Here is a 72,089-nt window from a genome sequence, read left to right on the forward strand (position 1 = left end):
ACTGATTCTTCTGGCTATTCAAATCTGCCTTTGAATCCCTCTAGTGAATTTTTTATTTCAATTTTTGTTCTTTTCATCTCCAGAATTCCTTTTTTTAAAATTTTTTAAGAGCGAGATGGAGAGAGAGAGAGAGAGAGAGAGAGAGAGAGAGAGAGTCTTAAGCAGGCTCCACACTCTACACAGAGCCTGACACAGAACTTATCCCATGACCCTGGGATCATGACCTGAGCTAAAATCAGAAGTTGGACACTCAACCAACTGAGCCACCAAGGCACCCCTCTAGAGCTTCTTTTTCATTTTTTTTTTTAGCTATCTGTATTTTTAGTAATATTTCCATATTGCTCATAAATTATTTTCTTGACTTTCTCCACATCATTCTTTAGTTCTTTGGGGCTTATTAAGGCCGTTGTCTTTGTCTAATAAATCTACCATCATGTCTTTCCGCTAGGCCTCCCCTCCCCCCCCCCCCCGGCCCTAGGGACACTTTCTGTTGATTTCTGTTTTCTTTCAATAGCTCATACTTTCCTGTTCATTTGTATGCCTTAAGTTTTTTGTTGTTGTTGAAAACTGGACATTTGAATCTAATAACATAGTAACTCTGGAAATGAAAATCTCTTTTGGGTTTGAGTGTTTGTTTTTCTTTAAATTGCTGTAGGCTGTGTCTGTGCTGAAGATCAACCTAGGTGTGAATTTTCAGGTCTGTGTTTTCAGGTTTTTCCTTCTGAGCCTGCACATTTTTGGTGGCACACATGGTAACTTTCTAATTTTTCCCATTTATGTGGTTGCTTTGGGATATGCCAGTCTTTAGTAGGTTGGCTCAAAAAAGGGGGGAAAGAGAAAAATGAAGAGAGAATAAAGGGTACCACCCTTTTAAAATTTTTTTTTTCAACGTTTTTTTATTTTTGGGACAGAGAGAGACAGAGCATGAATGGGGGAGGGGCAGAGAGAGAGGGAGACACAGAATCGGAAACAGGCTCCAGGCTCTGAGCCGTCAGCACAGAGCCCGACACGGGGCTCGAACCCACGGACCGTGAGATCGTGACCTGGCCGAAGTCGGACGCTTAACCGACTGCACCACCCAGGCGCCCGGGTACCACCCTTTTAAATTACCTGGAAGTCCTCAACTGGAGGAAGAGGAGCTTGCAACAATGATAGGAGTTGCAACACTGGCCAACTCTGCTTTGTCTGCATCTCTGTGAACAAAATCAGGAATCAGTGCACAAAGTCCTAATATTTGGATGACTGGATCCATTTTCCCTACTCTGGCTTCTGTGGCATGTGTGCAAGCAGCTCCAGGAACATGTGAGCTTCCTGCCTTGGGGTCATGGATTGGGTGATAAGTAACTACCACGGTGCTAAGAGCTGAAATTGACTGTAATTAACCATATTTTACTGTCCAAGCCTTCCCTGGGAGTTGCAAATCTTCATAGACTCTAGAGTTCCAAAATGTTCTATTAGATTCTACCAGTGAAGGTTTTGTGGTTTTTTTTTGGTAGAGACAAAGATTTTCAGTGCTCTCTACTCTTGTTTTCCCAGAAATCTCTCCTGCTTTTTAAAAATATGTTCAAAGAATCTATAATGTAATGGGTGTGCTTAGTTCCCATTTTTCTTTAATGTAATATATTTTTTAATTTGTATTTAAATTCCAGTTCATGAACATATAGTGTAATATTTGTTTCAGGTATATAATTTAGTGATTCAACCCAGTGCTCATCACAGCAAATGCACTCCTTAATCCCAATCACCTATTTTACCCATCTCCCCACCCCTCTCCCCTCTGGTAACCATCAATTTGTTCCCTATAATTATGAGTCAGTTTCTTTATTTCCATTCCTCTATTTTTTCTTTGCTTGATTTGTTTCTGAAATTTCTATATATGAGTAAAATCATATGGTATTTGTCTTTTTTATGACTTAATTTTGCTTAGCATAATACTTTCTAGCTCCATACATGTTGTTGCAAATGGAAAGTTTTCATTCTTTTTTTATGGCTGAGTAATATTGTATATGTATTGATAAAGTGGGACTTAGGTCAAACATTTTACTATTTGTTTTATGTTGCTAACATTTGTTTTATACCTCTCTGCTTTGTATTTATGCATGTATGGTTGCTTTCAGGATTATAATATATATTCTTAGCTTTTGTCAAAATTTGCTTAAAGTTAATAATTTACCATTTCACACAAAACTGAACAATGTACAATTCATATAAATCTATTTGTATAGCTCCTGTCCTTTACGGCATAATTGTCATGTGTATTATATCTACATATATATGGCCCCAAAATAAATCATAATTTTTGCTTTTAATATTCATATATATTTTAAAGAAATTAATAGAAAAAATACTCATTTCTATTTACCTACAAGTTATTATCTTCATAGTTCATTTCTTCCTAAAGACCTGAGTTTCCATACAGGCACATTTCCTCTCATTCTTAAGAAATTCCTTTATCACAGTGCAACTAAGGTAGATTTCCTTAGTTTTTATTGTCTAAAAATACCGGTACTCTGCTTTTATTCTTGAAATATATTTTCACCAGATACAGAATTCTTAGTTGACATATATTATTTTCCTTCATCACTTTAAAGCTGTTGTTCCTACTGTCTTTGGGGCTCTATTTCTGATGAGAAGTCAATGATCTGTTGTTGTTGTTGTTAGTGATACTTTCTGTCTTGGTTCCCTCATAGGTACCACTGTCATAGAATACAATTCCAAGTTGACTGCATCTTCCACAATCAACATATTTAAATTTCCTTAAGTTTATTTATTTGTTTGGAGAGAGAGAACTTGCATGCAAGCAGGGGAGAGACAGAAAGAGAGGGAGAGAGAATCCCAAGCAAGCTCCATGCTGTCGGTGTGGAGCCTGATGTGGGGCTTGATCCCATGAACCATGACCTGAGCCAAAACCAAGAGTCTGATGCCTAACCAACTGACCACCCAGGTGTCCCTAAATATTTTAATTATATATTTCATGTGTAAATTTTCTTAACTTTTCATTAAGATGTCTAATATTATAATAAAACTTACCTAAATGTAAATACCTCATAAGAAATAATGTAAGCCATCAATGTCTTCAAGGTGAAGAAACATTTGTTTATACAAATTCTTTATGTATATAATTAAAATAAAAGAAGTTTCTGTTAAATGTGTCTTTATTGGGGCACCTTAGTAGCTCAGTTGGTTAAGCATCGGAATTGGGCTCAGGTCATAATCTTGCAGTTCGTGAGTTTGAGCCCTGCGTAGGGCTCTGTGCTGACAGCTCAGAACTTGGACTTGCTTCGGATTCTATGTCTCCCTCTCTGCCCCTACTCCACTCACACTTTGTCTGTGTCTGTGTCTCTCTCTGTCTCAAAAATAAACATTAAAAAATGTGTCTTTATTATTATGAAATTTAGTTGGGTATAATTAAACGTACAGAGTGGTTTTCCCCCTTATTTTGGTATATATTATTATACAATATTCTTTGATGCAAAACTTAAGAGGGAAGAATTTATCCAAGTTTAGTATCTCATAAGAATGATTGTGCTTATATAAAATAAGTTTCATCTTCCACTGATTGGCTATGCCAAACTCAGAATCAATTAAGAGAGAAGAGCCATGGACTCAAGAGACCAAAACAGATCACTACATGGGAATTGTGAAATTTGTGGGTTTAAAATGTTTTGTTGAAGAATGACTAGAGATAAAATGTAAAGTGTGGAGTATTTTTGTTTATAAAACATTTTCTCGTATATTACCTCCTTTAACTTCACAGTAGTTCTTGAAGGATATAGTTATTTTCCCCATTTAGCAGATGGGGTAAATTGTTTAGACTTTCCCCAAATCATACAACTAATTATTTCTAGGTATTCAGACTCTAAATGTAGTTATCTTTCTATCACTTCACAAACTTTTAAGAAATTTCTAAGATAAAAATCAATTTTAAGCAGCTGTAATTTGTTGATCAGCTGTCTGCTTTCTAGAACCTGTGGTACTTATATGATGGTGTTATTTGCAATTCACTGGGGGTTCCTGAAGATGACCCTTTTCCAATAGTATTAATTATAGACTAATCCAGTGCGGTATCTTAAAATCCATTTGTGCTCTAATTTGTGCTTGTAGAAACTTGATTTTCTACAGTAAGTTTTCTTTACTATGAGGTACTCTGTATTTTTCAGATATCTCTCTATTTTGTTGAATCAGCATAGAACTTAGATAACTAAATTTGTAATTTTATATATTTATATATATGATTTTTACCAATTATATATATGTACAAATACATGTATATCTGTATATTTATATGTATTCTAACAAAAACTCATTAGATATTAAAATAGTTTCAATAATAGAAGACTCTTGTAAAGCCTTCTAGTATTAGAAAGTTATAGAAAGGAGTTCTAAGAGACTCTGTAACATTTTGATGCAGGAAACGGAAACCACTCTTTAAATGTCAAAAAGAAATGTAGGGGCCTTAAGAACAACACTGGCAAGACTAGAGGAACAGAAGCCAGGATTTGACCATTGGGCTTTATTTTCAAGGTCACAGCTCTACTGCTGCATCTACAGGTCAGGAAACTGCTACTAGCACCACTTCCACAGTGACTGCAACTGCACCCTCCCACTCCCACAAAGCTGATTACTAGACAGTGGAACACGGAGGGTATCTGCTGCCCCACTCGTGTCATATTGAGCCTGCTTATTCACTTGCGCTGTGAGACAAAGGGGGCATCTGCCCTATTTTGCTTTACAAATGTTACATGAGTTGGGGCACCTGAGTGGCTCAGTCTATTAAGTGTCTGACTTCAGCTCAGGTCATGATCTGACAGGTCATGAGTTCTAGCTCCATGTAGGGCTCTGTGCTGACAGCTCAGAGCCTGGAGCCTGCTTTGGATTCTGGGTCTCCCTCCCTCCCGGCCCCTCCCCTGCTCATGCTCTGTCCCTGTTTCTCAAAAATGAGTAAACGTTAAAGAAATTTTTTTTAGATGTTACATGAGTTTGTCAAGTTGGAAGATCTAATCCATATATAAAATGCTAGTTATCAGTAAATCTACATAAAGAAAATTGTTGGAAACCAATAGGTTTTGTATTTTAATTATGCTTCAAAAGACTTCAATTTTTAAAAAATTTGTCGGTTTTTTAATAGCTCACTATAGGGAGGAAACAAGAAGAAAAGGAAAGAAGAAGGGAAGGGAGAAAATAAAGAGAAGCAAAGAAAGGGAAGAAAAGGATAAGAAAAGAAAGGAAGAAACCAAAAAAAAAAAAGTATAAGAACTTTACTCCTGGGGCGCCTGGGTGACTCAGTCAGTTAAACGTCCAACTTTGGCTCCAGTCATGATCTCACGGTTTGTGGTTTTGAGCCCCTCATCAGGCTCTGTGCTGACAGCTCGGAGCCTGGAACCTGCTTCTGATTCTGTGTCTCCCTCTCTCTTTCTGCCCCTCCCCTCCTCATGCTCTCTCTCTCTCTCTCTGTCTCTCAAAAATAAGTAGATGTTAGAACTTTACTCCTTTGTTTTAGGGCATTGTTCTCTGGTAAAAGTAAATTCTTTGGGGAGGAATAAATTGTCTGGCTTTAGTCAGTAATTTTTTTCTCCAGTGAGGATAGTGAGTTTGAGATTCTTTCTTAAGAAAAAATTGGCGTAACAAGTTAACAATGTCCTTCCATGCTTTAAAGTATCTCTCCAATGTAATTTATTTCAAGGGAGAGTGGAATGCAATGGAATATTTCAAGCAAAAAAAAAAGTACACATAAGTAACATATCCAATTCAGTAATTTATTATGTCTTGATAGATATTAATTGTGTACTTTTTAAAATGTTATGTATTCTGCTGCTGTTTGGTGAAGTGTTCAATAATGTCAATAATATCAAGTTGGTTGATGCTGATATTTTTTTCTAATATTTGCATGATATGTTTTATTCCCATCTTTTTATAACTTATTTGGGTATTTACATTTCAAGTAGGTAGGTAAAAATTGTATAGTTGGGTATCAGTTTTTTTGTTTGTTTTGGGTATTGGTTTTTGTTTCAATTTACAACCTCAGACATCTTGAAATCTCTTTTAACACTCATTGTACCTTTAGTAAATTCCTTCCTATTTCAAAATACAGGAAATATAAGATCATTAATTATTGCTGTCAAATAAGTCTCACTTAAAGGGTATCTCCTCAGAAGAGATAAACATCACATTATTACAGTAAGTGGAATATCTTAAAGATGAAATTATTTGAGAATGATTGTACAAAAGTCGATTCAACTTGACAAATTTTTCTAATGGACAGATTTCCCTCCTATTAACCTTATTGAAATGAAGCAGTGGGGTTTTAATTGGCTACCATCACTGTCCATCATGGTTCCCAAGAAAAAGTTATAAAAATATCCACAGTTCGGGACCCCTGGGCAGCTCAGTCAGTTAAGCATCCAACTCTTAGCTTCAGCTCAGGTCGTGATCTTTGATGGTTCTTGGGTTTGAGCCCCACATCAGGTTCCACACTGACAGCATGGAGCCTGCTTGGGATTCTCTCTCTCTCTGCCCCTCCTCCACTTGTGCTCACTCTCTCTCTCTCTCTCTCTCTCTCTCTCTCAAAATAAATAAACTTAAAAAAATATATTCCCAGTTCTTCACCTTGACAATAGATGTTCTATTGAAATCTATAACTACCTGTCCAAAACAAAGAAAGTAGAATACAGAGAGTGGAAACTTGTAAAATATTTACATAGGGCTATTTAAATAGGAAATAGAAGGTATATGGAAAGCTCCATTTTGATTGGTCTCTAAATATCTTGATATAACAATTTTGTTTCTCTGATTATGTTAAAACAGCAGTTGTTTTAGTTTGCTATAAAAATATCGAACACTGGGTAACTTAAACAACAGACATTTCTTACAGTTCTAGAGGATGGGAAATTCAAGATTAAGGTGCAAGCAATATGGTACATGATGAGATCCTGCTTCTTGGCTTATACAGTTGCCTTCTCAGTATGCTTACATGTCATTTCCTGGGTGAGTACTCATGTAGAGATAGACCTCTCTTCTTTCTTTCTCTTCTTATAAGGACACTAATCACATCATGAAGGTCCCACCCTTATGATGACATAATTTAATTACCTCTACATATATAAACACACACACATACATACACACATATGTATACACATACACATACCATTCTTCTTTATCCATTCATCAATTGGTGGACATTAGAGGCTCTCTCCATAGTTTGGTTATTATTGATAATGCTGCTATAAACATCAGGGTGCTTGTCCCCATTTGATTCTGTATATTTTTTTATCCTTTGAGTAAATACCCAGTAGCACAATTGCTGAATCATAGGCTACTTCTATTTTAATTTTCTGAGGAACTTCAAACCTTTCTCCTGAGTGGCTGCACCAGTTTACATTTCCACCATCAGTACAAGAAGGTTCCCCTTTCTCTATATCCTTGCCAACACCTGTTGTTTCTTGTGTTGTTAATTTTAGCCATTCTGACAGGTGTGAGGTGGTATCTCACTCTAGTTTTGATTTGTATTTCCCTGATGATGAGTGATATTGAACATCTTTTCATGTGTCTCAGCCATCATGATATCTTCTTTGGAAAAGTGTCTATTCATGACTTCTGCCCATTTCTTAACTGGATTATTTGTATTTTGGGTATTGAGTTTGATAAGTTATTTATAGATTTTTGGATACTAATCCTTCATCAGATATGTCATTTGCAAATATCCTCTCCCCTTCTGTAGGCTCGCTTTTAGTTTTATCCATAGTTTCTTTCACCGTGCAGAAGCTTTTTATTTTGATGAAGTCCCAACAGTTTATTTTTGCTTTTGTTTCCCTTGCTTCCAGAGACACATCTAGTAAGAAGTTGCTCCAGCCGATGTCAAAGAGGTTGCTGCCTGTGTTCTCCTCTAGGAATTTGATGGCTTCCTATGCCACATTTAATTTTTTTAAATCCATTATGAAAGTGTTCTACTTTCATTGTTCTGCGTGTCACTGTCCAGTTTTCCCAACACTGTTGAAGAGACTCTTTTTCCATTCGATATTTTTTCCTACTTTGTCAAAAATTAGTTGAAAATATAGTTGTGGATTCATTTCTGGGTTTTCAGTTCTGTTCCATTGATCGATGTGTCTGTTGTCATGCCAGTACCATACTGTCTTTATGACTAAAGCTTTGTAATATAGCTTGAAGTCCAGAATACAGATGCTTCCAGCTTTGTTTCTCTTTTTCAGAGTTGCTTTGGCTATTTGGGGTCTTTTGCGGTTTCATACAAATATTAGGATTGTTTGTTCTAGCTCTGTGAAAAATGATGATGGTATTTAGATGGGGATTTCATTAGATGTGTAGATGCTTTGGGTAGTATGGACATTTTGACAATGTTTGTTCTTCCAGTCCATGAGCATGGACTGCTTTTCCATTTCTTTACGTCCTCTTCAATTTTTTTCATAAGTGTTCTTGATCTTTTACCTCTTTCGTAGGTTTATTCCTAGGTATCTAGTTGTTCATGGTGCAATTCCAAATGGAGTCAATTCCTTTATTTTTTTTAGCTGTTTAATTATTGGCGTACAGGAATGCAATAGATTCCTGCATTGATTTTATATCCTGTGACTTTGCTGAATTCACGTATTGGTTCTGGCAATTTTTTGGTGGAGTCTTTTGAGTTTTTGGTGGAGTCTTTTGGATATGTAGAGTATCATGTTGTCTGCAAATAGTGAAGGTTTGAATTCTTCCTTGACAATTATCCAAATTGCCTTTTCTTTCTTTTTGTTGTCTGATTGCTGAGGCTAGGACTTCTAACACTATGTTGAACAACAGTGGTAAGAGTGGACATCCCTTCATATTCCTGACCTTAGGGGAAAAGGTCTCAGTTTTTCCCCATTGAGGATGATACTGGCTGTGGGTTTTCCTTAAATGGCCTTTATGATGTTGAGGTGTGTTTCCTCTAAACCTACTTTGTTGAGGGTTGTATCAAGAATGGATGCTGTACTTTGTCAGATGCTTTTTCTGCATCTATTAAGAGGGTCATATGGTTCTTATCTTTTCTTTTGTTAATGTGGTGTATCACATTGATTGATTTGTGAATTCTGAAACACCCCTGCACTCCAGGAATAAATCCCACTTGATTGTAATAAATAATTCTTTTAATGTGCTGTTATATTCAGTTTGCTAGTATCTTCTTGAGAATTTTTGCATCCATATTCATCAGGGATATTGGCCTGTTATTTTCCTTTTCATTGAGGTCTTTGTCTGGTTTTGGAATCAAGGTAACGCTGGCCTCTTAGAATGAGTTTGGGAATTTTCCTTCTAGTTCTATGTTTTGGACCAGTTTGAGAAAATAGGTATTAACTCTTCTTTAAATGTCTGGTTGGATTCCCCTGGTGGGCCATCTGGCCTCGGACTCTTTTGTTTGTTGGGATATTTTTGATTACTGTTTCAATTTCTTTGCTGGTTATGGGTCTGTTCCAAATTTTCTATTTCTTCCTGTTTCATCTTTGGTAGTTTGTATGTTCTAGGAATTTATCCATTTCTTCCATATTGCCCAGTTTGTTCACATGTAAGTTTTCATGGTATTCTCTTATAATTATTTGTATTTCTGTGGTGTTGGTTGTGCTCTCTCCTCTTTAATTTGCGGTTTTATTTATTCTGGTCCTTTTTCCTTTCTTTTTGATACATCTGGCTAGGGGTTTATCAATTTTATTAATTCTTTCAAAGAATCAGCTCTTAGTTTTGTTGATCTGTTCTATTGGGTTTTTTTGTTTCTATTTCATTTATTTCTTCTCTAATATTTATTATTTCCCTTCTTCTGCTGGCATTAGGTTTTATTTGCTTTCCTTTTCCAGCTCCTTTAGGTGGCAGATTAGGTTGTGTATTGGAGACCTTCTTGCTTCTTGAGATAGGCCTGCAGTGCAATATACTTCCCTCTTAGGACTGTCTTTGCTGCATCCCAAATATTTTGGACTATTGTGTTTTCAGTTTCATTTGCTTCTATGTACTTTTTAATTTCCTCTTTAATTTCCTGGTTAACCCTTTCATTCTTTAGTAGGATGTTTTTGGCCTCCACATATTTGTGGTCTTTTGGAATTTTTTTTTTTTTTTTTTTTTTTTTTTTTGGTGGTTGACTTCAAGTTTCATAGCATTCTGGTCTGAAAATATTCATGGCATGATCTCAATCTTTTTGTACTTGTTGAGGTCTGATTTGTGGCCCCAGTATGTGATCTATTCTGGAGAATGTTCTGTGTGCACTCAAAAAGAATGTGTATTCTGCTGCTTTAGTATGGAATGTTCTGAATATGTCCGTGAAGTTCATCTGTCCAGTGTGTCATTCCAAGCCATTGTTTCCTTGTTGATTTTCTGCTTAGATGATCTGTCCATTGTTGTAAGTGGGGTATTAAAGTTTCCTACTATTATTGTATTATTGTCAATGAGTTTATTTATGTTTGTTATTAATTGATTTCTGTATTTGGGTGCTCTAAAGTTGGGGGTGTATTTTCGATTATTAGATCTTCTTAATATATATGTAGACTCCTTAATTATGACATAATGCCCTTCTTCATCTTCTGTTATAGTCTTTGGATAATATCTAGTTTGTCTGATATAAGTGTAAGCACTCTTGGTTTCTTGGCCTCCATTAGCATGATAGATTTTTCTCCATCCTCTCACTTTCAATCTCCCAATAACTTAAGGTCTAAAATGAGTTTCCTGTAGGTAGCATATAGATGGGTCTTGGGTTTTTTTTGTTTTTTGTCTTGTTTTTTAATATTTCTTATACCCTATGTTGTTTGATGGGAGCATTTAGTCCACTTACATTCAGGGTGATCATTGAAAGATAGGAGTTTTATGCCATGTGTTACCTGTAAACTTTGTGTTTCTGATGATGTTCTCTGTTCCTTTCTAGTCTTTGTCACTTTTGGTCTTTTTTTTCCCCCACTCAAAGAGTCCCCTTTAATATTTCTCGCTGGGCTGGGTTAGTGGTCGTGAACTCCTTTAGTTTTTGTTTGGGAAACTCTTTATCTTTCTTTTTATTTTGAATGGCAGCTTTGCTGGATAGAGTATTCTTGGCTGCATATTTCCCCATTGAACACATTTAATATATCCTACCTCTTTTCTTGGCCTACCAAGTTTCTATGAAAAGATCTGTTAATCTGATCTATCTTCCCTTGTTGGTTAAGGATTTTTTTCCCTTGCTACTTTCAGGATTCTTTCCTTGTCTATTTTGTAAATTTGACTATGATATGCCTTGGCAATGGTCGGCTTTTATTGAATTTAGTGGGAGTTCTCTGTGCTTCTTGGATTTATGTCTGTGTCCTTCTCCAGATTAGGGAAGTTTTAAGCTCTAATTTGCTCACATAAACCTTCTACCCCATTATTTCTCACTTCATTCAGTACTCCTATTATGCAAATGTTATTCTGTTGTAAAAGTTGCTGAGTTCCCTAAGTCTACCTTCATGATCCATTATCTTGTTTCCTTCTTCTTTTCAGCTTCATTATTTTCCATAATTGTGTCTTCTATATCACTAACTCATTCCTATGAGTCATGGCATTCTCACTGTCCTGGCATTCATTTGGGTTTGCATATCGGTTATAACATTTTTAGTTTTGGCTTGACTAGATTTTAGCTCTTTTATCCCTGTGGTAAAAGATATTTTAGTGTCTTCTATGCTTTTTTCAAGCCCAGCTAGAATCATTACAATTGTTTTAAATTTTAGTCTGACATCTTTCTTATATCTGTATTGATTAAATCCCTGGCTTTCATTTCTTCCTGTTCGTTCTTTTGTCATGAATTTCTCTGTCTTGCTATTTTGCAGAAAAAATAATAAAACAGAAATTTAAACAAAAAGTAAGTGAAGGAAGCTAAGTCCTAGATGTGTTTTGGTCTGCTTTTAAGAGAAGCTTCATAGGAAAATAGAAAAAAAAGAAAAAAAGAGAAAAAATTAAAAAAATAAGATAAAAGAAAAAAATTTGCTCTTTCTGTATCCACAAAAAACAAAAACAAAAACAGAAGCAAAAAAAAAAAAACCCAAAAGTAAACAAACAAAAAAAAATCCAAAGGAAGCTAGATCCAGTTTCCCCTAGAGCTGAAACTTTGCAGCAATCTATGATCAGTAGATGGTAGCACATGGAAGGGGTTTGTGGGGGTCTTCTTCTGGAGGAAACTGCAGATTTGATTCTCATGCTGACTTGCTCTAGTGGAGAATGGCTTGGAGGGTGCAGGGGGACAGGGGTTTGGTGTAAAGGTGGAGCTGTTTAGCTCACTGAGGTAGATCAGAACTGTTGGGTTAGTAGTGAAAATGTCTTCACCCCACTCTCTGGTCTCTGGAGTGGAATGTTTGCACCCTCATAGAGTGCAGGCACCCCTCTTATTTTCCTGGCTTCTGTTAAATCTCTGCCTTTACCCTGGTCTGTGCCTGAGCTGTGTACCTGCAAGGTAGCACCACCCTCCTGTGTTTTATTTCACTCACAGCTGTATTTCAAAACCTCCACCCTCAGAGATCCCCCACTGCTTGGACCCATGCTGATCCTCGGGAGGAGGGTCTTGCTGCATTGTGGCCGGTGCCAGTTTGTCCCAGAAAACAGTCATACATCTGCAGAGCAGCTACAGCTTGGAGTGTATGGTAAATTTCTTTCTCTCTAGCTACTTTCAGAGGGAGTGCTTTTCTTGCACTAACCCAACACACTGCTCTCTCTCCCCTTCTCTCTCTCCTCTCTGTGAAAAGGGCTCCCATCCCTCTGCAGCACCAAGGCTTTTCTTTCCCCTATTTCCCCTCTCCACACCACATACCTACCATGTTCTCTCCCTCAGATTATACAGATTGTTCTCTTAACCCTCACATCAATTCCCTAGGTGTTCAATGATTTGATGTTGGGGCTCCTGGGTGACTCAGTCAGTTGAGTGTCTGACTTTGGATTTTGGCTCAGGTCACAGTTGCATGGTCATGGGATCGAGCCCTACATTGGGAGCCTGATGAAGATTCTCTCTCTCTCTCTCCCTGTGCCCCCTCCCCTGCTCTCTCTCTTTCTCTCTCAAATAAAAAAAATCTTACAAAATGATTTAATGTTGGGGTGTCTGGGTGGCTTATTCAGCTGAGTGTTGGACACTTGATTTTGGCTCAGGTCTTGGTCTCACAGATTCAAGGGATTGAGCCCTGCATTGGGCTCTGCCTGACAGCATAGAGCCTGCTTGGGATTCTCTCTCTTCCTTTCTCTCTGCCCGTCCCCTGCTTACATGTGCTCTCTCTCTCTCTCTCTCTCTCAAAATAAATAAATTTTAAAAAATGATTTGATGTTGATCTACTTATGCTGGAGGGGTGAGACAAGCCTGGGATCCCTCTTATATTCCACCATCTTAACTCCTCCTCCTACAGTTTCTTTTAAAAGAAATCAGCAGCATATCTTGTTCAAACTGTGGGTTGGGTTTTTTTTTTTTTTTTTTGCACAGGTGTATATTTTACCTCTTTCCCAACATGGCACTGAAATGACAAAAATGAAGTAGGAAAATAGAAATATCTGTAACAGAGAATGGGGTCACATCAATGGTCTAGGTATTTTGGTGAATTTCTGGAAGGCATAGAGTAATTCATATTGCACCAAAGGTCAGACTAGAACAGAAGAATCCATAGACCAGACATGCACAAGAGGAGGCTGCAGAGAAAGTTTGAGCTTTGAGAAGCCCCCAACTTTTTGTCCCATACTCATAAAACCTAAAGCAAGACTTGACAGCATACTACACTTATATACTCAGCTTGATGTGAACCTTCTCACTCAAGGAAAATACTTAGGGAACTGGACTGTTATGATGGCAGTAGATGCTAATTATTATATTATCAGGCTAGTCATTGGGTCGTGATAGTGAATGAACAAGTAAAGCTCATGACAATTAAAGGAAGCTATCAGTACACTGAGGCAATTATACAACAACAAAAAAAATTTAAAACTACAGAAATATGCAATAACATGAATTTTCTCAGGGAAAAGCATAAAAACAGCTTGACTGTTATCCACTACTCTCCTTCCTAAGGCTTGGGGATATCCCTCAGGAGTGGATGACCTGGTCTAATCTTATGATACGGACCCCCAGATTATAGAATAATTATATTTTTTGAATGCTTCTGTATTTTAAAATATCTTTTAAGCTAAACAAATGTTTAAACCAAACATCAAATTAAATAGCTTCTCCCTGATATTTTGTCAAAGTCTATCCCAGGAGCCAATCCTACCTAGCAACAAGAACAAGAATAATTCACTTTAGGTGTGTTATATTTGAGATCGTCATTAAAGAAACAGGAAGGTGAGCTGGCCTGCAGCAGCCGCCCCAGGACTGGTAATCAGCCAGTGATAAGTCAGGACTCATTGCAAGACTGAAAATGAGTGATGCTCTCTTACTGCATTCTGTGTGTTTGTGCTCTCAAATTCAATTCACTTTTACATATAGTCTACAAATACTTATTTAGGACCTTGTGTGTAAGATAGAGAGACTAGGACATCTAATTTATAATAATAATTTTAAAAAGCTTGTAGCCCCGAAATAAATATCATACAAGGCCAAGTATGACCTAAGAAGAATACACTGCTAAATGATTCAAATGTGTAAACTAAATGTTTCAAGTGAGTATTACTGTTCTCTTCAAGATAATCTGGAAATGCATCATAAAATCTGTAACATTTGACATAGATCTTGAAGAAAAGGCACCATTTCTCTGTGTCCTTTCTCTGTTGAGAGACCTGTGTTAGCAAAAGCATGTACTTGAAAGAGTAAAGAGTCGTTAGAAAGCTTTCTGAAACTCATTTTTTGGGTATAACACAGGAGAATAGGGAGAATTGTAGAGGGAGAGACTTCAGAGTTAACTGAAGGTTTTATTTGTAAGGACCTCAAGTAATGCCATGGTGAGTAAACCAGGGTGAGGAACCGAGAGAGAGAGAGAGAGAGAGAGAGAGAGAGAGAGAGAGAGAGAGAAGGAGTAAATGGATGTAAATATATGGAAAAAATATATATAATCTAGACATACACATGAACAGATAAACTTACACATGTGTATATATACAGATCCACATATATACTGTATTTACATATAATCTGGTAATAATGACAACCCATTAAAAGTTATTGAAAAGGGATATGATTTAATCAGAGTTGTTTATGAAGAATAACCTGGTGGCTATGTTCTAAAAGTAATAGTATCAATGGGATGTAAAAGATAAGCAGAGTATTGCAAAACACAGAAGCAGGGTCAGGGCCTTAGTGGTATCAGTAAGAATGTTTATGGAACTTCAGTGTTGAGAAAGGAAGAGCAGGAGTGGACTTGAAGATAGGACACTTATTACACTTTCAGTATGGAGTAGAAGGAACCTAATATTTAAAAACTCTTAAGACGGAAAACATCCAAAATCTAGTTCATTTTCTTGTCTTTCCCAGCCACCAAGTTGGTGCTCTGACATCATATTATCTTAACGTTATCTGAATTTTGGAAACATGCATTTGAAGCCCACGTGTCAACAACGCATTAAAAAAAATACATGTTACTGGTTTATTTATCTTATAGCTTCATTCTTTAAAAAAAATTCTAGGAAGATTGACCATGTCCTTTTCTTCTCCATGACCATCCCACTTAAATTCTACAGTCTCCTCTCTTAGCTTTATGAATTAGTGAAACTTTTCAGATTACCCTGCAACATACAAACACAGCTAGAAAGGGCCTATAGAAAGCATCCTAGACAGTGAGAGGGAAATTCCCCCCATCCAGTTTCTCATAGATGCAACCTAGGCTAAGAGCGTCTCTTACAACTTGGCTCGACCTTCCCTGTTTTAACTCCCTTCTCATATTTTCCTCATTGCTCCCCTGTTTCTTTCGATCCCTCAGTGATATGAGAGTTGAATCCCCACATGAAGTGAAATTCATCATGCCCCAAATAAAGTGGAATGAAAGATCTTTTGATGGCTAGCAGAATTTCTGGGATTTGTCTCTGTTCAAACACAAACCTGCCTCTACTCTAGAGTTAAATGTAGATGAGCCTCCAGGCTATATGGCTGTATAAGTATCAAATCATCATAATGAAGACCTATTCAGAAAAACTATATGATTATAGTACTTAATGATTTTATGAAACTATAATAAAGAGTATAGTATACAATACAGAATAAAATATTTTTGTTTTATGTTTCAGTTATTCTAGCATGAAATGAACACGTTTAATAAACCATTAAACACTAGGCAATTGCAAAGTCTTTGCATACTAACCCATACAGAGCCACATCTAATCTGCATAATTTTGTGATGGTTTTAATAAAAAATAGATAATAGTATGAGATCTAAACATTTCTTTTTAACATTTTTCTTAGTGAATCTATGACTTTTTTATTTCTTAGGCTATAGATAATTGGATTTAACAAAGGAATTATGACAGTGTAAAATAGAGAGTCCATCATATCCTGATCATGTGATTGTGCGGATCCTGGGTGCACATACATGAATAGAAGAGGGCCATAGTATAAAGAAACAGATAAGAGATGGGCTCCACAAGTGGAGAAGGCTTTTTTTATGCCTTGCAGAGACTTCTTTTTTAAGATCATAAAAAGAATAAGTGTATAAGAAACCAGAACAATCAGAATGGTAAATACCTGTATTGACCCAGAGAAAATAAAAATCATCAGAATATTAATTGAAGGATCAGTACAGGAAATCTTAAACAATGGCATGATGTCACAGTAAAAATGATATATTATGTTAGAATTACAAAAGGTTAATCTAAATAAAAAACCTATATGAACTATAGAATGAATAAATCCACTTACAAATGATGAAACTAACAGCCAGATGCAAAGTCTATAGGTCATAATTACCGGATAAAGTAATGGTTTGCATATGGCTACATAGCGATCATATGCCATTGTTGCCAAGAGAAAACATTCTGTGGTGGCACCAAATGCAAAGGAAAACAATTGTGTCACACATTCAGAGAGAGTTATCATTTTACTCTTGGCTAGGAAGTTGACCAGCATCTTTGGGGTCACTGTAGATGATATCCAAGCATCCACAAAGGCTAAACTCCCAAGGAGAAAGTACATGGGAATGTGAAGGTGGGGGTCATTGTAGATGAGAGCAGTTAGTCCAAGGTTTCCCACAATAGTGATGATGTATATCACCAAGAACATCAGAAACAGAGGGATTTGCCACTCTGGTTGATACGTGATTCCTGTGAGAACAAATTTTGTCAACATTGTTGCATTCTTAGTATCCATATTGTTACTGGATGACCCCTGAAATGAAATGCCATAAATGTAAACAGAACTTTCACTAAGATTGTATTAAAAGAAAACTGGAAGAAAGTAGTTGAAATAAAGCCATACACTAACCAGAACGCATTTAATTTTATTTACTACTATTACTATAATATATGAAAAGTAATTTGGGGAATTGAGGTAATGGAAAATGAAATTATTTCAGTTCAAAAAAAATGCACAGGAATTAACAGATTTAGAAACAAGGAGCTCCAGGCTCTGAGCTGTAAGCACAGAGCCCGACATGGGGCTTGAACCCACGAACCATAAGATCATGACCTGAGCTGAAGTCGGATACTCAATTGACTAAGCCAACCAGGGACCCCAAGGAAAAACATTCTAAACATGATTACTAAATTCATGGGGATACCTGAGTTTCTGTGTCTGAAACATGGTTGAGGGTGTAGGGAAAAGAAGTTTGAATTATGATGAAATTAATTAAATTCCATGTGGAAGTCCTTGTCAAACTTTATTCCTCAGACAATAGGGATATTTTTAATTTTTAAATTAAATATTCTGTAATGTAAAAAATATGCTGCAGGGAGGGGAAACTAGAGTCAGGAATACTAATTAGGAAGCTCTTACTGTTGTTATTCAGTGACTCTCAAACCAGATTACACATCAGAATTTTCTGAGGAACTTCTTGTACAAAATACAGATTGTGAGGTATTACTCATTGTATTGACTTGGTGGGTAAAGAATGAAGTCTGATAGTCTGCATGTAAAAAAATCCCTTCTAGTTGATTCAAGTGTATGTAAAGTTCTTAGTTTATGTGTAATGTAATACTGGCAATGATGAGGAGGACAAAGAGATAAAAATAAATTAGAATGTAGTCCCTAGGACTCAGTGACATACTAGATGTGAAGGAGAGAGTAGACACGTGATGACCAGGTAGATGGTCATTAAACTTGAGTTTGAACAACTCAGTTGGCCTGTTTGTGGAGAAAGAGCCCTCTGAATATCCATACTTAGTAGTATGAGATATTCTACTAAAGCTTAATAGAAACAATTGTTTGGGTGTCGTTTGGGTAGCTGAAGGCATACTTACAGATGACCTATCCACTGAAGAGTGGATAAGGTAAAAAGAAGAAGGACATGGAAAGAAACTTGAGAAATTTATTTTTTTTTTTAATTTTTTTTCAACGTTTATTTATTTTTTGGGACAGAAAGAGACAGAGCATGAACGGGGGAGGGGCAGAGAGAGAGGGAGACACAGAATCGGAAACAGGCTCCAGGCTCCGAGCCATCAGCCCAGAGCCTGACGCGGGGCTCGAACTCACGGACCGCGAGATCGTGACCTGGCTGAAGTCGGACGCCCAACCGACTGCGCCACCCAGGCGCCCCTTGAGAAATATATTAAAGAGGTTATAAAGTAGATACACATCACTTTCGGATAGCTAAAAACTGAGGCTCTTTACCACATGAGTCTTGGTATCAGTCAAACACTACCACTATAGAAGTCAAAAGAGCCAGAAACTTAGTTTCCCATCCTCATAATACCTAGCATGACAGGACTTGATCTAAGTTTGAATAGACTCACTCACTGACTTTCTCTAGAAATTCTGCTGGTTTTACTTGGAGTACTTTTTTCTATAAGTTTTTTCAGCAGAATAAAATTGAGCCAAACTCTGGAACCTAGTACAGAAGACAATAATAACCAATAACCAATGCCAAAATTCCAGTTGTTAAATATATTTTTATATAGAATGGATTCCCTTAAGTGAAATCTAAAATCATTAGATAAGTGAACATTCTCAAACTTAATTTGTGTTGTGTTCCTTTTAAGCATAAAGTAGGAAGAGCAGTGGAGGGCATTTTCTATAAATTTCCTGCTATATATATTTTTTTAAATACTCAATGAAATTGTCAGAAGTGGGAGAAAGTTTAGAGGAGTTAATATGTATATGACTTACCTTAAAACTTAAATCACAGAATGTGATCCAAAGAATAGATCATTTAATCAGGATAAACAGAAACATTTTCTTATGTAGTAAACATGACCTGATAATGAAATTCAGCTGAAATTATTTAACATTCTAGTTCACCAAAATTTTTAAAGTCATTATATTTATATTAGAAAGTCAATAAATTATGTTAAGATAAAAATTCCAGTTTTACAAGTATTTTGCTTATCCAGATTTAGTCACAAAAATAAATATACAGATAGCTAAGAGTTTTACATGTTTTTGTCTGCCATTTTGGCATCTGGTAAATTAATGTAAAATTGTTATATATTGGGGTGCCTGGGTGGCTCGGTCAGTTGGGCGTCCAACTTCAGCTCAGGTCATGATCTCACAGTCTATGGGTTTGAGCCCCGTATGTTGCTCTGTGCTGACAGCTCAGAACCTGGAGCCTGCTTCGGAATCTGTGTCTCCCTCTCTCTCTGCCCCTCCCCCACTTGTGCTCTGTCTCTCTCTGTCTCTCAAAAATAAATAAATGTAAAAAATTTTAAAAAATTATTCAGTATTTTGAATTTTTATATAAAGAATAATGAATGTTATAGAATTCATTTCTCTCTTACCCACATCCTTTAAGAAATGGCAGATGCTTTCTAAAGTAGAAAAAAATATAGTAGCACTGGAATGACAAAACATAGGTAGGAACACTGATTCATTTAAGAGACTTCAATTACCAAGTTCAGGAAAATGTTGTTTATATTAATTTGCCTTGAGTACAAGAGTCAACCAATTGTAGGGCTGTGTGCTTTTGCCAGAAGAGAAAGGAGTGAAGAACTAAAATTCCCTTAATAGCAACCAAGGATTCCCTTTAGGACGAAGTTAAACTATTCTTCTGGGGGCATTGTAGATTTGAATTTGGATGAGAAGTCCAGGTGTCCCATAGGGCATTACAGACTCCGAAATCATAAACATCAAGTCATTGTATACAGTTCTAATTTTAACAGTTGAAATTACACTTTATGCTACTGTTTTCCACCACAGATGACACTTATGACAGGTTTATGCAAACTTCAATTTCTCTATAAATTTGGATGTTAAGAGTGCTTTGATTAGTATAGTCTTCATACATGATTTTAATAAGGCTAAAGTTCTGGATTCCCTTCAAGAGCTAACTCCAAACAAAATTGTCCTCATGCAAAATACAGCTGAGATTCCAGACCTACATATAACTTCCCACTTTAATGTGAAAATACATGAGAAATTTTACTAGGGAAAGGTCAAAGAGCAAAAGGAGAATGAAACAAAGGACCACAGTGGGATGTGGCATATATCAGTGCTTTTCAGACTGTAATACAGTTGAATCGTGTGTGTGTGTGTGTGTTCTGAAAATGCAGATTTTGCCTCAATAGGTCAGGAGTGAGGCCAGGAGTCTTCATGTCTGAAAATGTGATGCCTCTGGACATGGCTTTCCATCGTTGGAGGGTCTAGATGATCTCAGAGCTAGAAAATTGAAGAAACAAAAAAAAAATAGATTTGCAGTGCTGAGTAAAATGGTTCTACCAAAGCCTTATCTGTGGACTTACAGAATTCCTTATCGACTGTCGTGGTATTCCATGCCCATTGCTTCTAATTAAGCAACTGACTTCATAGCAAATACAGTGTGGCAATGTCCCCCTGATAATAAATTACCTCATCTTACTATTTTCCCCACCATCCTGATACAGGTAGCTTGCTAGGATGATGGAATCATCTTTTGAAAGTCAGTTACTGCACCACCTAGGAGGCATTACATGCATAGTTCAGCAAGACTCTCCAGAAGCCTGTATATTTTCTGAATCAATGTCAAATACATAGTACAGTCCCATAGCTAAAATTCATGAGTCCAGGAATCGCATAGTGAAGATTGGAATGGTACCACTCGCTATTACCACTAACAACACACTAGCATAATTTTTGCAAGTCTTCTTATGCCTTTATGCTCTGCTAATATAAAGGTTTTAGAGCCAGAGGAAGGCATGCTTCCACTAACACAGGCAACAATGATTCTGTTCAGCAAGAAGTTAAGACTGGCGCTGGGCCACTTTGTGTTCCCCCTTCTTCTGAATCATCATGTAAAGAAGGGAGTTACTCTGCTGTCTGGTGAGACCACTGAGAAATTGGACTACTTTTCCACAGTGAAGATGAGGACAAGGAGGTTGTTCTTTGGTAGTGCCATTCCCTGTAATTAAGGCCAATGGAAAACTCCAACAAACCAATCCAGGTGGCATTTCTAATAGCCAGACACTTAAGGAGTAAAGATAAAGAAGTTTAATCAATGAGTTGTTTGCTATAGAATAAGGGATTGTGGAATGGATAGTGGAAGAGATAATTGTGAACACCAGCTATGACTACATGACTAGTTACAGAAATGAGAAGTGTAATTGCCGTAAATATTTACTTCTCATAATATATTTGTGTCTGTGTGTCTGTGCATGTTTACATACCAACATCTTTGTCTATTTATATCTGTGTACATGTATATATAACAAACATTTTTGCTTTCTTTTCACTCATGTTCTCTTATCCTGCAAAATAAAATGAATTTATATCATGGTAATTAATTATTGTTAATTTGACACCATAGTGTTTAAGTTACCAGATATCAAAGAAAAGAGTAAGCATCACTCAAGGATTTTAACTCATTTTCTAGAGAAGGGGTTAGTGCATTATCAGTTTTACGCAGCATAGTTACATTATGTTAGGTGGAATTATGACTTTGCTATTGTCCTTACTTGGAGTTTAAGTATGGTTTAAGAAATTGTGTGTGGGTGCCAGGTTGACAGTGGGTGGACTTGTGACACAGTTTGTTGTATGTGCCAATGTGACCAGTCCACAGGATGTCTAGATAACTGATTAAATATTATTTCTAGTTGTATGCATGAGGGTGTGTCCAGAAGAGATTGGTATCATATCAGTGGACTGAGTAAAGTTGATGGCACTCCCTGATGCTGGTGGGCATCATGTAATCCATTGTGGGGCTGAATGGAACAAAAAGGCAGAGGAAAGTTGAATTCACTCTGCCCAACTGGGTGATCTGTGATATTTACCTCCGTTCTCAGTACTTCAGACTTGATGTAATCTATATTATCCATAGGTTCTCCTATTCTCACATTTTAGAACTAGAGCATTGTCTTTCCTGGCTCTCAGCCTTGCAGACAGAAAATCATGGGATTTCTCAGGTTTCATATTCATGTGATCCACTATCTTATAATAAAGTCTTCAGATATAGATAAGATATACGTACCTTATTGGTTCTGTACTCTGGACAACCCTGAGTAATACCAATAATAACTATACATTTCATGGACTTTTTTCTTTATTTTGCAAAATAGAGGTAAATATGATGCAACTGTTAACTGTTGTCCTCAAATAAGTCTGACTTAGAAGGTACCTTCTCAGAAGAGATATTGCATTATTACATCATGACTATTATTTTGTATATAAAATGTCATTGAGAAGGATGGTTCAAAACTTAACCAGCTTGACAATTACATTCTCTATTAAACTGGTATCCCTGGAATTAACCTCATTGACATGAGGCAATGGGCTTTTAATTGCCTGTCATCACTGTCAATTATGTTTTCAAGAAAAAGTTATAAAGTTATCCACAATACTTCATCCTTTGGAACAAATGCCCCATTGAAACCTGTATCCAGCTGCCTAAATATGGGAGGAAGGTACAAAACTGAGAATGGAATTCTGTACGTTTGCATAGTGCCATTTAAGTAAGGAACAGAGGATGTGTCTCTATTTTCCAGCTCCAACATCTTTATTTTTAAAAATTTACTTCACTTAATTATTTGAAAGAATACTTATCTAGTGTGGTCCAACTCACAGCATAAACTTCCTGAAGAAGAAACTCTATTAATGGGACCCATCAAACTTTGTTCCCATAAGCCCTCAACTTATTCTGAAGCCACTAAAGACTGCAAACACTATTTTGACAGAGAAACAATAAAAAGAAAGTCTAGACTAGAGAGTTGTTCACACATACATAATATATTTCTTACCAAGATTCTACCCTAACTAGTCCACAACTCAGATTGAGAAATACTGTTCTAGATTTGATTGGTGTTTGTTTTTACCTACGTAAACATTGATTCTTTGAGCACAGTCTAGTGCTCATAGTGATAATAGTGATATTATCAATATTATCAATAGTGATAATATTGTCAGTGACTTTATTAGCTAGGTATTATAAAATGATGAGAAAAAATTTATAAACACGTACAAGAGTGAGAATCTATGAATTCTTTAAATTAATATGTTCCTAATAAAGGGTATTTATATTATTATATTATATTATATTAATTATTATATTATATTATTATTATTTTATTATTATTTTCAAAATGTAGTTTAATCCATATTCAGGAGTGGTCCAGACAACTGGATTAATTTAGCATTGTGCTATCATCTTTTACCTATAAATATTCATTAAATAATACATAATGTAACTTCATAGTTTACTTTTTAAAACTTTGCAGAACATCTTGTCTAAAATGTGAGCTTTGCAGAGATGTGTATTTTAGGTCTTTCCCAACATGACACCGAAATGACAAAAATGATGTACAAAAATAAAAAAAATATGTAACAGAAATGAGAATGGGAACACATAATGGTTTCAGAATGGGAACAGGAGATTTTAGGGAATTTCTGGAGGGGATAAAGTAGTTGGAAGAGTAGAGGTGACTAGAGTCTCACCACACTCTACTCAAGAGGAATAGCACAGGTCTGCACTTCAGGAGTCCCTTAAATTTGGAGTTTTGAAGCTCAGTCAAGTGCATGAGAAAAAAAGCTCAGACACAGGCAGAGTGAACACAGGGTTCTGATGAAAACCAAGGACACAAGAGGGATGATTGATTGCTCTTCTTTGAGGTTCCTAGAAGAGTGGGGCGTGTACACTTTCAGCTCTGAGAGAAAGTCTTAGAGGTTGCAATCTCTGATGATCTCATGAGAGAAGGAGGCTCCAAAAACTCTAAAGATAGAGAAAGTCTTCCCCAGTTTTTCAGCGATCTGGTGTAGTTTGTATTGTGTGGAAACTATAATTTCTCAGAAAGATTAAAGGAACCAACCTGGCACGTCAGCCGGACAAGGAATTCAAGGGCTTTCTCTTCATCTTAACACTGCTTTTCTTTCTGTTGGCTTTGCTCTGGGGCAGGCTTTCCTCACATGTTATCCCTAGGTGCTCCGAGCCTTGTGAAATGGGGAAATAACTCCTTCCTCACAGGGCTGTGGGGAAGACAATTAAATGAGATAATGTGTGGCAAGTGTTAATTCTTTCTGTTCAGATAAGGTGTATCATTTCTGTCTCCTGCTGGGACCCTGATTGGTACAGTGAAGTAAATATTGTTGGGGTATCACGCCAAAGCTCGGTCCTCGGACAATTCTGGGACCCGTGCGAGGTTTCCCAGATGGAGAACGGATTCTGCTGAGAGGAGATTGAAGCTGAGACAGCAGACGAGGGTATGGACCATGTCTTTTTCCTCTGGATGCTTTGGAGATTTAATCTTTTTCAGTGGATTTGAGCAATTTAATTATGATGTCTCTGCAGATTTCTCGCGTGCCCTGCACAAAGTGCACGTGCATGACGGTCTTTGAGCCCCGTACTCGGCCCGTGCTTTGTGTCTGAATTAAAGACTTATAGGAGACAAAAATCAACAGGAAGATAGAATTTCTTTGTTCACATGAGAAAATGGAGAACACGACACGAGCGAAGGCATGAAGACTGGAAAGTGAAGGGTGCTCATAGGAGGACAGCATATTAGGGCCAGGACACTCTCTCCCTGGGGCTGGCCCTGGGAAACCCACTTCCAGAGCATGAGAGAGAGAAACAAACCAGGTGTTTCAGAAATTGTTTTATGTGATTTGTTAATAAAAGAATTTATTAATTCTTTATTAATAAAGAGGAAAAACCCTTTCCTGATTTCTGGCATCATAGGTTCATTTTGCCTGCTTTGGGACTCTATGTCCCATGTGGAATCACATGGCAGATAATCCTGTGTGTCCGGCTTCTTCCATGCAACATCAGGTGAGCAATCTATGCTGCCCGTTCGGGGGAGGACCAAAGCTGGCTGTTGGAGGTGATGAACTGGCTTAGCCTGACTTTGTAGAGTGGAGGCAAAAAAACTGATTTAATGAGCCTGATCCAGTGATACAACACCTGGGCCAAACAGCCATCGACTAGAACATCGCGTTTCACTGTGAGCTGTTTACCTGGTGAGTTCACAAATTAGAGGACGAAATAAAAGGATCTGAAAAACAACCTTACTGCAGCCAAAGGAAGAAGCGCTGTGGGTGTTGTGATCACCCAAGTCAACTATCTCTCCTTCCCTGTACCCTGGCGAGATGAGAGGGACCAGATCTGGGTGAAGGTCTGGATGGGGGGAGAGAGAGATGGAGGGAGGGAGGGAGAGATGCTGGAGCCAGGAACACCGGTGTCATAAGGGAGTCAGGGTGGAAGGAGCAGTGGATGATTCTCTCAATAGATGCTGAAAAAGCATTTGGCAAAATACAGCATCAATCCTTAATAAAAGCCCTCTACAAAGTAGGTGTAGAGGGAACATACCTCAGCATCACAAAGGTCATTTAAGAAAGATCCACAGCTAATATCATCCTCAATGGGGAAAAACTGAGAGCCTTTCCCATACGGTCAGGAAAAAGGCAAGGATGTCCACTCTCACCATTACTGTTTAACATAGTATTGGAAGTCCTAGCCTCAGCAATCAGAGAACAAAAAGAAAGAAAAAATATCCAAATTAGCAAGGAAGAATTCAGACTTTCACTGTTTGCAAATGACATGATATTCTATGTAAAAAATCCAGAAGACTCCACCAAACAATTTCTAGAACTATTACATGAATTCATCAAAGTTGCAGAATGTAAAATAAACATGCAGAAATCTGTTGTATTTCTATACACCAGTAATGAAGCGGCAGAAAAAGAATCAAAGAATCAGTCCCATTTGGCGATTGTACCAAAAATAGTAAAACCCCTAGGAATAAAACTAAAGCGATAAAAGATATATACTCTGAAAACTATAGAAAACTTATGAAAGGAATTGAAGAGGACACAAAGAAGTCGAAAAACATTCCATACTCATGGATTGGAAGAACAAATATTTTTAATATGTCTATACTACCCAAAGCGTCTACACATGTAATGCATTCCTTATCAAAACACCACCAGCATTTTTCACAGAACTAGAAAAAACAATCCAAAAATTTGTATGAAACCACAAAAGACCCCACATAGCCAAAGCAATTCTGAAAAAGAACAACAGAATTGGAGGCATCATGATTCCAGATTTCAAGCTATATTACAAAGCTATCATCATCATGACAATATGGCACTGACACAAAAACAGACACATAGATCAATGGAACAGAAAACAAAACCTAGAAATGGACCCACTACTATATAGTGAACTAATCTTTGACAAAACAGGAAAGAATAGCCAATGGACAAAAGACAGTCTCTTAAATGCTGTTGGGAAAACTGGACAGCAACATGCAGAAGTATGAAACTGGACCATTTTCTTACACCATACACAAAAATAAATTCCAAATGGATGAAAGACCTAACTGAGAAACAGGAAACCACCAAATCCTAGAGGAGGACATGGGCAGCAACCCCTTTGACTTTGTCTATAGCAACTTACTAGACTCGTTGCTGAAGGCAAGGGAAACAAAAGCATAAATGAACTATTGGGACTAAGATAAAAACCTTTAGCAAAGCAAAAGAAACAATTAACAAAACTAAAAGACAGGGTATGGAATGGGAAAAGATATTTCCAAATAACTTATCTGATAAAGGGTTAGTATCCAAAATCTGTAAAGAACTTATCAATCTCAACACCCCCAAAACAAATGACCAAATTAAAAAATGGGTGGAAGACATGAATAGACATTTTTTCCCTGAAGACATCCAGATGGCTAAGAGACACATGAAAAGATGCTGAACATCACTTATCATTAGGGAAATACAAACCAAAACCATAATGAGATAGCACCTCACATCTGTCAGAATGGTTAAAATTAACAATGCAAAAAACAACAGGTGTTGGTGAGGATGCAGAGAAAGGGGGACTCTCTTGCACTGTTGATGGGAACGCAAAGTGGTGCAGCCACTCTGGAGAACAGTATGGAGACTCCTCAAAAAGTTAAAAATAGAAGTATCCGATGACTCAGGAATTGTACTAGTAGGTATTTACCCAAAGGATACAAAAATACAGGTTCAAAAGGGTACATGCACCATGATGTGCAGCATTATCAACAATAACCAAACTATGGAGAGTCCAAATGTCCATTAACTGATGAATGGATAAAGAAGTATATATATATATACACACACACACACACATGCACACGCGCGCACACACACACTTACACACACAATGAAATATTACTTGGCCATCAAGTAGAATGAAATCTTGCCATTTGCAATGATGTGTATGAGCTAGAATGTATTATGCTAAAGGAAGTAAGCCAATGACAGAAAGACAAATACCATATGACTTCACTCATATGTGGATTTTAATGAACAAAACAGATGAACATATGGAAAGGGTGTAAAAGAGAAGAGAGGTAAACAAACAACAAGAGACTTAATGATAGAGAACAAACTGAGGGTTTATGGAGGACGGTGGGGGGGTGAATGGGCTAGATGGGTGATGGGTATTAAAGAGGACACTTTTTGTGATGAGCAGTGGGTGTTGCATGTAAGTGATGAATCACTGAATTCTACTCCTGAAACCAATATTGCACTCTATGTTAACTAAAATTTAAATAAAAAGTAAAAATAAAAAATTAACAAACTACAGACCTGTGCAATAACATGGATTTTCAGAGAAAATCAGTGTCTAGACTCTAATGTATTCAGTCCCTTTCCTGGCCCTTGAGGGTATCCCTAAGGGAGGAAAAAATAGAGGACAGATGACTTGGTCTACTCTTGTGACCTGCACCTCCAGAAATACATAGTAATATTTGTTTTAAATACTTATGTGTTTGTATCCTTAAACAAACATCTAATTAAAGGGCTTTTTTCTGGTATTGTGCCATATAATAATAATTTGCTTTAGGTGTATGATACTTGTGATTGTCTTGAAAGAAACAGGAAGGTGAGCTGGCCTGCAGCAGACACCCCAGACCCAGTAATCTCTTGGGGCTCATTACAGGATTGAAAATGAGTGATGCACTCTCACTTCATTTGAAGTGTTTGTGCTGATGGATTCATTTCAAATGTATATATATTTCCTAAGTACTTATTTAGGACCTCATGTGTGTAAGCCACTGTGCTAACACTGCAAAAGATTGGAAGAGTACTAGGACTATTGAATTATGATCTAAAAAAATTTATGGGTCAAAAATAAGTACTAATAAAGGCCATTTGTGACCCCCAAAATAAATAAAATACAGTGTTTCAAATGAGTGAGCATTTCTACCCTTTTCAAGGTAATTAGGAAATGCATCATAAAAATCTTAGAAGAAAGGGCACCATTTCAATTGTAATGGAGATGGGTGCACTTGGGGAAGCATTCTTTGTGGAGAGACCATATAAACAAAACCGTGTACCTGAGAAGGTGTTCACAGGCTTTAAGTAACTCATTTTGGTGATAACACTGAGTCTATAAGAATTGTGGAGGAAGAGAATGCAGAGATAAATCAAGATTTTCTTGGGATGGACCTTAAATAATGCCATGGTGAGATACTGCAGGGATATATATACACACACACACACATACACACACATACACGTACACACACATTTAAGATGTTTATTTTTATTCCCACCTGAGGTCATTAATGTTAGGTGATATATAACTGCTAAAATTTTTGAATGCTGATCAACACATAGCAAATATGTAATCTGAACAAGAAAGATAAATAGATTTACATGTGTTTACATATCATGTAATATATACATATAAAGAAGAAATAAACATGGATATGTGTATAGAGAGTTCGCTTCTTTTGAAATTCATATTCTGTATTTATTTATTTAATGTTTATTTTTTAATATGAAATTTATTATCAAATTGGTTTCCATACAACACCCAATGCTTATCCCAACAAGTGCCCTCCTCAATACCCATCACCCAACCTCCCCTCCCTCCCACCCCCCATCAACCCTCAGTTTGTTCTCAGTTTTTAAGTTCTTATGTTTTGGCTCCCTCCCTCTCTAACCTTGTGTTTTTTTTCCTTCCCCTCCCCCATGGTCTTCTGTTAAGTTTCTCAGGATCCACATAAGAGTGAAAATATACGGTATCTGTCTTTCTCTGTATGGCTTATTTCACTTAGCATAACACTCTCCACTTCCATCCACGTTACTACAAAAGGCCGTATTTCATTCTTTCTCATTGCCACGTAGTATTCCATTGTGTATATAAACCACAATTTCTTTATTCATTCATCAGTTGATGGACATTCAGGCTCTTTCCATAATTTGGCTATTGTTGAGAGTGCTGCTATAAACATTGGGGTACAAGTGCCTTTATGCATCAGCATTCCTGTATCCCTTGGATAAATTCCTAGCAGTGCTATTGCTGGGTCATAGGGTAGGTCTATTTTTAATTTTCTGAGGAACCTCCACACTGTTTTCCAGAGTGGCTGCACCAGTTTGGATTCCCACCAACAGTGCAAGAGGGTTCCCGTTTCTCCACATCCTCTCCAGCATCTATAGTCTCCTGATTTGTTCATTTTAGCTACTCTGACTGGCGTGAGGTGGTATCTGAGTGTGGTTTTGATGCGTATTTCCCTGATGAGCGACGTTGAGCATCTTTTCATGTGCCTGTTGGCCATCTGGATGTCTTCTTTAGAGAAGTGTCTATTCATGTTTTCTGTCCATTTCTTCGCTGGATTATTTGTTTTTCAGGTGTGGAGTTTGGTGAGCTCTTTATAGATTTTGGATACTAGCCCTTTGTCCGATATGTCATTTGCAAATATCTTTTCCCATTCCATTGGTTGCCTTTTAGTTTTGTTGGTTGTTTCCTTTGCTGTGCAGAAGCTTTTTATCTTCATAAGGTCCCAGTAGTTCATTTTTGCTTTTAATTCCCTTGCCCTTGGGGATGTGTCAAGTAAGAAATTGCTATGGCTGAGGTCAGAGAGGTCTTTTCCTGCTTTCTCCTGTAGGGTTTTGATGGTTTCCTGTCTCACATTCAGGTCCTTTATGCATTTTGAGTTTATTTTTGTGAATGGTGTGAGAAAGTGGTCTAGTTTCATTCTGCATGTTGCTGTCCAGTTCTCCCAGCACCATTTGTTAAAGAGACTGTCTTTTTTCCATTGGATACTCTTTCCCGCTTTGTCAAAGATTAGTTAGCCATACTTTTGTGGGTCCAATTCTGGAGTCTCAATTCTATTCCATTGGTCTATGCATCTGTTTTGTGCCAATACCATGCTGTCTTACTGATTACAGCTTTGTAGTAGAGGCTAAAGTCTGGGATTGTGATGCCTCCCACTTTGGTCTTCTTCTTCAATATTACTTTGGCTATTAGGGATCTTTTGTGGTTCCATACAAATTTTAAGATTGCTTATTCTAGCTTCAAGAAGAATGCTGGTGCAATTTTGATTGGGATTGCATTGAATGTGCAGATAGCTTTGGGTAGTATTAACATTTTAACAATATTCTTCCAATCAATGAGCATGGAATGTTTTTCCATTTCTTTATATCTTCTTCAGTTTCCTTCATAAGCTTTCTATAGTTTTCAGCATACAGATCTTGTACATCTTTGATTAGATTTATTCCTAGGTATTTTATGCTTCTTGGTGCAATTGTGAATGTGATCAGTTTCTTGTCTTTTTGTTGCTTCATTATTACTGTACAAGAATGCAACTGATTTCTGTACATTGATTTTGTATCCCACGACTTTGCTGAATTCATGTATCAGTTCTAGTAGAATTCTAGTAGAATTCATGTATCAGTTCTACACTCTTTGGTGGAGTCTGTCAGGTTTTCCTTGTATAATATCATTTCATCTGTAAAAAGTGAAAGCTTGACTTCATCTTTGCCAATTTTGATGCCTTTGATTTCCTTTTGTTGTCTGATTGCTGATGCTAGAACTTTGAAGACTATGTTAAACAACAGCGGTGAGAGTGGACATCCCTGTCATGTTCCTGATCTCAGGGGGAAAGCTCTCAGTTTTTCCCCATTGAGGATGATATTAGCTGTGGGCTTTTCATAAATGGCTTTTGTGATGTTTAACTATGTTCCTTCTATCGCGACTTCCTTGAGGGTTTTTATTAAGGAAGGATGTTGAATTTTGTCAAATGCTTTTTCTTCATCGATTGACAGGATTATATGGTTCTTTTGTTTTATTTTATTAATGTGATGTATCACATTGACTTGTGAATGTAGAACCAACCCTGCATCCCAGGAATGAATCCCACTGGATCATGGTGAATAATTCCTTTTATATGCTGTTGAATTCACTTTGCTAGTCTCTTATTGAGAATTTTTGCATCCATATTCATCAGGGATATTGGCCTGTAGTTCTCTCTCTCTCTCTTTTTTTTTTTTTTTCTGGGTCTCTGTCTGGTTTAGGAATCAAAGTAGTGCTGGCTTCATAGAATGAGTCTGGAAGTTTTCCTTCCCTTTCTATTTTTTTGGAACAGCTTGAGAAGCCTAGGTATTATCTCTGCTGTAAATGTCTGGTAGAATTCCCCAGGGAAGCCATCTGGTCCTGGACTCTTATTTGTTGGGAGATTTTTGATAACTGATTCAATTTCTTCACTGGTTATGGGTCTGTTCAAGTTTTCTATTTCTTTCTGTTTCAGTTTTGGAAGTGTGTGGGTGCTTAGGAATTTGTCCATTTCTTCAGGTTGTCCAATTTGTTGGCATATAATTTTTTATAGTATTTCCTGATAATTGTTTGTATTTCTGAGGGATTGGTTGTAATAATTTCATTTTCACTCATGATTTTATCTATTTGGGTCATCTCCCTTTTCTTTTTGAGAAGCCTGGCTAGAGGTTTATCAATTTTGTTTATTTTTTCAAAAAACCAACTCTTGGTTTCGTTGATCTGCTCTACAGTTTTTTTAGATTCTATATTGTTTATTTCTGCTCTGATCTTTATTATTTCTCTTCTTCTGCTGGGTTTTGGGTGTCTTTGCTCTTCTGCTTCTAGTTCCTTTAGGTGTTCTGTTAGATTTTGTATTTGGGATTTTTCTTGTTTCTTGAGATAAGCCTGGATTGCAATGAATTTTCCTCTCAGGACTGCCTTCGCTGCATCCCAAAGCATTTGGATTGTATTTTCATTTTCATTTGTTTCCATATATATTTTAATTTCTTCTCTAATTGCCTGGTTGACCCATTCATTCTTTAGTAGTGTGTTCTTTAACCTCCATGCTTTTGGAGGTTTTCCAGACTTTTCTCTGTGGTTGATTTCAAGTTTCCTAGCATTGTGGTCTGAAAGTGTGCATGGTATGATCTCAATTCTTGTATACTTATGAAGGGCTGTTTTGTGGCCCAGTGTATGATCTATCTTGGAGAATGTTCCATGTGCACTCGAGAAGAAAGTATATTCTGTGGCTTTGGGATGTGGAGTTCTAAATATATCTGTCAAGTCCATCTGACACAATGTATCATTCAGGGCCCTTGTTTCTTTATTGATACTGTGTCTAGATGATCTGTGCATTTCTGTAAGTAGAGTATTAAAGTCCCCTGCAATGACCACATTCTTATCAATAAGGTTGCTTATGTTTGTGATTAATTGTTTTATGTATTTGGGGACTTCCGTATTCAGTGCATAGACATTTATAATTGTTAGGTCTTCCTGATGGATTGACCCTGTAATTATTATATAATGCCCATCCTCATCTCTTGTTACAGCCTTTGATTTAAAGTCTAGTTTGTCTGATATAAGTATGGCTACTCCAACTTTCTTTTGACTTCCAGTAGCATGATAGATAGTTCTCCATCCCCTGACTTTCAATCTGAATGTGTCCTCAGGTCTAAAATGATTCTCTTATAGACAGCAAATAGATGGGTCTTGTTTTTTTATCTCTCTGATACCCTATGTCTTTTGGTTGGAGCATTTAGTCCATTTATATTCAGTGTTATTATTGAAAGATATGGGTTTAGACAGCAAATAGGTGGGTCCTGTTTTTTTATCATTCTGATACCCTATGTCTTTTGGTTGGAGCATTTAGTCCATTTATATTCAGTGTTATTATTGAAAGATATGGGTTTAGACAGCAAATAGATGGGTCCTGTTTTTTTATCATTCTGATACCCTATGTCTTTTGGTTGGAGCATTTAGTCCATTTATATTCAGTGTTATTATTGAAAGATAAGGGTTTAGATTCATTGTGATGTCTGTAGGTTTCATGCTTGTAGTGATGTCTCTGGTACTTTGTGGTCCTTGCAACATTTCACTCACAGAATCCCCCTTAGGATCTCTTGTAGGGCTGGTTTAGTGGTGATAAATTCCTTCAGTTTTGTTTGTTTGGGAAAACCTTTATCTCTCCTTCTATTCTGAATGACAGACTTGCTGGATAAAGGATTCTTCGCTGCATATTTTTTCTGTTCATCACATTGAAGATTTCCTGCCATTCCTTTCTGGCCTGCCAAATTTCAGTAGATAGGTCTGCCACTAGTCTTATGGGTCTCCCTTTGTAAGTTAGAGCCTGTTTATCCCTAGCTGCTTTCAGAATTTTCTCTTTATCCTTGTATTTTGCTCATTTCACTATGATATGTTGTGCAGAAGATCGATTCAAGTTATGTCTGAAGGGAGTTCTCTGTGCCTCTTGGATTTCAATGCCTTTTTCCTTCCCCAGATCAGGGAAGTTCTCAGCTATGATTTGTTCAAGGACACCGTCAGCCACTTTCTCTCTCTCTTCCTCTTCTGGAATTCCTATGATACGGATATTGTTCTGTTTGATTGCATCACTTACCGTTGTCTAATTTTCCACTTATACCCCTGGTTTTTTTTTATCTCTCTTTTTCTCAGCTTCCTCTTTTTCCATAACTTTATCTTCTACTTCACCTCTTCTCTCTTCTGCCTCTTCAATCTGTGCTATGGCCACCTCCATTTTATTTTGCACCTCATTTATAGCATTTTTTAGCTCCTCATGACTGTTTCTTAGTCTCTTGATCTCTGTAGGAATACATTCTCTGCTGTCCTCTATGCTTTTTTCAAGCCCATGGATTAATTTTATGACTATTATTCTAAATTCTTGTTCCGTTATATTGCTGAAATCGTTTTTGATCAATTCGTTAGCTGTTGCTACTTCCTGGAGTTTTTTTTGAGGAGAGTTCTTCTGTTTCGTCATTTTGGGTAGTCCCTTCAGTGGCTCCAAACTGCAGGGCACTTCCCCTGTGCTGTCTGGAGTAACTTGTGTTGGTGGGTGGGGCTGCAGTCAGACCCAATGTCTGTCCCCAGCCCACTGCTGGGGCCACAGTCAGACTGGTGTGTACCTTATCCTCCCCTCTTCCAGGGGCAGGACTCACTGTGGAGTGGTGTGGCCCCTGTCTGGGCTACTTGCACACTGCCAGGCTTGTGGTGCTGCTTCGATGGGCTCTTGCCAAGGGTGTATTAGCCGGGGTGGATCCTCAAGTTGCACAGGGGCAGGAGGGGCAGGCTTAGCTCGCTTTGCAGTTGGTGGTCCCCTGGGGGAGGGGCCCTGCAGCACCAGGAGGGAGGCAGGCCCATCAGAGGGATGGATCCACAGAAGCACAACACTGGGCCTTTTGCGGTGCAAGCAAGTTTGGTGATGGAGAACTGGTTCCTTTTAGAATTTTGGCTGGGGGGGAATAGTACTTTCCAGGCCCTTTGTTTCCCTGCTGAGCTGAGCTCTGTCTTCTGGGGCTCAGCAACTCTCCCTCCCAGTGTCCTCTCACCCTCCCCTCTCTCTGAGAGCAGAGCTGTTGACTTTTAATATTCCAGATATTAAGTCCTGCTGGCTGTCAGAACTCACACAGTCTGGCCCCTCTGCTTTTGCAAGCCAGATTTGGGGGCTCTGCCTTGCCAAGCGGGCTGCCCCTCCACCACCCTGGTTCCCTCCCACCAGTCCGTGTAGTGTGCACCTCCTCTCCGCCCTTCCTACCCTCTTCCGTGGGCCTCTTGTCTATGCTTGGCTCTGGAGAGTCCGTTCTGCTAGTCCTCTGGCAGTTTTCTGGGTTATTTAGGCAGACGTGGGTGGAATCTAAGTGATCAGCAGAACAAGGTGGATCAGCATCCTCTTACACTGCCATCTTCCCCTCTGTCCATCTGTGTATAGAAAGTTCTAGTCATGCCCGCCATATATACACATAATCTGGTAGCAATGGCAATCCATTAAAAGTTATTGAAGAAGGATATTATTTAATCAGACTTCTGTGTATAAAGAATACTCTGACAGCAATGTTTTGGAAGTAAGAGAATATCAACAGGATGTAAGAAAAGAAACAAGACTGTAACAAATGACAGATATGAGTAGTTTTAGCGTGAGAACCTCAGTGGTATCAGTAGACTGTGTACAGAATCACTGGTGAGGGAGGAAGGGCATGGGTGTCCTGAAATTGGATGACTCATACGTTTTGGGCTTTGTTCACTCATACACAACTGTGACTCTACTGTGGAGTAAATGTGATGTGAGTCTTCAGGCTGCATGACTGCAATGGCTGTCAAAGACATGATATTCAAATTCCTTTCAGAGGTGTTAAACTGTTAGAGGGCTTAATGAATTTATGAAGCCACACTGAAAATATAAAAACGTGTAAAATAATTTGTTTTCCTCTTTAGTTTAGTATGACATGAACACTTGGTTAGAATTCTATTTCTGAATAATAGACATACATATTTAAGAAAGCAAATTGTATGCCTACCTTAGTCATTAAAATGCTAATGCAATTATACCTACAAAAGACTTTGATAGCTAATCAACACTTAATAACATCTAATCTGTAATTTTGTGTCATTTTAATGAAAGGAGAGTAGATATTATTATGACTTCTAAGTATTTCTCTTTAACATTTTTCTCAGTGAATCTATGACTTTCTTATTTCTCAAGCTATAGATAATTGGATTTAAGAAAGGAATTATGATAGCATAAAATACAGAGTCCATCATACCCTGATCATCTGATTGTGCAGATACAGGGTGCACATACATTAAGATAAGAGAGCCATGGTACAAAGAGACAGATAAGAGATGGGCTCCACAGGTGGAGAAGGCTTTTCTTATGCCTTGTAGTGACTTCTTTTTTAAGATTGTAAAGAGTACTAGTGTATAGGAGACAAGAACTATCAGAATGGTGAACATCTGTATTGACCCAGCAAAAATGAATACCATCAGAAAATTAATAGAAGGGTCAGTACAAGAAATCTTAAACAATGGTATAATGTCACAGTAAAAGTAATGTACTATGATGGAATCACAGAAGGTTAATCTGAATAACAAAGCATTATGAATTATGGCTTGAAGAAGGCCACCTGAAAATGACAAAACTAACAGCCGGATTCATAGTATATTGGACATAATCACTGGGTAAAGTAATGGTTTGCATATGGCCACATAGTGATCATAAGCCATTGTTGCCAGCAGAAAACATTCAGTGGTTATACTGATTGCAAAGGAAAAAAACTGCATCATGCATTCAGGAAGAGATATCATTTTGCTCTTGGCAAAGAAGTTGACCAGCATCTTGGGGGTCACTGTGGATAATATCTAAGCATCCACAAATGCCAAACTTCCAAGGAAAAAGTACATGGGGATGTGAAGCTGAGGTTCATTCCGTATGAGAGCAATCAGACCAAGGTTCCCCATAATGGTGAGAAGATAGATAACCAAGAACACCAGGAATAGGGGGATTTGCCACTGTGGTTCATATGTGAGTCCTGAGAATTAACTCTGTCAGCAATGTTGCATTTTCCTTTCCCATGTCCTCACTGGGTGTTGCCTGAAATGAAATGGAGTAAGTTTTTTGAATGTCAATAAGAATTTATATGTGAAAATATGGGGAGGAGATTTGAGATACAGTTGTGCACATCAGAATCCCCTCTTAATTTTATTACATATTTAGTGGAATCTATTTTGGAGCTAAGGAAAATAGTACAATTATTTAAATATTAAAATGCAGCAATAAACAGATTTTGGAAAATGGAAGACATTATACATATGTGCTAAATTTATGGTACAGGATTCAGTATGAAACAGAAATTCTGTGTCTTGAATGCCTTGAAAGGGAAAGAAGCTTGAAGGGCCAGGTTAGTAAAGTTAATTAAATAGATTATGAAAGATCTTGAATATTATTTATCAGGGGATAAACATGTACTGAAAACAAGAGGAAGGAATAGCACTCTAAGACTCTCTTTTAAAGTGAATATATGGTAGTATAAAAAATAGGCTGAAGGGAGGAGAAACTGGGCTCAGGAATCCAGGCAAGAAGAAGTTACTACTGTCTAGCTGTTCTCAAATCAGAGTACACATCAGAATTGTCTGGGGAAACTTTTGTGTAAAATACAGATTGGAAACTTTACTGTAGAAATTAATTTAATGTGTCAAGAACTAAAGCTAATAATCTGTATTTTAAACTTGCTCCACGGTGATCTACATACATGTGACTTGGCTAGTCCACTAGCAAATTTACATTGAAATTAACAAGAAGACATGGATGCCGAAGAATTCGGAATGTAGAGGCACTTACTACCTCTGTGATATATTGGAGCTGAAGGGGTCTTCAGTGAGGAATAAAGAAGTACCTGGGTAACTGGGTAGATTTTCCTCAAAACTGATTAAGAACTAGAAGGCAGTGGCCAGTTTGTGGACATCTAGGTGATATATACTTTGTAGTATGAGTTACAAGAGCTTAATGGAAATAATGACTTGGAAATCATTGGAGTAGGGGGAGGCACACTTACGTATGATCTATCCATTAGAGAATACACCAAATGTCAAGAGAAGGGCAAGGGACTAAACTGACAAAAGTATAGTAAAGTGGCACTGAAGATGTATGCCATTTTCAGAAGCCAGTCCAATCCTCTTTTCTCCCACATAATTTTGGTGACAGGCAAAGTCTACCACCCACTCTAGGAGCCAAAAGTTGTGCCACTAACAACTAGAATGAGGGCACCTGATGTAAGTTTGCCAAATCTAACTTCCCCACACTGGTTTAGAATTTGGAGTGCGGGAGTAAAAGGGACAAGGACAAAAGAGAATTTGGGTTGCTAAGGCAGCCAAGCTATAAAATGAAGGTTCCAGAGGTGCCTGTGTGGCTCAGTTGGTTAAGTATCTGACTTCATCCCAGGTCATGATCTCGTGGTTCGTGACTTCTAACCCTGTGTCCACCTCTGTGCTGGCAGCTCAGAGCCTGCAGCCTGCTTCAGGTTCTATGTCTCCCTTTCTCTCTGCCCCTCCCCCTCTCATGCTCTGTCTCTCTCTCAAGAGTAAATAAACATTAAAAAAAATTTAAGAAAAAAAAATAAAATGAAGATTCCAGCAAATGCATCCTGCACCCACACCAATGACCCTGTCAGTGTGAACAGTGGCATTCCCATACAGCCAGTGCGGCAACAACCCTCATAGATACAGTGTTGGGACATGATTTTGGCTGTTCACAGATTGCCTTCCTTCCTTCTTTGCTATCTGTTTTTTTCAAGCTGGTTCCTTCAATCTCCCTCACATTTCTATGTTAGAGAAAATCCATTCAAAAACACCATTTCTTGTTGAAGCTAATAGTTCTGACTGACAGCAATGAAAGATGGGCAGAGACTGGGAAACGATACTGAGCAGAATGATCAAGAAGAGAAGGGAAACAGGGCAGATGAGTGTCATGAACATAAGGAAAGGAAGCTATTCAAGAAGGACAAAGAAAGTTACGGTGCCAGTCACTAACATAAATGCTCTAGTAGGACAAGGAGTGAACAGATGTGATGGAGCATGGAAGCTAAGAGATTTTCAGTGGCTTTAGTGAGAGCCATTTCTGTTATGTGATGCAGTGGAGGCCAGAGAATAATGAGAAGTGAATGGGAAACAAGTTACACAACAATGAACCAGGAAACAAAGTTGAGCCCTCCAGGAATGTGGAGGACAGTTATTGTATGTCTGCTGTGGTAGACAAATACAAAATATTTTTCCTATATATCATTTAATAAAAGTGTTCAGAAGAGAGAAGCAGAGAGTATGTCATCACAAAGAGGAAGAAGACAGTAGAAGGAGAAATTTGGGTGGGTGGAGATCACAAGATGCCCAAAGAGTAATACACAGAGAATAATAGACATGTGGATGAATAAGTGTGGGAAAGACAAAGAAGGATTCAGAATATATCAGAGAAAGTTTATGGACAACAAAAGGGAAAAGCTCAGAATTAGGGAATACATATTTATCTTAACCTTTGTTTTACTTAAAGTTGTCAACTTTCAAGCTCCTGCATGGCTGTCAGTTAAACATCTGACTCTTGATTTCAGCTCAGGTCATGATCTCATGGTTCATGAGATCAAGCCCAACATTGGACTCTATGCTGACAGTGCAGAGCCTGCTTGAGATTCTCTGTCTACCTCACTCTCTCAAAATAAATAAATAAACAAAAAATAATAATAAAGTTGTCAATTTGGGGAAACTTGTTTTATTCAAATTTCCTTGTTTAATTTTCTATGGAATATGTGTATGCAAGAGATTTTCATTTTAAATTTTACTTCGCAAATTTTGTGCTGTTCATAAATACACTAGCACTGCCTGAAAGTTCTTTTCATATTTAAAAGTGGCTTTACATTTGTTATTACAGTGATTAGAACTGACTTTTTCTAGAAATCCTTCTGGTTTTACTTGAGAGTATTTTTTTTTTGCCACCAGTTATTTAGCAGAATAAAACTGAGCCAGAGTGGAGTGGAATACAAGTGATGTAAGTAACCAAAGCCAATAATTGCAGTTTTTAAATGTACATTTATTTGAAAGAACTTCTTCCATGCAATCCCAAATCACTAGCGAACTGAAGATACTCAAATTCAGTTTATGTGTGGGTACTTATTAAGGTATAAATACTAGAAAGAGCATGAAGGAGCACTTACTGCCTATTTCCTCCTACATGTATATAAATAGTCAATGAAATTCTTGTCAGAAGTTGGATAAAGGATAGAGGTAATATGCAAGTGACTTACTTTAAAAGTTTTATCAGAAAGTGTGATCAATTAAACATAAGGGAGGTTTTAATCAGAGTAACCAGAAGATTTCTTATGTAAGAATTGTTATGAAATTATTTTTTTAAGATTATTTATTTGAGAAAGAGAGAGAGACTGAGGGAGGGACATACAAAGAAGGAAGGAGAGAATCTCAAGTGGGCTCTGCACTGTCAGTAAGGCACCTGATGTCTGGCTGAAACACACGTATGGTGAGATCATGACCAAGAGTCAGACACTTAACTGATTGAGCCACCCAGGTGTCCCTGAAATGATTTTTTAAGGGAGAGTGCGTGAGCAGAGGTGAGGGGCAGGGGGAGAAAGAGAGAATCCTAGGTAGGCTCCATGCTCAGCATGGACCCCAATGTGGGACTTGATCACACAGCCCTGGAATCATGACCTGAGCCAAAATCAAGAGTCAGACACTCAACCTCCTGAGCCATCCAGGTGCTCCTGTTATGAAGTGATTTCTAAATGCAGTTTAAATTATTGAATATTTTAGTTCACCAATACCTATAAGTTATTTTAGATATGTTGAGAGAAATAAAACATTGTTAAAGTGAATAATTAAGTCTCACAGCTATTTTGCTTATCTAGATTATAATCATTAAAATTAAATATATAAGTTATTCACTAGCAGTTTTCTATACTTACCTGGATTTTTTGGCATCTTGTAAACCCACAGGTTTCTACCACAGGTGACACTTCTAACAGGTTTATGCAAACTTCAGTTGCTCTATAAATTTTGATGTGCTAACTGCTTTAATTAGTGTGATCTTCTCTGAGCTAATCAACCATATATGATTTTATTGAGGCCAAAGTTTGGATTCCTTTTGGGAGCCAATCTCAAATACAGTTGTCAACCTTCATGCAAACTACAGTTGATGGAATTTATACCTTTCATCAACTCTTCTATTCTCATGCTTTAGAACTAGAGCATCATCTTTCCTGGGTCTCAAACCTTATAGATAGCAGATCATGGGACTTCTCAGCCTTCATATTCACACGAGCCAACATTTTATAAGAAATGTCTTCACATATACATATTTCACTTATAGATTGATATGTCTTATTGGCTCTGTACTCTGAAAAACTATGGCTGTTAGAACCACTAGATGTACATTTAGTGACTTCTTCATATGAGAAAGAGGGAAATATAACTCAATTGTCAGCTATGGACCTCAAATAACTCTGTTTTAAAAGGTAACTAGTAAGAAGAGGTTTATTTACATATTACATCATGAGTATTATCTTGTGTATACAATTAATTTGAGAAAGATGGTTCAAAGGCGAGCCAGCATGACATTAAATTTGAAGTCTGGAATTGTGATGTCTCCAGCTTTGCTTTTCTTTTTCAAGATTGCCTTGGCTATTCAGGGTTGTTTGTGGTTCCATACAAATTTTAGGATTGTTTGTTCTACCTCTGTGAAAAAATGCTAGTGGTATTTTGATAGGGAGTGCATTAAATATGTATATTACTTTGGGTGCCATAAACATTTTAACAATATTTGTTCTTCCTATCCAGGAGGATGGAATGTTTTTCCATTTCTTTGTGTCTTCTTCAGTTTCTTTCATAAGTGTTCCATAGTTTACCAAAGTACAGATCTTTTACCTCTTTAGTTGGGCTTATTCCTAGGTATCTTACGGTTTTTGGTGCAATTGTAAATGGGATTGATTCCTTGATTTCTCTTTCTGCTCCTTCATTATTGGTGCATAGAAATTCAACAGATTTCTGTATGTTGATTTTGTATCCTGTGACCTTGATTATTGATTTCTTGTATTATTGTATTTTTGTATCTTGTATTATTGTATGTTGATTTTGTATCCTGTGGCCTTACTGAATTTTGTGTGTGTGTTCTAGCAATTTTTGGTGGAATATTTTGGGTTTTCTACATAGAGGATCATGTCTTCTGAAAAGAGTGAAAGTTTGACTTATTCCTTGCTGACTTAGATGCCTTTTATTTCTTTTTCTTTTGTTTTCTTATTGTCTTTTTCTCTGTTTTTGATTGCTGAGGCTAGGACTTTTATGTTAAATTACAGTGGTGACAGTGGGTGTTCCTGACCTTAGAAGAAAAGCTTTCTGTTTTTTCCCCATTAAGGATGATATTAGCTTGGGTTTTTCATTTATGGACTTTGTGATATTGATGTATGTTCCCTCTATTGTTACTTTGTTGAGGTTTTTTTTTTTTTTATCAAGATTGTATGCTGTACTTTGCCAAATGCTTTTTCTGCAGCTATTGAAAGGATCATAGATTCTTATCCTTTCTTTTATTAATGTGGTATATCATATTGATTGATCATGATAATGAACCACCCCTTTAACCCAGGAATAAATCCCACTTGATGGTAGGGAGTGATTCTTCTAATGATCTGTTGGACTCAGTTTGCTAGTATTTTTGCTGAGAATTTTTGCATCTATGTTCATCAGGGATATTGGCCTGTAATTCTCTTTTTTAGTGAAGTCTTTGTCTCACTTTGGAATCAGGATAATGCTGGCATCATAGAATGAGTTTGGAAGTTTTCCTTCCATTTCTACTTTCTAGAATAGTTTGATAAGAATAGGTATTAACTCTTCTTTAAATGTTTGGTAGAATGCCCCCGTGAAGCTATCTGGCCCTGGACTTTTGTTTGTTGGGAGATTTTTTTATTACTGATTTGGTTCCTTTGCTGATTATTGGTCTGTTCAAGTTTTCTATTTCTTCCTGTTTTAGTTTTGGTGCTTATATGTTTCCAAGAATTTATCCATTTCTTCCAGATTTCCCAATTTGTTGGCGTATAATTTTTCATGATATTCTCTTATAATTGTTTGTATTTCTGTGGTATTGGTTGCGATTTCCCCTCTCTCATTAGCGATTTTACTTATTTGGGTCCTTTCTCTTTTTGATAAATCTGGCTAGGAGGTTATCAATTTTATTAGTTCTTTCAGAGAATTGACTCCTGGTTTCATTGATCTGTTCTACTGAGGTTTTTTATTGTTTCTATATCATTTATTTCTGCTCTAGTCTTTATTACTTCCTTTCTTCTGGGAAGAAGGCTGACTTTAGGCTTCCATTTGTTCTTTTTCTAGCTCTGTTAGGTGTAAAGTTAGGTTGTTTATTTGAGATTTTCTTGCTTTTTGAGGTAGACCTGTATTGTTATATCTATATACTTCCCTCTTAGGGCCACTTTTGCTGCATCCCAAAGATTTTGGACCATAGTCTTTTCATTTTCATTTGTTTCCATGTACTTTTTAAATTTATTATTTAATTTCCTTGTTGACCCATTCACTCTTTAGTGGGATGTTCTTTAGCCTCCATGAATTTGTGTTCTTTCCAAATTTTCATTTCTGATTGACTTCAAGTTTTATAGTTTTGTGGTCTGAAAAGATACATGGTAGGATCTCAATTTTTTTGTACTTGTTGAGTCCTGATTTATAACCCAGTATGTGATCTATTCTGGAGTATGTTCCATGTACACTTGAAAAGAATGTGTTTTCTGCTGCTTTAGAATGAAATGTTCTGAATATATCTGTTAAGTCCATCTGGTCCAGTGTGTCATTCAAAACCATTGTTTCCTTGTTGAATTTGTGCCTAGATGATCTGTCCATTGCTATAAGTGGGGGTATTAAAGTCCCTTACTATTATTGTATTATTATCAATGAGCTCCTTTATGTTTGTTATTAATTGTTTTATATATTTGGGTGCTCTCAAGTTGGGGACATAAATAATTACAATTGTTAGATTTTCTTGTTGGATAGATCCTTTTATTATGATGTAGTGCCCTTCTTCATCTCTTGTTACAGTTTTTGGTTTAAAATCTACTTTGTCTGATATAAGTATGCTACTCTGGCTTTCTTTTGTATTTGTATGGTAAATATTTCTCCATCCCCTCACTTTTTTTTTTTTTTGTCTAAAATGAGTCTCTTGTAGGCAACATATACATAAGTCTTGTTTTTTTTATTCATTCTTACATTCTATGTCTTTTGATTGGAGAATTTAGTCTGTTTACTTTCAGAGTGATTATTGATAGATATGAATTCATGCCATTTTATTACTTGTTTGTCATGGTTTTGGAAGATTTTCTTATTTCTTTTCTAGTCTTTGTCACTTAAAATTTTTTTTTTCTTAATGTTTATTATTTTTGAGAGAGAGAGAGAGAGAGCGCCAGAGAGCAAGCAGGGAAGGGGCAGAGAGAGAGGGAGACACAGAATTGGAAGCAGGCTCCAGGCTCTGAGCTGTCAGCACAGAGCCCGACACAGGGCTTGAACTCACAGACAGCAAGATCATGATCTGAGCTGAAGTCGGCTGCTTAACCAACTGAGCCACCCAGGCACCCCTCTAGTCTTTGTCACTTTTGATCTTTCTGTCCCACTCAAAGAGTATCTAATATTTATTGCAGGGTTGGTTTAGTGGTCATGAAACCTTTTAGTTTTTGTTTGGGAAATTCTTTATCTCTGGTTCTATTTTGAGTGATAACCTTGCTGGATAGAGTATTCTTGGCTGCATATTTTTCCCATTCAACATGTTGAATATATTATACCACTCCCTTCTGGCCTGCCAAATTTCTGTGGAGATCTGCTGCCAACCTTATTTGTCTTACTTTATAAGTTTGGGACTTCTTTCGTCTTGCTGCTTTTTGGATTTTTTCTTTATCTCTTTATTTTGCAAATTTAATATTTGCAAATTTGATATTTCTTGATGTTGGCCTGCTTTAGCTGATTTTGAATGGAGTTCTCTGTCCTTCTGGGTTTGGGTATCTGCTTTCTCCCCCAGATTAGGGTTGTTTTGGTATAATTTGCTCAAATAAACCTTCTGCCCCCTTTCCCTCTTTTTCTGGGATTCCTATGATATGAATGTTATTACTGAATTCCCGAAATCTATTTTTGTGATCCAGGATTTTCCTTTCCCTCTTTTGTGCAGTTTCATTATTTTCCATGATTTTATCTTCTATATCACGTATTTATTCTTCTGCTTCTTCCATGCTGTGGCCATAACTTCCAGTAGGTTTCAAGATTTCATTATTCCATTTTTCACTTTGGCCTGGTTAGTTTTTAGCTCTTCTGTCTTTGTGGTAAGAGACTCCCTGCTGTCTTCTATGCTTTTCTCAAGTACAGTTAGTATCCTTATGATTGTGGCTTTAAATTCTGGATCAGGCATATTACTTACATCTTTTTCCATTAGATCCCTGGCCATGACCTTTTCTTGTTCTTTCTTTTGGGATGAATTCTATCTTGGCATTTTGTCTAGGTCTTTGTCTGTGTGTTAGGAAACACTGTTATATATTTCCTGCTCCTGAGAGTAATGGCTTTATGAAGAAGAAGTCATATACTATAGTGTTTCTGGTGTATGCTTTGTGTATTCTGCAGCTGTGTTTTGGCTGCTCTTTCCCTCAGGTCACTGTTATGCAGAATTTTTCCTTGCCTATAGTGGGGAGTGTCCAGATTTTGGCCAGAGTGTGGTGAGTTTTAGCTAGGTGTGCTCTGGTTTCCTCTTTAAAATAGACCTGATTCTCTTTCTACTGGTGCTGAAGTTTTGCAGAACTCTATGGTCAGTAGACATGGTGTGTTTGGGCTTTTGTGCTGGTCCTCTGGGGGATGGCACCACTGCTCTGTGTGCCAGGGACACTTGCCTGAGAAAAGCAATACTGGCAGAGCACAGGGGTTGAGCCTTTGTGTAAGTGGTTTAGGCTACCAATGTTAGCACTGTGCTGTTTACTGAATTAGTTTATACTGAGGGGTGGGGAAGAGAAATGGTGTCAGCCAACTCCCTCGTCCCCAGAGAGGGAAGTTCATGCTTGCTGCTGTCCAGTGAGCCTTCCCAGAAGAGCAAATAATCTCCCCTCCTGTGTTCCAGATCACTGCTTTCACACTGTGTTAGGGTCTTCTGCCTGCCTAGCAGCACAGTGCACCTTGGGCTCTATTGTAGACAGGCTCACTGTATTCAACTCCCAAACTTTATGTGCCTGGCATGGTGTGGACCCACTCTGGTTCTCTGGGGGAGGGTCTTGCCATGCTGGAACTGATGCAGGTTTGACCCAGGAGGGAAGTCACACCAAAGCACAGGAGTCTAGGTTTTGGGGGAAAGCACAGCAAATAGTCTGTGTCCAGGTTAACCACCCTCAGTAAGTGTCTCTGTGCAGAGAGGTGGGAGAGGGAAACAGCACCCCCGCCAGGTCTTTTGTCTCTGGAGAGACAATGCCACCTATCCCAGATGCACTATAACAAGGGGGAATACCTCTCCCAGCTTATCCTAGGGGATCCTCAGATTGCACCACCCACCCTCAAACTATATGCCCACCTTCTCCATAGGACTGCTGTGGAGCCCTCAGGGCTCCACACTAGCCACACTGAGGACGTCTAAAACTTCAGTCTTTGAGCCCTGCTGGTTATAAAACCCATGCAAATCATCTCCTCTCATTTTCCCAGTCATTGGCTTTGGGGAAGTATTTTCCTTGTGTTTCCCTGTGAACTCCTCAATCTCTCTCCCTCTCTCTCTTTCCCTCTCTCTCCTCTGTCCATGACCAGGCTTCCCTCTCCTCTGCAGCACTCATGATCTGTCTCTCCCCTAACCCATGTCTCTGCACTTCCTACCTTTGATGATATGGCCTCTTCTCTCCCTCTAGTTGTGCAGTTTGTTCTGTCAGTCCTCAGATCAATTTCTTGTGTAGTCAGAGTGATTTGATTTTTATCTAGCTGTGTTTGAGGGTCAAGGCAATTTTAGGGTTCTCCTACTACTCCACTATCTTAGACCCCACAGTTGGTGTTTGTTTTTAACTAACTCCTAAGTGTGTTGATTCCTTGAATACAGTCTAGGATAATGTCAGCAACTTCTCAATAGGTATTACAAAGTGATGAGGAAAAAACGTATATACATGTACATTGAAGGAGGAACTATGAATTATTTTAAAGTAAGAAAATCAATATGTTTATAGTAAAGGGTATTTATGTTATTATTATTAATATTAATTATTATTATTATTTTAAAGATAATCACATTTAGCCATGTTCCAGACAACTGGATGAACTTAGCATTGTGATCTCATCCTTTACATCTAAATATTCAACAAATAATACTATGTAACTTCATAGTTTACTTTTTAAAACTTTGCAGAACATCTTGTCTAAAATGTGGACTTTGCAGAGATGTATGTTTTAGGTCTTTCCCTACATGACACTGAAATGACGAAAATGATGTACAAAAAAGAAAAATTTTGTAACAGAAGTGAGAATAGGGACACATCAGTGGACAGGAGACTTTTTAAATTTAAATTTTAATTCCAGTGTAGCTAACATACAGTGTCATAATTCTCTCAGGTGTACAATATAATGATTCACCAATTCTATGTATTACTCAGTCTTCATCAAGATGAGTGTACTCTTAATACTCTTCACCTATGGATCCCCCTACCTACCTGCCCTCTGGTAACCCTCTGTTAGCCCACTAAAGTAATAGTCTGTTTTTTGGTTTATCTCTTTTTCTCCCCTTTGTTTCTTAAATTCCACATATGAGTGAAATCATATGGTATTTATTTATCTTTCCCTGATTGACTTATTTTGCTTAGCATTATACTTTCTAGACCCATTCATATTTTGCAAATGGCAAAATTTCATTCTTTTTATGGCTGAATAATATTCATTATATATATACATATATGTATATATATAGCCACATCTTTTTTATCCATTCATCTATCTATGCACACTTGACTGCTTCCATAATTTGCCTGTTGTAAAATACTGCTGCAATAAACATAGATGTTCATGTATCTTTTCAAATTAATCGTTTTGTATTCTTTGGATAAATACCCAGTAGTGCAACCACTACATTGTAGAGTATTTCTGTTTTTAATCATTTGAGGAACTTCCATACTGTTTTCCACAGCGACGGCAAGAATTTGCATCCCACCAACAATACGCAGGGTTCCTTTTTGTTCACATCCTTGCCAACACTTGCTGTTTGTTATTTTTTTTTTAAATTATTATTGTTATTTTAACCATTCTGACAGGTGTGAGGTGATATCTCTCATTGTGGTTTTGATTTACATTTCCCTGATGCTTAGTGATGTTGAGCATCTTTTTATGTGTCTGTTTTCCATCTATATGTCTTCTTTGGAGAAATGTTTTGTCAGGACATCCTGGTCATTTTCTGAAAGGCATAAATTAGTTGACATTTTAATGAAAGACACATCAGATCAGCGGAATCTGTAGATGAGACATGTACAAGAGAATGTTGCTAGAAAGTCTGAGTTTCTGAGACCCCCCAAAGCCTGTCCACACCTGCCCAATCTAGAGTAGAACCAGACACTGTATACACCACACTCATATACTCATGGATTGATGCCAACCTTTTCATTAAAAAAGAACCAATTTGTGAAATAAATCTTTATGATAGCAGAAGAAATACCCACCAATTGCTTTTATTGTAATACGGTCTTTGGGTCATAACATCATGTGAATGAGCACAAGTGTAGATAATTTACAGAAAAAAATCAGAACAGTGGGAATGTTATACAGTAACAAACTACAAATTAATGCAATAACATGGATTCTCTAGTGGAAAGTAATAACAATGTCTGGACTCTGATGTATTCACTTCCTTTCCTGGGCCTTAGAGGTACCCTCAGAGAAACAAAAAGAGGGCAGATGACCTGGTCTAATTTTGTGATCTGCACCTCCAGAAATACATAGTAATATTTGTTTCAAATGCTTACATGTTTTGTATTTTTAAACAAGCATCTAATTAAAGGGCTCCTCCTTGTCCCCAGGAGCTAATCTTAATGATAAGAAGAATAAGAATAATTTACTTTAGGTGTATGATACTTGTGATTGTCTTGAAAGAAACAGGAAGTTGAGCTGGCTTGCAGCAGACACCCCAGGCCCAGTAATCTGTTGGGGCTCATTACAGGATTGAAAATGAGTGATGCACTCTCACTTCATTTGAAGTATTTGTGCTGCCAGATTTCCTAAGTACTTACGTAGGACCTCATGTGTGTAAGCCACTGTACTGACACTGCAAACAATTGGAAAAGTACTAAGGCTTCTAAATTATAATCTAAAAGAGCTTGTAAGCTAAAACCAAGTATTACACAAGGCCATTTGTGACCTAAAAGAATAAATAAAATATGTAATACATCAAACAAATGAACATTCCTGTCTTCTTTTGGTAATCTGGAAATGCATCAAGGAAGCTGTAACATTTAAGATAGATCTTAAAGAAGCGACACTATTTCAATTGTAAGTGAAGATGGGTGCACTTGGGGAAGCATCCTCTGTGGAGAGACCTGTATAAACAAAAGTATGTACCTAAGAAGGTGTCCAGAAGGCTTTCAGTAACTCATTGTGGTGATAACACTGAATCTATTAGAAGAATTTGGAGGACAAGACTTCAGAGTTAAATCAAGATTTTTTAAGAGATAAACCTCAAATAATGCAGGGAGAACAAATGCAGAACAAATGATGTGTGTACACACATACATATTTAAGATGTTTATTTGTAAAGAAAATTGTTTATTTGTACTCCCACCTAAAGTCATTAACACTAGGGCAATTATAACTGAAAAAAAATGTTTAAAACTAATCAACACATAGCAAATAAATAATCTGAAGAGCAAATATACAATCTATATGATATGTATATAGATATCCTTCTATATCATTCATTTCATACATATGCATATATGAATAGACTTATGCATATGTGTTATACAGCTCTAGAAATGTGTACCATTTATAATAATCTGGTAGATAGCAAAATCCATGAAAAGTTATTGAAGTGGGATATTACTTAGTCAGACATCTGTTTCTTAAAAATAATCTAACAGCATTGTTTGGGAAGTAAGAGTATCAGCAGGATATAGGAACAATAAAAAGTTTATAGCAAATGATGGAAGTGAGTAGCGGTAATAAGGTCTGAGGACCTTATTTATATAAGTAGAACTGTATATATTATCAATGGTGAGAGATGAAAGGCAGAAATGAACCTAAATCTGATCACTTATTATGCTTTTCTGTCTCTGTTCACTCAAAAACAACCCTGACTCCACTGTGGAGTAACGTGATATGAGTCTTCAGGCTGCATAGCTGTATGGCTGTCAAATATATCATATTCAAATTCTTTTTAGAGCAGTTACCATATTGCAGCACTTAATGCATTTATGAAGCCACATTGAAACATCCAAACATGTAAAAATTTTTGTTTTCCTTTTCAATTATTCTTATGTCATGAACACTTGATTAAAATTCCTTCTATGTTTTACATATACACCTTTATTTTTACTCTCACCCTAAGTCATTTAAACATTAGGGCAATTATAACTGCAAAAGGTAAACACTAATCAACACATAGCAATATATAATCTGTATAAGTTTGTGTCATTTTAATGAGAAGAGAACAGATATTAATGTGTGTCCTAAGAAATTCTCTTTAATATTTTTCTCAATGAATCTATGACTTTCTTATTTCTCAAGCTGTAGATAATTGGATTTAATAAAGGAATTATGATAGTATAAAATAGAGAGTCCATCATATCTTGATCATCTGATTGTGCAGATACAGGGCGCATATACATTAAGACAAGAGGGCCATAGTACAAACAGACAGATAAGAGATGGGCTCCACAGGTGGAGAAGGCTTTTCTTATGCCTTGTAGTGACTTCTTTTTTAAGATTGAAAAGAGAACTAGTGTATAGGAGACAAGAACTATCAGAATGGTGAACATCTGTATTGACCCAGCAAAAATAAATACTATCAGAAAATTAATAGAAGGGTCAGTACAAGAAATCTTAAACAATGGCATAATGTCACAGTAAAAGTGATGTACTATGATGGAATTGCAGAAGGTTAATCTGAATAACAAAGCATTGTGAATTATGGCATGAAGAAGGCCACCTGAAAATGACAAAACTAACAGCTGGATGCATAGTGTATTGGACATAATCACTGGGTAAAGTAATGGTTTGCATATGGCCACATAGCGATCATAAGCCATTGTTGCCAGCAGAAAACATTCAGTGGTTATACTGATTGCCAAGGAAAAAAACTGTATCATGCATTCAGGAAGAGATATCATTTTGCTCTTGGCAAAGAAGTTGACCAGCATCTTGGGGGTCACTGTGGATGATACCCAAGCATCCACAAATGCCAAACTTCCAAGGAAAAAGTACATGGGGATGTGAAGCTGAGGGTCATTCCATATGAGGGAAATCAGACCAAGGTTCCCCATAATGGTGAGAAGATAGATAACCAAGAACACCAGAAATAGGGGGATTTGCCACTGTGGTTCATATGTGAGTCCTGTGAGAATTAACTCTGCCAGTAGTGTTGCATTATCTTTTTCCATGTCCTCACTGGGTGTTGCCTGAAATGAAATGGAATAAGTTTTTTAAATGTCAATAAGAATTTATATGTGAAAATATAGGAAGGAGATTTGAGATACAGTTATGCACATCAGAATGTCCTCTCAATTTTATGTGTTACCTAGGTAATAGATAGGATCTATTTCAGGGGCATGGAAATAAATGGAATTATTTCAAATTTTTAAATGTGCAGCAAGGAACAGATTTGAAAAATGAAAGAATTGTAATATGTCCTAAATTTATGGGATAGGATGGGTATGATATGGAAATTCTATGTTTGGGATGTGGATGTATGGTGAAGGGAAAAGAAGATTGAAGAGCCTTGGTAATGAAATGAATTGAATTGCATATGAAGGATCTTGAACATTATCCATCACGGAATAAGAATACACTAAAACTTAAGAGGAGGGAGTGGCACTGAAAGATTATTTTTTAATTAAATATATGGTAGTGTAGAAAATAGACTGCAGAGTGGGGTAATTGGGGTCAGGAGTACTATTCAGTAGAGGTTACTACTATTTAGTGTTCTTAAACCAGATTACACGTTGGAATTGTCAGAGGAATGTTTTGTTCAAAATATAGATCTGAGATATTACTGTAGACATTGATTTAGTGGGTCAATAATTAAAGCTAATAATCTGTATTCTGTTTACTCCATGAGTGATTCAAATACATGTGGCATGCCTAGTACATGTGTGCAGTGACATTGAGATTGATGGGAAGATGAAGAGACAGATAGAAAAGAGTTCAGAATGTAGATGCAGTACTTCTCTGATACATTGAAGGTGAATGGGTAGTCAATGAAGAATAGAGGAGTCACTTGATGACTGTGTAGATTCCCATCAAAAATTGATTGAGAGCTCAGAGGCGGTGGCCCATCTGTGGACATCCCATTGATATATTCTTTGTAGTATGAATCTACTACAAATAATGACTTGGAAGTCCTTGGGGTAGTTGAAGGCATACTTATCTATGATCTATCCCTTGGAGAAAACATCAAGTGTGAAGAGATGGTGAGAAACTAAACTGACAGAGTATATTAAAGTGGCAGTGAAGATGTATGCCATTTTCAGATAGCCAATCTGATCCTCTTTTCTCCCACTAGATATTGGTGGCCCGCAAAGTCTATCACCCACTCTAGGAGCCAAAAGAGCTGCAAACTGACTTTCCTATCCCTCCAACAACTAGAGTGAGGGCACCTGATGCAAGTGTGGCAAATCTAACTTCCCCACACTGGATTTGGAATTTGAAGTGAGGCATTAAAAGGGGCAAGGACAAAAAAAAAGGGGGGGGACATGGACAAAAGAGAATTTGGGTTGCTAAGGCAACCAAGCTATAATATGAAGGTTCCAGCAAATGCATCCTGCACCCACACCAATGACCCACTCTGTCAGTGTGAAAAGTGGCATTCCCATATAGCCGGTGTGACAACAACCCTCGTGAAAACAGTGTTGGGACATGATTTTGGCTGTTCACAGATTGCCTTCCTTCCTTCTTTGCTATCTATTTTTTTCAAGCTGGTTCCTTCAATCTCCCTCCATTTCTATGTTAGAGAAAATCCATTCAAAAACACCATTTCTTGTTGAAGCTAATAGTTCTGACTGACAGCAGTGAAAGATGGGCAGAGACTGGGAAACGATACTGAGCAGAATGGTCAAGAAGAGAAGGGAAACAGGGCAGATGAGTGTCATGAGCATAAGGAAAGGAAGCTATTCAAGAAGGACAAAGAAAGTTATGGTGCCAGTCACTAACATAAATGCTCTAGTAGGACAAGGAGTGAACAGATGTGATGGAGCATGGAAGCTAAGAGATTTTTAGTGGCTTTAGTGAGAGCTATTTCTGTTATGTGATGCAGTGGAGGCCAGAGAATAATGAGAAGTGAATGGGAAACAAGTTACACAACAATGAACCAGGAAACAAAGTTGAGCCCTTCAGGAATGTGGAGGACAGTTATTGTATGTCTGCTGTGGTGGACAAATACAAAATATTTTTCCTATATATCATTTAATAAAAGTGTTCAGAAGAGAGAAACAGAGAGGGAGGCATTAAGAGAAAAAAGCAGAAGCAGAAGGAGAAATTTGGGTGGATGGAGATCACAAGATGCGCAAAGAGCAATTGGCTGAGAATAACAGACACAACAATGGAAAAGTGTGGGAAAGACAAGCAAAGAAAGATTAAGAATATATCAGAGAAAGTTTATGGACAACACAAAGGGAAAGGCTTAGAATTTGGAGGTAAATGTTTATGTTAAACCTGGTTTTCATGTAATGTGAACATTGGGAATCTTTTCTTTCTTTTTTTGTTCAAATTTCCACAATTTACTTTTCTGTAGAATATGTGTGGGCCAGAATTTTTCATTTAAAATTTTACTTCACACACTTTGTGCTGTTCATAAATATATTATCACTGCATGAATTTTTTTAAATATTTAAAAGTTGCTTTAGATTTGTTATTAAAGTGATTTGAGATGACTCTTTAGAGATCCTGCTGGTTTTACTTGAGAGCAGCTTTTTTCTACCAGTTTTTTTAGCAGAATGAAATTGACCCAAAGAGTGGAGTGGAATGCAGGTGATAAAAATAACCAAAGACAATAACTGCACCTGTTAAATGTGTTTTATTCAGAAAATACTTCCAGACAATTCCAAATACTAAATAATTGAAAATTCTCAAATTCTGTTTGTCTGTGGGTACTTACTAAGCTATATATAAATGCTTTAAAGAGCAGTGATGGAACATTTATTGCCTATTTCCTGCTACATGTATATAAATAGTCAATGAAATTCTTGTCAGAAGTGGGAGAAAGGATGGAGATAATATGCAAACGATTTACCTAAAAGTTTTAATCAGAACATGTGGTCAGTTAAACATGATAGAGTTTTAAATCAGAATAACCAGAAAGATTGCTTATGTGGGTAGGCATCATTATGAAATCATTTTAAGCTGTTTAAAATTTTAGTTCACCAATTTATAGGTGTTTTAAGAGGTAGTAAAGCGTTGTTAAAGGGAGCAATTCAGTCACATAGCTATTTTGCTTATCTAGATTATTACCACCAACATAAAATATATAACTTATTCACTATTTGTTTTCTCTTTCTTATTGGCTTTATGACCTCTTATAAATCCAATATACAATTGTTATAAATCTAACAGTATTTCAATTTTATATACAAATAATAATGAATATGACAGAAATCATTTCTTACCCATATCTTGTAAGAAATTGAGGAAATCTTTTCAAAGTGTTAGGCTTTCTAAAATAGAAAAAAATACACTAGCACTGGAATGACAAAACATAAGTAGCAACATTGATTCACTTTGAAGACATCATTTAGCAAGCTTATATGAGGTTGTTTCAAATACAAGAGTCAACCAATGGTATGACTATGTGCTTTTGCCAGAAGAAGGAGTGAAGAACATGAATTCCCCTAATAACACCCAAGTATTCCCTTTAGGACAAAACTAAGCTGTTCTTCTGGGTATTGTAGTTTTGAACATGTATGAAGTCTTGCTGTCCTGTAGGGGATTCACACTTTGACATCATAAACATCAAGTCATCATAGATATTGCAGTTTATGGCCCTATTTTCCACCATTAATGACACTCTGACATAATTATTGAAACTTCAATTTTTCTATAAATTTTGATGTTCTGAGTGCTTTTATTCATCTGATCTTATCTGAGCTAATCATACATGATTTTAATGAGGCCAAAGTTCTGGAGTCCCTTCAGGAGCCAACCCCAAATACAGTTGTCTTCCCCATGCCAACTGCAGCTGACATTCTAGACCTGCACCTAACTTTCCACTGTAATTTGTAAGCAGATGAGAAACGCTACTTGGCAAAGGGCAAGGGAAGAACAAAGGGAAAACACAACAAAGGACCACATTGGGAGGTGGTATATATCAGTGTTTCTCAAACATTAATGTCTGTGAAGCTCCTGGAGATTTTATTAAATTGCAGATTCTCCTTCAATAGGTCAGGAAAGATGCCTGAGAGTCTTCATGTCTAACAAGCTGATGACCTGGACATTTACATTTTTATGGTCTTCCTTCATTAGAGGGTCTAGATGATCTCAGAGCTAGATCTTTGGATGAACAAAAAAACCCAAAGTGGCAAATGTAGCTGGAATACAAAGAAGCAAGAAGGAGCCAGATGGGACAAAAAAGGCCAGCATGGTTTGGCTCACACAGGGTCTGGAGGTTAGTCAGGCAATTGTTCTTTAACTCACTTTTATTTTTTATTTTTTTTTAACATTTATTTATTTTTGAGACAGACAGAGACAGAGCATGAACGGGGGGAGGGTCAGAGAGAGAGGGAGACACAGAGTCTGAAGCAGGCTCCAGGCTCTGAGCTGTCAGCACAGAGCCCGACACGGGGCTCGAACTCACGGACCGTGAGATCATGACCTGAGCCAGAGTCGGATGCTTAACCGACTGAGCTACCCAGGCGCCCCTGTTCTTTATCTCACTTTTAAGGACAACTAGTTAGATATTTTGAGCAAGGTGGTAAGGTGTTCATGTTTGCCTTTCAGCATTAGGAGGGAAATGAAAATGAATTTTCATTCAGAAAATAATGACATTATACATGTCAAAATATGACAATGAAGAAATAGCAATATTTTGATTTGATGTGTGAAGAGTAGAAAAAAATGCTTAACCTCCACATGGGACTTGATTGGCAGCTAGGGGGAAAGCAAAGGGTCTATATTTTGGTAGAGTCATTAATCAGTTATCCTTTGTCCTTAGAATTTGTGAAAGCCAAAAAAGAGGAGAAATAAACTACATAGATGAAAAGAAAAGCCTCAGCAGGAGGGTGAGTAAGCAATAGGAGCATGTTACACTTCACACAACCCAAACTTGAGTTAAATTTAATTCCCCCTTCAACTTTGTATATCTATCTCTCACCTCATTTTGTGCCAGATCTATGAGTACAAAAGTCTGCATGGCTGTTTTTCCATTATGAGTAGTCTCGATTTTAGTTATTTTCAATGGTGGGTCATGGTACTTCACTATGGTCATCATTTTCATTTCCCCAGTGATGAATTATATTGAATGTATTTTTTGTGTCTCTATATGACATTTACTGAAGTGTCCAAGTATTTTCTCTTTTTTTTAATTGAGGTGTATATTTCTTATTCAGTTTTGAGATTCTTTGTACATTCTGGATACATAGCTCTTATCAGATGTATAATTTACAAATATTCACTCAACGATCTTGATCTTCTTTCCCTTCCATAAGATATCACACATGTTTCTTATACTGATTGGACCTAGTGAGCAAAATCAGCAACTACTGTAGACTTATTGGTAGGCATTTGCATACCAGGAGTTCAGAAATAAATTCAACAAAATTCAGGGCTCATTTATCTTAGTGAAATTTCTAGAGGTCCAATTGGTGGGTCATGTGGAGATATATCTTCTAAGGTAAAAGATAAATTGTTGCATCTCTCCCTCCTGCAGCCAAAAATAAAGTACAAGAGCTAGTGGGACCCTGTGTATTTTGGAGGTAATGTCTTCTTCATTTGGGTGTATTATTTCAACCCATTTACCAAGTGTCCAGAAAAGCTGTTAGTTGTTTTTTTTTTAACTTTTATTTATTAATGAGAGACAGAGAGAGACAGCATGAGCACGGGAGGGGCAGAGAGAGGGGGACACACAGAATCTTAAGCAGGCTCCAGGCTCTTAGCGGTTAGCACAGAGCCCGACACAGGGCTTAAACTCACAAACTGCGAGATCATGACCTGAGCCGAAGTCAGACACTTAACCGGCTGAGCCACCCAGGTGCCCCCAAAAAGCTGTTACTTTTAAGTGTGACTCTGAACAGAAGAAGAATTTGCAAAGGTGTGAGAGGCTATGCAAGCTCCTCTGCCACTTGGGTCATATGATCCAGCAAAACCAATGGTGGTTGGAGTTCCAGTGGCAGATAGGGATGCTCTTTGGAGCCTTAGGCAGGTCTGTATATGTAAGGAATGAAGGTAAAGAAGAATAACCAGGTAAAAAAAAAACCTGACCAACTGAGGTGCTTGCTATAGAAAAAGGGATTATAGACTAGGTAGTGGAGGAAGTAATTATAAATACCAGCTACTCCCACATGACTTTTTACAGAAATGAGGACTGTAATTGCCATAAGTATTTACTCCTCAGTTTGGTAAGAATATATTTGTGTGTGTTTATTTATACAGACCCATATATTTCTGTACGTATATATGTATGTGTATATAAATAGCAAATATCTTCATTTTCTTTCTACTCATATTCTCTTATTATGTAATATAAAATGTATTCAATTTATTGAATAGTAATTAATTACAATTAATTTGACATCATAGTGTTTAAGTTACCAGATATCAAGGAGAAGAGTAAACATCACGCAGAGACTTCACCCTCTTTTCTGGGGAAAGGGTTAGTGCATTTTCAGTTTTATACAGCACAGTTGTATAATGCTAGGTGGAATTGTGACCTTGCTATCATCTTTACTTGGAGTTACGTATGGTTAAGGAATTGTGGATGAGTGTTAAGTTGACAGTGGGTGGATGTATGATGGTTCATTGTATGTGCCACCTTCACTTGTCCATAGGATGTCCGGATATCTGGTTAAATATTATTTCTGGTTATATCTGTGAGGGTGTGTCCAGTAGAGATTACATCAGTGAACTGAATAAAGTAGATGTCCCTCCCTGGTGCTGGTGGGCATCATGTAATCCATTGAGGGGCTGAATACAACAAAACAGCAGAATAAGGTTGAATTCACTGTGCCTGACTAGTTGATTTGTGAAATTGATGCACTTGGTGCTCTTGGTTCTAAGACCTTCAGACTTGATGGATTGAATTTATAACCTTCCATCAGCTTTCCTTGTCTCAGGTAGAGAATTCCATTAACTTAGAAATATAACCTTGTCTTTCCTGGGTCTCTACCTTGCAGACTACAAATCGTGGGATGTGTCATCCTCCATAATTTTGTGAGCCAATGTCTTATAATAAATATCTTCAGATATATGATATCAGTATAGATAAATACATCTTACTGTTTCTGATGCTGATTGGCTATCATTATTGGTAAGCATGTTTTCAAGAAAAAGTAATAAAAACATCCACAATACTTCATCTTTTGGAGCAGATGCTCCATTGAAATCTGCGTCCATCTGCCCAGACAGGAAGAAAAGTACAAAACTGACAGTGCTAAAAATATGAAGATTTTTAGAATACTTGCATAGTGCTGTTTAAGTAGGAAATGGGGGATGTAAAAAAACTGCATTTTGACATATCTTGATTTAAAATTTATATATATATAATTTATTGTCAAATTGGTTTCCATACAACACACAGTGCTGCCCTCCTCGATGGCCATCACCCACTTTTAAAATTTTTACTTCACTGATTATTTAAAAGAGTAGTTAGCTATCTAATGTGGTCCCAATCCAACAGCATAAACTTGCTCAAGTCGAAACTGGTGATGAAGCCCATCAGTCTTTGTTCCACAAACCCTCCAAGTGATCTGAGGCTCACTGAAGTCTGAGAACCATGATTTTAAAAGAAAAACAACAGCAACAAAAAGAAATCCTAGACTAGGGAGGTGTTCACACCTACCTAATATATTTACTAATATTCTACCCTATGTAGTCCATAACCCAGAGTAGGAAATATTGTTCTAGATTTGATTGGTGTTTGTTTTTACATAACTCCCAAATGTGTTGACTTTTTTTAACATTTCAAAAAATTTTTCCTTTTTGTTTAAATATAAAACACACTTATAGAATGCAGTTAACTTAAAACTTATTATTTAGCATCTTCCTAAACCAGTTATCTTTAAATATATCTTCAAGCAATAAAAAGAAACTAACATATTTCACAGGTATTCTCAGACTCTTTTCTGTCACCTCATGTGAAATTGATAGTTACAGATAGTAGTTGGCTTAAGCTAGGCAAATAATTTAATTGATCACCATGAATAAGTATTACTCTTTTACTTCATTAAATTTCTTTTCTGAACCATTAATCAATACCCTTCAGAGGAATGTTAATAGTCAGTCAAAAAGATGGAGAGAGAGAGAGAGAGAGAGAGAGAGAGAGAGAGAGACATCTCAAATTGATATAATTGTCAGTGTTTCAGATGATCAGAAATTTTCATTTATAAGAGTAAATACTGTTTTTAAGAACCTACCATAGTAAAAAGAGCAGTTCACTGAAAACTAATTTGTGAAATTCTTTGTAAACGTTGTGGAAGTTTGAAATTATAAATATAAAAGAGCAGTTTAGATATTTTAAAAAATGTGTATTCTGGACCACATGCTAGTTATTGTTGTTACACAGCATCAATACCTTTGATATATCTTACAAGAATGAAACTACAATATTCAAATAAAAGAGAAAAAAAATTCTGCTTCATTTAAGAATACTAAAGAAGCAAGAAAGAAGCAAGCTTTCTTTTAAAAACAAAATATAAATGTCTATGTGAATGTAGCCACACATTTCTTTTTTTTTTTTCAATTTTTAATTTTAGAGAGAGAGATCCCACAACCTTGGAATCATGACCTGAGCTGAAATCAAGAGTCAGATGCTCAACCAACTGAGCCACCCAGGTGCCCCCCCCTTTTTAAACATATTTCTCCATTTAGAAAACTATCATCATAAATAGGATATAGCACATTGTTAAGTTGTGTTTTACTTCAATCTTGCTGCACACCCAAGTTACATCTCAGTTTTCAGAGTGTTTCTTTTGATCAATCTAAGAACAACACAATCATTTAAAGGTTGTAGACTAAAACAACAAGGATCTTTGTTAAAAAAATAAATTTATCTTTTAAATCAAATTTGGAAATTATAATAGTTAAGGAAATTGGGGAAAAATGAATGAATAGCAGGCTGGAAGAAGCAGGGGAACAAATTAATGACCTAGAAGACAGAGTAATGGAAAGTAATTAAGCTGAACAAACGAGACAAAAAAGAATTATGCACAATGAAAATAAACTTAAGGAACTCAGTGACTCCATCAAACATAATAACATTCACATTATTAAAGTCCTAGAAGAAGAAGAAGAAGAAGAAGAAGAAGAAGAAGAAGAAGAAAGAGGGGGAGGAGGGGGAGGGGGAGGAGTAGGGGGGGAGGAGGAGAGAGAAAAGGGGAAAGAGAACTTATTTGAAGAAATAGTAACTGAAAGCTTCTCTGATCTGGGAAGGAAATATATCCAAATCCATAAGCATAGAAAACCCCCAACAAAATCAACAAAAGCAGATCCACATGAAGGCATATTGTAATTAAAATGGCAAAATGTAGTGATAAAGAAAAAAATATTAAAAGCAGAAATACAAAAGAAGATAGTTACATACAAAGAAAACACCATAAGGCCATCATTGAATTTTTCAGCAGAAACTTTTGAAGCCAGGAAGAAGTGGCATGATATATTCAGTGTGCTGAGTGGAGAAAATCTGCAGCCAATAATACCCTATCAGGAAGGCTTTCATTCAGAATACAAGGAGACAAATAAAAACTAAAGAAGTTCATGACCAGGTAAGCCAGCCCAGCAAGAAATATTAAATGGAACTCTTTGAGTGAGAAGGAAAGACCAAAAATGACAGTATGAAGGTAGGAAATATAAAAGCAGTAAAAAAAAAAAGAAAAGAAAAAAGAATGTTTCTTTTTTTTTTTAATGTTTATTTATTTTTGAGACAGAGAGAGACAGAGTGCAAGTGGAGGAGGGGCAGAGAGAGAGGGAGACACAGAATCTGAAACAGGCTCCAGGCTCTGAGCGGTCAGCACAGAGCCCGATGCGGGGCTCGAACCCACGGACTGTGAGATCATGACCTGAGCCGAAGTTGGACACTCAACCGACTGAGCCACCCAGGCGCCCCAGAATGTTTCTTTTAAAAGTCATTCAAGGAACCCACAAAATAAAAGAATGTAAAATCAGACACCTAAAATGTGGGGAGAAGTAAAGAATGGGTTCAAACTTAATATAGACTGCTATATATAGGAGATGTTACATACCAACCTAATAGTAACCACAAGTCAAAAACCACTAATAAATATACAAAGAATAAAGAGAAATAAATCCAATATTATCACTGAAGAAAACCAGCAAACTGTGAAAGAGAGAAAGATAAGAAAGAATCAGAGAAAATCTTCCAGAACAACCACAAACAAGTAATAAAATGGTACTGAATTCATATCTATCAATAATTACCTTGAATGTAAATGGACTAACTCTTCCAATTGAAACATACGGTGACAGAATCCATAAAAAAACAAGACCTGGGGCACCTGGGTGGTTCAGTCAAACATCTGACTTTAGCTCAGGTCACAATCTCCTGGTTTGTGGGTTCAGGCCCTGCATCAGGTTCTGCGCTGGCAGTCTCTCTTTCTTTCTCTCTGCCCCTCTCCCATGCTCCGCTCTCTCTGTTTTCCCTTCTCTCCCTTACACACACTCACTCTCTCTCTAAATAAACTTAAAAAAATAAAAATTAAAAATTAAAAAAAAATAAAAAACAAGACCCATCTATATTCTGTATGTGAGAGACTCATTTTAGGCCTAAAGACACCTGAAGATTAAAAGTGAGGGGATGGAGAAATTTTTATCATGCAGATGGATGTCAAAAGAAAGCTGGAGTAGCAATACTTACATCAGAAAAAACTGACTTTAAAACAAAGATTGTAAGAAGATACAAAAAAGAACACCATACAATAATAGAAGGGACAATCCAACAAGAAGACATAACAATTGCAAATATTTATGCACCCAACATGGAAGTGCCCAAATACAAAAAACAGTTAATAATAAACATTAAAGAACTAATCAATAATAATACAATAATAGTAGGGGACTTTAACACCCCACTTACATCAACGGACAGATCATCTGAACAGAAAGTAAAAAAGGAAACAATGGCTTCAAACAACACACTGGACCACATGGACTTAACAGATACATTCAGAACATTCCATCCTAATACAGCACAATACACATTATTTTCTTTCTTTTATTTCAGTTTCTTTATTTATTTTGAGAGAGAGAGCAAGCAGGAGAAAGGCAGAGGGAGAGAGTGAATCCAAAGCAGGCTCCATGCTGTCAGCACAGAGCTCAACATAGAGCTTGATCCCACTAACCATGAGACCATGACTGAGCCAAACCAAGTCAGATGCTCAACAAACTGAGCCATCCAGGTGCCCCAGAATACGCATTCTTTTAAGTGCACGTGGAACATTTTACAGGCTCACATATTAGGCCACAAAATAAGCCTCAATAATTAAAAAAATTGATATCATACTATGTATCTTTTCTAACCACAATGCTATGAAAGTAGAAGTCAACCACAAGAAAAAATCTGGAAATACCACAAATACATGGAGGTTAAATAACATGCTACTAAACAATGACTGGGTTAACCAGGAAATAAAAGAAATAAATTATAAAGTACATGGAAGCAAATGAAAATGAAAACACAACCATTCAAAACCTTTGGAATGCAGCAAATCCATTCTAAGAGAGAAGTTTATAGCAATACAGGCCTACTTCAAGAAGCAAGAAAAATCTCAAATAAACCACCTAATCTTACACCTACAGATGCTAAAAAATACAACAAAAGATAAAATTAAAAACCAGCAGAAGGAAAGAAATAATAAAGATTAGAAGATAAAGAAATGATATAGAAACAAAATGAACAAACAAACAAAAAACACCCAGCAGAACAGATTAATGAAACCAAGAGCTGGTTCTTTGAAAAAGCAATAAAATTGATAAATCTCTAGCCAGACTTATCAAGAAAAAAAAAAAGAAAGGACCAAAATAAATAAATCACAAATGAGAGAGAAAAAATAAGACACACCACAGAAATACAATTATAATTGAATATTATGAAAAATTATATGCCAACAAATTGGACAACCTAGAGGAAATGGTTAGATTCCTGGAGGCATATAACCTACAAAAACTGAAGTAGGAAAAACTAGAAAAGTTGAACAGACTGATTATCAATAATGAAATTGAATCAGTAATCAAAACACTTCCAACAAACAAAAGTCCAGGACCAGAGAGCTTTACATGCGAATTCTACCAGACATAAAGAAGAGTTAATACCTATTCTTCTCAAACAGTACCAAAATATAGAAAATGAAGGAATACTTCTAAAGTCATTCTATGGGGGCGCCTGGCTGACGCAGTCGGTTAAGCGTCCGGCTTCAGCCAGGTCACGATCTCGCGGTCCGTGAGTTCGAGCCCCGCGTCAGGCTCTGGGCTGATGGCTCAGAGCCTGGAGCCTGTTTCCGATTCTGTGTCTCCCTCTCTCTCTGCCCCTCCCCCATTCATGCTCTGTCTCTCTCTGTCCCAAAAATAAATAATAAAAAAAAAAAAAAGTCATTCTATGAATTGAATAAATTGATTTGAATTGATCACCATGAGCAAATATGACTCCTTTATTCCATTTAATTTCTCTTCTGAACCATTTATCAATACCATTCAGAGGAATGTTAACATTCAGTCAAAAAAAAGAGAGACACCTCAAATTGAAATAAGTGTCAGTGTTCTACATGATCTATGAGGCCAGCATTACTCTGATACCAAAACCAGATAAAGACACCACAAAAAAAAAAAAAAAAGAAAAAAAGAGAGCGAGAGAACTATAGGCCAATATCTCTAACTGATGAACATAGATGTTAAAATCCTCAATAAAATACTAGCAAGCCAAGTAAAACAATACATTAACAAAGTCATTCACCATGATCAAGTGACATTTAATCCTGGTTTGAAAGGATTGTTCAATATTCCCGAATCAATCAATGTGATACATCGCATCTAATAAGGAAAAGGTTAAGAATTATATGTTCATTCAATAGACATAGAAAAGAATTTGACAAACTGCAATATCCATTCATGATAAAAACCCTCAACAAAGTAAGTGTAGAGGGAACATGCCTCAACATAATAAAGGACATCTATGAAAATCCCACCACTAACATCATCCTCAGTGGTAAAACCTGAGAGCTTTTCCTCTATGGTCAGGAATAAGAAAAGGATGTCCACTCTCACCATTTTTATTAAACATAGTACTGAAAGTCCTAGCCATGCAATCAAACAATAACAACAAAATAAAAGGCATCCAAGTTGGTAAGAAGTAAAAAATTCACTATTTATAGATGACATGATTCTACATATAGGAAATCCAAAAGACTCCACCAAAAACCTGCTAGAACTGATAAATTTAGTAAAGTTGCAGGATACAAAATCAGCGTAAAGAAATATGTTTAATTTCTATATACCAATAATGAAGCAGCAGAAATAAATTGAGAAAATAATCCCATTTACAACTGCACCCAGAATAACCTACCTAGGAATAAATTTAGGCAAAGAGATGAAAGACCTGTTCTCTGAAAACTATAAAACACTGATGAAAGACATTGAAGAAGACACAAAGAAATGGAAAGATATTCCATTGTCTATGCTACCCAAAGTAATCTACACATTTAATGCAATCACCATCAAAATACCAACAACATTTCTCACAGAACTAGAATAAACAATTCTAAAATTTGTATGGAACCACAAAAGACCCTGGATAGCCAGAGCAATTTTGAAAAAGAAAAGCAAAGCTGGAGGCATCACAGTTCTGACCTTCAAGTTATATTACAAAGCTGTAGTCATCAAAACAGTATGATACAAAAATGGAACAGAATAGAAAATCAATGGAACAGAATAGAAAATCTAGAAATAAAACCACAATTAGGGGTGCATGGTAGCTCAGTTGGTTAAGCATCTGACTCTTGATTTTGGCTCAGGTCATGATCTCACCATCATGAGATTGAGCTCTGCACCATCGGGCTCTGCGCTGGCTGTGGAACCTGCTTTAGATTCTCTCTCTCCCTTTCCCTCTGCCTCTCCCCTGTTTGCAGGTGTAATATTCTCTCTCTCTCTCTCTCTCTCTCTCTCTCTCTCTCTCTCAAAAATAAATAAATAAAAACCACAATTGCATGGTCAATTAATCTTCAACAAAGGAGGCAAGAATATGCAATGGGAAAAAGACAGTCTCTTCAACAGATGAAGTTGAGAAACTGGGAAGCAACATGCAAAAGAATGAAACTGGATCACTTTCTTATACCATACATAAAAATAAATTCAAAATGGATGAAAGACCTAAATGTGAGACCTGAAACCATAAAATTCCTAGAAGAAAACACAGGCAGACATTGGCCATACCAACTTTTTTCTAGATATGTCCCCAGAGGCAAGGAAACAAAAGCAAGAATAAACTATAGGGACTACATCAAAATGAAAATCTTCTGCATAGCAGAGAAAACAGTCAACAAAACTAAAAGGCAGTCTGTGGAATGGGAGAAGATTATTTGCAAATGATATATATGATAAAGGATTAGTATCCAAAATATATAATGAACTTACACAACTCAACACCCCCAAAACAAATAATCTGATTAAAATATGAGAAGATGTGAACAGCCATTTCTCCAGACATACAGATGCTCATCACCACTTATCATAAAGGAAATGCATATCAAAACCACAATGAGATACCACCTCACTCCTGTCAGAATGGCTAACATAAAAAACACAGGAAACAATAGGTGTTGCTGAGGATGTGGAGAAAAAGTAACTCTTACACTGTTGGGAGCAATGCAAACTGGTGTAGCCACTGTGAAAAACAGTATGGAGGATTCTCAAAAAGTTAAAATAGAAATCCCCTATGATCCATCAATTGCACTACTGGGTATTTACCCAAAGAATACAAAAACACTAATTCAAAGGGACACATGCACCCCTATGTTTATAGCAACATTATTTACAATAACCAAGATATGGAAGCAGCGCAAGTGTCTATTGACTGATCAATGGATAAAGAAGTTGTAGTATACATATAATATATATATATATATATAAAATATGTAATATATAATATATATAATATATGTATTACACACAATGGAATATGATTCAGCCATAAATAAGAATGAAATCTTGCTTTTTAGTGAGATGGATGGAGCTAGAGAGTATTATGCTAAGAGAAATAAATAAATCAGAGGAAGACAAATACCATATGATTTCACTCGTATGTGGAATTTAAGAAACAAAATAAACAAGCAAAGGGGGAAAAAAAAGAGTGAGAGGTACAAACCAAGAAACAGACTCTTAACTATAAAGAACAAACAGATGGTTACCAGAGGAGGGGGTGTTGGTGATGGGGGACATAGGTGATGAAGATTAAGGAGTGCACTTTAATGATGTGCTCTGTCTGATTAAAATAAAACTGTAAAAAAATAAAAATAAATAAATAAAATAAAAGATCTTATAAAAATAAGTAATTACATTGGTGGCCTTAAAGAATAAATAAAATATGCATTGTTTCAAACAAGTGAGCATTTCTGTCTCCTTGGATGTAATCTGGAAATGCACCAAGGAACTGTAATATTAAGAATGACCTTGAAGAAAGGACACCATTTCAATTGTATGTGAACATGGGCACACTTGAAGAAGGATTCTCTGTAGAGAGACCATATGAACAAAAACATATATTGGGAGGAAGTATGCGGAAGGCTTTTAGTAACTTAGAAGTTCAATAGAATTGTGAGGAAAGAGACTTCAGAATCAAATCAAGATTTTATTGGGAAGTACCTCAAATACTGCCATGATCACAAATGCAGAATAATATATAGAGAGAGGTATACATGTTTATATACCAGCTGTATATCATGTCATCTGTACATACATGTGAACATAAAATATATACATATGCATATATAGAGTTCTATATATGTATACTATATATACACATAAACTGGTAGATACGACCATCCTTGAAAAGTTATTCAAGAGGGATATTACTGAGTCAGACTTCTGCTTATGAAGAATAATCTGACAGCATTGTTTGGGAAATAAGAGGATATCAACAGGATGTGTGAGAAGTAATAAGACTATGACAAAAGGCAGATGTGAGTAGTTTTAGTGTGTGAGCCTCAGTGGTTTCAATAGGGTTGTATATGGAATTAGTGGTGAGAGAGGAAGGGTAGACTGAAATTGGATCACTCATTATACTTTTTTGCCTGTGTTCACTCAAACACAACACTGACTCCACTATGGAGTGAAATGTGATATGAGTCTTCGGGCTACACAGCTGTATGACTGTCAAAGATATTATATTTAAATTATTTTCAGAGAAATTACACTATTACAGTGCTTAATGCATTTCTGAAGCCACATTGAAAACATACAAACATACAAAATATTTTTTTCTTAATTATTATAGTATGACAGGAATACTTGATTAAAATTCTTTCTATATTTTGAATAAAATACACACATATTTAGATGGTTATTAGTATTCTCACCTTAAGTCACTTGAATGCTAAGGCAATTATAACTGCAAAAAACTTTAAACACCAATCAACACATAACAACATCTAGTCTGCACAATTTTGTGTAATTTTAATGGAAGGACAGATACTAGTATGAGTACTAAGCATTTCTCTTTAACATTTTACTCAATGAATCTGTGACTTTCTTATTTCTCAGGCTATAGATAATTGGATTTAACACAGGAATTATGACAGTATAAAATAGAGAGTCCATCATATCTTGATCATCTGCCTGTGCAGATCCAGGGCGCACGTACATGAAGAGAAGGGGGCCATAGTATAAAGATACGGATAAAAGATGGGCTCCACAAGTAGAGAAAGCTTTCCTTATGCCTTGTAGAGACTTCTTTTTTAAGATTGTAAAAAGAACTAGTGTGTAAGAGACAAGAACAGTCAAAATGGTGAATACTTGTATTGACCCAGAGAAAATAAATACCATCAGAAAATTAATAGAAGGGTCAGTACAAGAAATCTTAAACAGTGGCATAATGTCACAGTAAAAGTGATGTACTATGATGGAATTGCAGAAGGCTAATCTGAATAACAAAGCATTGTGAATTATGGCATGAAGAAGGCCACCTGAAAATGACAAAACTAACAGCCGGATGCATAGTGTATTGGACATAATCACTGGGTAAAGTAATGGTTTGCATATGGCCACATAGCGATCATAAGCCATTGTTGCCAGCAGAAAACATTCTGTGGTTACACTGATTGCAAAGGAAAAAAATTGTACCATGCATTCAGAGAGAGAGATCATCTTACTCTTGGCAAAGAAGTTGACCAGCATCTTGGGGGTCACTGTGGATGATATCCAAGCATCCACAAATGCCAAACTTCCAAGGAAAAAGTACATGGGGATGTGAAGCTGAGGTTCATTCCATATGAGAGCAATCAGACCAAGGTTCCCCATAATGGTGAGAAGATAGATAACCAAGAACACCAGGAATAGGGGGATTTGCCACTGTGGTTCATATGTGAGTCCTGTGAGAATTAACTCTGTCAGCAATGTTGCATTTTCCTTTCCCATGTCCTCACTGGGTGTTGCCTGAAATGAAATGGAATAAGTTTTTTAAATGTCAGTAAGAATTTATATGTGAAAATATAGGGAGGAGATTTGAGATACAATTATGCATATCATAATGTCCTCTCAATTTTATGTGTTACCTATGTAATAGATGGAATCTGTTTTGGGGACTTGGAAATAAATGCAGTTACTCACATTTTTTAAATGTGGCGTGGTTAACAGAATTGGGAAAATGAAAGGCATTGTGCATATGTGCTAAATTTATGGGATAGGATTGCATATGAAAAGCAAAGTCTATATCTGGGATGTGGATATTGGGTGAAGGGAAAGAAGCTTGAAGAGCCTGGGATATAAAATGAATTGAATAGCCCAGGAAGGACCTTGAACATTATTCATCATTGAATAAGCATTCACTGAAAATGTAAAAGAAGGGAGTGGCATTGTAAGATTCTTTTTTAGTGAATATATGGTAGTGTAGAAAATAGACTGTAGGGAGAAGAAATTGAGGTCAGGAATACTAGTCAGGAAGATGTTACTGCTATCCACTGGTTCTCAACCCAGTTTACACATTGGAATTCTCTGAGCAACTTTTTGTGCAGAATATAGATTGTGAAGTTTTATTTTGGAATTAGATTTAGTGAGTCAAGAATGAAATCTACTAATCTGCATTTTAGACTTGCTCCTCAAGTGATTCAAATACATATGATATGGCTAGTTCATGGGTGAAATCACATTGGTAATGATGGGGAAGATGAAGAGAGAGATGGTAAAGAGTTTAGAATGTAGAAACACTACTTCTGTGACATATTGGAGGTGAAGGGGTGGTCAGTGAAGAATAAAGGAGACACTCGGTGACTAAATAGATTTCGTGTACCCAAAGAAAATGAAAACACTAATTTGAAAAGGTACATGCACCACTATGTTTATTGAATCATTCATTATTTAGAATGGCCAAGATATGGAAGCAACCTGTGTCCATCTATAGACAAATGAATAAGCAAGATGTGGTGTGATGCACACACACACACACACACACATACACACAATGGATATGCACAATGGATATATATGTATATGTATATATTAATATCATATCTGTATATATATCTACTTATGTATGTATGTATGTATGTATGTATGTATCTATCTATCTATACACACACACACAATGGAATATTACCAGTCCTAAAAATAGGATAAGATCAGCCCATTTGATACAACAGGAATGGACTCAGAGACTATTACACTAAGTGAAATAAGTCATACTGAGAAAGACAAATATCAGATTATTTCACTCATATTGGAGTTTAAAATAATGAATAAACAAAGAGCAGAATAAGACCTATAAATATAGAGAACAACTTGTTTGCCAGAGGAGTGGGGGAGTGGGCAAAATGGGTGAGTGGGCTTCCAGGTATGGAATGAATAAGTCAGGGAATAAGTCACAGCATAAGGAATATAGTCAATGATTGTAATAGCAATGTATGGTGACAGATGGTAGCTATGCTTGTGGTGAACATAGCACAAGGTATAAACTTTTCCAATTACTGTTTTACACCTGAAACTAATGTAACATTGTGTGTTAACTATACTCAAATTTTAAAAAATTCATTGAAATTAGGATGCATTGCCAGTGTGTAGAGAGAATGTACTCTGAACAACGAAGTAATAAATACTTTGTTCTATGAATCTACTACAAATAATGACTTGAAAGTCATTGGGGTAGCTGAAGGCATACCTATGTATGCATCTATCCATTGGAGAATACACAAAGTGAAGAGAAGGGTGAGGAACTAAACTGACAAAGTACATTAAGGTGGTTATAGAGGATATATATCATTTTTAGATATATAGATAGATAGATAGATAGATAGATAGATAGATAGATAGATATTTTAGATATATATAGCAATCTGATCCTCTTTCTGCTGCATAATCTTAGTGGCAGGCAAAGTTTACGATCCACCCTAGGAGCCAAAGGAGCTACAACTGACTTTCCTGTCCCCCTAACAACTAGAGTGAGGGGACATGAGATGTGGATGTGACAACTGAAAACCACCAACACTGGATTTGGAATTTGGAATGAGGGAGAAAAGGGACAAGGAAAAGAGAATTTGAGTTGCTAAGGCAGCCAAGGCACAATATGAAGACTCCAGTAAACGCATCCTGCACTCACACCAATGACCCTGTCGGTGGCATTTCCACACAGCAAGGGAACACAGCCCTCATGGAGCCAGTGGTGGGACACGATTTTTGTTGTTGACAGACTGCCTTGCTTCTTCTGTTGCTGCCCATTTTTTTCCATCTGATTCCTTCTATCTCCCTAGCATTTCTATGTTAGAGAAAATCCATTCATAAGCATCATTTCTTGTTGAAACTAATTGCTCTGACTGACAGAGATGAAAGTCAGGGAGAGACCAGGAAAGGATACTGAGCAGAATGATCAAGAAGAGAAGGGAAACAGGACAGATGTGTGTCATGAGCATAAAGAGAGGAAGATATTTAGGAAGGACAAAGAAAGTTATGGTACCAATTGCTAAAATACATGCTGTATTAGGACAAGGTGTGAACAGATATAATTGAGAATAGAAATTAAGAGATTTTTAGTGGCTTTAGCGCAAAATTTCCATTATGTGATGCAGTGGAAGACAGAGACTAATGAAAAGTGAATGGGAAACAAATTGCACAGCAGTGAACAGGGAAATTAAATTGAACATCCCAACAATGTGGAGGACAATTGTTGTATGTATGCTGTGGGTGAACAAATAGAACATTTTTTCCCTGATATTGTCTTAATAAAAGTTTTCAAAAGAGAGAAATGGAGAGGAAGGCATTAAGAAGAGAAAGGAGGTAAAAGTAGGAGAAGGAGCAATTTTGGCTGGTGAAAAGATCAGGAGATGGAAGAAAAGCATTAAGTAGAGAATAATAGATGGATGGGTCAGTGTGGGAAAGACCACAAAGAAGGAGGAGGAAGGACATATCAAGAGATAAGCAATGGACAACAAAAAAGGAGAGGGTCAGAGTTTATCTTAAGCTTGGTTTTCATGTAAAGTTGTCGGCATGTCAATCTTTTCTTTTTCTCTTAAAATTTCCAAATTTATTTTCCTA

At 36.8% G+C, this 72,089-nt stretch overlaps 3 protein-coding genes, 1 non-coding gene and 1 pseudogene across 4 annotated transcripts; 1 reads left to right on the forward strand and 4 right to left on the reverse strand.

The window, feature by feature from the left end:
* Positions 1-16,279: 16,279 nt before the first annotated feature.
* Positions 16,280-17,209, reverse strand: LOC124526908 (olfactory receptor 5H2-like). Its single transcript, XM_047100109.1, has one exon. The coding sequence runs from the start codon at positions 17,207-17,209 to the stop codon at positions 16,280-16,282; it is 930 nt and encodes a 309-aa protein (XP_046956065.1).
* Positions 17,210-25,264: 8,055 nt separating this feature from the next.
* On the forward strand, positions 25,265-25,336 carry LOC124527422 (small nucleolar RNA SNORD57). Its single transcript, XR_006965872.1, has one exon. It is a non-coding gene; the product is annotated as a small nucleolar RNA SNORD57 (small nucleolar RNA).
* Positions 25,337-36,113: 10,777 nt separating this feature from the next.
* LOC124526901 (olfactory receptor 5H2-like) lies at positions 36,114-37,059 on the reverse strand (annotated as a pseudogene).
* A 13,600-nt stretch (positions 37,060-50,659) lies between these two features.
* LOC124526906 (olfactory receptor 5H2-like) lies at positions 50,660-51,592 on the reverse strand. The gene has a single exon (XM_047100107.1). It carries the CDS (start codon positions 51,587-51,589, stop codon positions 50,660-50,662), a length of 930 nt encoding a protein of 309 aa, XP_046956063.1. The 5' UTR covers positions 51,590-51,592.
* Positions 51,593-68,054: 16,462 nt separating this feature from the next.
* LOC124526801 (olfactory receptor 5H2-like) lies at positions 68,055-69,002 on the reverse strand. The gene has a single exon (XM_047099970.1). It carries the CDS (start codon positions 68,982-68,984, stop codon positions 68,055-68,057), a length of 930 nt encoding a protein of 309 aa, XP_046955926.1. The 5' UTR covers positions 68,985-69,002.
* Between the last annotated feature and the right edge of the window lie 3,087 nt (positions 69,003-72,089).

Source organism: Lynx rufus, unplaced genomic scaffold, assembly GCF_022079265.1.
Source record: "Lynx rufus isolate CCGP_SWC_20201006 ecotype Redwood Valley unplaced genomic scaffold, mLynRuf1.p SCAF_5, whole genome shotgun sequence".
NCBI classification, from domain to species: Eukaryota; Metazoa; Chordata; class Mammalia; order Carnivora; family Felidae; genus Lynx; species Lynx rufus.

Coding starts and splice junctions, on each gene's coding strand:
- LOC124526908 (XM_047100109.1), bottom strand. CDS start 17,209: ATGGATACTAAGAATGCAACAATGTTGACAAAATTTGTTCTCACAGGA.
- LOC124526801 (XM_047099970.1), bottom strand. CDS start 68,984: ATGGGAAAGGAAAATGCAACATTGCTGACAGAGTTAATTCTCACAGGA.
- LOC124526906 (XM_047100107.1), bottom strand. CDS start 51,589: ATGGAAAAAGATAATGCAACACTACTGGCAGAGTTAATTCTCACAGGA.